At 48.5% G+C, this 67726-nt stretch overlaps 3 protein-coding genes across 6 annotated transcripts in view; 2 read left to right on the top strand and 1 right to left on the bottom strand.

The window, feature by feature from the left end:
* Positions 1 to 4382, bottom strand: part of LOC128399825 (zinc finger protein 316-like) — a 10581-nt gene extending 6199 nt beyond the window's left edge. The window contains exon 1 of the mRNA XM_053361603.1: positions 4055 to 4382. The gene's annotated coding sequence lies outside the window, so the exon portion shown is untranslated. The remainder of the gene's footprint in view (positions 1 to 4054) is intronic.
* A 9217-nt stretch (positions 4383 to 13599) lies between these two features.
* Positions 13600 to 44143, top strand: FBXL19 (F-box and leucine rich repeat protein 19). Of its 4 annotated transcripts, none has more exons than XM_053360844.1 (13): positions 13600 to 15016; positions 15224 to 15274; positions 21680 to 21884; positions 24097 to 24321; positions 24454 to 24540; positions 27686 to 27901; positions 29157 to 29189; positions 29985 to 30125; positions 32909 to 33633; positions 37453 to 37616; positions 40593 to 40754; positions 41475 to 41693; positions 43076 to 44143. In XM_053360844.1, exons 3-13 carry the CDS (start codon positions 21711 to 21713, stop codon positions 43297 to 43299), a joined length of 2370 nt encoding a protein of 789 aa, XP_053216819.1. In that variant the 5' UTR covers positions 13600 to 15016; positions 15224 to 15274; positions 21680 to 21710; the 3' UTR covers positions 43300 to 44143. The 4 variants fall into 4 exon arrangements, with proteins under 4 accessions (XP_053216819.1, XP_053216822.1, XP_053216823.1 ...); XM_053360848.1 differs by having other exon boundaries at positions 13603 to 15016; positions 24178 to 24321; XM_053360847.1 differs by lacking the exon at positions 15224 to 15274.
* Positions 44144 to 53743: 9600 nt separating this feature from the next.
* On the top strand, positions 53744 to 67320 carry ORAI3 (ORAI calcium release-activated calcium modulator 3). Its single transcript, XM_053360737.1, has 2 exons — positions 53744 to 54349; positions 66611 to 67320. The coding sequence occupies exons 1-2, from the start codon at positions 54095 to 54097 to the stop codon at positions 67199 to 67201; spliced, it is 846 nt and encodes a 281-aa protein (XP_053216712.1). The 5' UTR covers positions 53744 to 54094; the 3' UTR covers positions 67202 to 67320.
* Positions 67321 to 67726: the final 406 nt, after the last annotated feature.

The raw sequence follows: 67726 nt of genomic DNA, 5'->3' as shown, positions 1-67726 counted from the left end.
ACAGCAGCAGTGGAAGGTGCCATTAGTGAAAGCACGCCTCATGTTACGAGCAGTTTCCGGTTACGAACGGACCTCCGGAACGGATTAAGTACATAATACGAGGTACCACTGTATATTTTGATATGAAACAGAATGTTACAAAGTACTCATTCCCGGGGAAATCCAGGTTGAAATCTCCACTCGCCCATAAAGCACATTAGGTAACTTTTGGGGCATTCCTCACCCCGCTCTCTCTAACCTACATCACAGGGTTGTTGCAAGGAAAAATGCAGGTCACAAAATGCAGTTCCCCCGCTTGCACCAGGAAGTGGTCGACTTCCGGGTTAGCGCCATCGGCTAATGGCGGATTCCCTCCGAGCTCCGGAGGGAATCGGCTCCGCAGGAGTTGGGTCCTGCCGCGGCGATGACGCGGGGACCCTCAGAAATCACAGGCGGTCAAGCCTGTGAACTTGGTGACTCGGCGGGCACCATTTGTGCCCCCCGACCCGCGAAGGAGCCTTTTTAAAGGCTTCGGAACGGGGGACGGGGTGAGCGGCGCGATGCTGAGAGTCGACTACTTCTCCTGCGGAGTGAAGCCGCATGCCATGGTCGGAGAGCGCTGACTTCTTCTTGTGAACAATTGGACTTTAAAAGCAACAACCCGTGAGTAGTACGGAAATTGGATTTACAAAGAAAAAAATTTTTTTGAATTAGGCACGATCAGGGAAGGCGCAAACAGGAAGTCCGTCTCCCCGTCTTGTAAATAATCTTAAGCAAGGATCAGCTAACTAAGGTCGAGAGAATTTTTTCTTGTTTATTGGATAAAAGACATTAATTTCACGATTTGGCAGTATAAGTAATTTTACTGGAGGATAAGAGCTAATTTTGGGAGCTGAAGTGCCACCCCCCTGGACCCGGGAGTGATCCGCGAGAGAGCCTGTTGAAGAGGTATTGAAGAGTTTGACAGCTGTCAAATTAGCTGTCATAGCTGAAAAAGAGAACTTTGTTTCTGTTGTCTCTGCTGGTTATATTTGTTACAATTTGGTTATAATTTGTTGAAAATAAGGAAGAACTGATACAAACTAACTTGACTTTTGGATTTGAACTGGAAGAAATATTAAGTAACCAAAATCCCTCTAGAGGGGGTTTTGGGACATTACAAGAATGGCTGAAGGAGGGAAAATACAAGCTATATTGGACAGAGTTTTTGTTCTCTTGGGAAAGTTACAAGGCCAAATTGATGTTTTGGCTACAAATGTTGCAACTCTGGACTTAACAGTAAATAAATTCATTGAATTTGATAAGGACTTGACTCAGGAAGTTTATGCAGCTGGACAAGAAGAGAAACTTGAGAACTTTGAGAGTGTGGAGAAAGAGATATATGTTGTTCCTGAGGAAAAGGAAGGAGGAGCTGTAATGCTGCAGGTGACAAAGGAGAGCCAGAGGCCTGACATGATGGCTACAAAGGAAAATAAGAACTTGATGTTGAAAATCTGGTTTGAATTGGAGATTGAAGAATGGAGAGATCTCCTTATGTGGAGATCTGAAGATCCAAGGATTACAAATCTGATTAAGGTGGAAGTTGGAGCTTTGGGGACATTTGGACTTGAAAGGAGTAAGAAACAAGATTCGGGCTCCACTTTTAAGTATGGAGGTCTGGCTGGAAGAAATATGGATCCCATTTGGCTAGAGCTTCTCCGAGATCTGGTGTTTAATATTAAGGACTATCAAAAAAACCGGCAGAGAGGAATTGAGAGAGAATTAAGAGCCTCGGACGTGAGATCTCCAGGCTGATAGTAGATCAAGACTGATGGACATTTGTTGGGGATTGAAACCGTGAAAGGGGGGGGTGGAGTTTGGGGATCCAAAGGGTGCATAATTACAATCTGTTTTTGCTTTTATTTTGTTTTGCTAATTGTATGAAAATTGGGGAAGTCGTGGAAGGGAATTTGGGTCGACTTTAGAAAAAAGTTTTAAGAATGAGAATTGATGTATAAATATTGATGTTTATAAGGTAAAATTGGCTTTTTTAAAATGAACTAAATAGAAAAAGGTTAAAAATTGGGGATAAGAACTTGTTGAACTAACAATTTGAATTGGAATATAAGAAGGGGAGGTGTGGGGAAGTCAGGGAAATATGTTATAGAAAAATAAGGATTGTAAACTTTATGTGTTTTTAACTTTTTTTGTTTTTTTGATTTTTTTAATGTATTAAAGTGGAAAATTTCAATAAATATCTTTTTAAAAAAAAAAGGAAGTGGTCCATTGAATTCATCCCACCATCTCATTCTTGTAGAATCATAGAATTTTAAGAGCTGGAAGAGCCCACAAGGGCCATCTAGCTCAACCCCGTGCAATGCAGGAATCATTTTGCCCAACATGGGGCTCGAACCCACAATTCTGAGATTAAGCTCCTCCCTAACCCCCGCACTCTTTATTCTGCTTTCTCTGAACGGCCAAAAAGAAAAGTTGCACATTCAGAACTGAGGTATACAGATCCAGATTCCTGGTCTATACAACACAAATAATGCTATTTATTAAAAGACAAAGAAAAGGGGGGGGGAGTGAGGGAGTTGCACTGCATGTAGAGATCTCGGGTTCAGTTCTGGGCATCTTCAGCTGGAAAAGAATCACCTAGTACAGGTGTCTTAGGTGGTGATGGGGAAGGCTTCTCTCTGCCTGAAACCCTGGAGTACAACCTCCAATCAGCAGAGACAATAGTTCGCTAGATCAACCAATGGTCTGCCTCGACAGAAGACAGCTCCGAATATTCACATACTTTCTTGCTGCCCGTTGATGCTCAGTGAATCCAACACTTCCCTCCCTCACCCATGTAGTTCAAGATGATAACACATTTTATTAAAAACGTGCATCCAAAATAAAACTTGCAGTCATTTATAACAAGTGTTTCTTCTGAATGACAAGTCCCTGTTTCAATTAAGGGCAAAATCCCCACTGTTCTAAATTGTATGCAAACATGATCCAAATGTAATAAATATGGTATGAAATAGAAATGTTCACTTCATTGAACCATAGAATTGAAGAGTTGGGAGGGACCCTGAGAGTCATCTAGACTAACCCCCCTGCAATGCAGGAATCACTGCGAAAGCATCCGTGACACAAGGATCAAAGACAGAAAAAGCAGAATGGGAAGAGAAAGAGGGGAACTGACAGAAAAGTGGGGAAGGAGAAAGAGAAACAAGATAAGAGGAGATTTGGGATCCAATTCCTGCTTGGCTAGAAAGCTCACTGCGTGGCCTGGGGCCAGCCACAACCTTTCAGCCTAATCTACCTCACAGGGTTGTTGTTTGATTATAATGTGTGTGTGCATGCATGTGCTTGTTCATGCAGGGGAACGGGCTCCTCCTGCCCCCCAGTGCATCTTGAGGGAAAGGCAAGACAAAACTGCAAGGGAACAGTGAAATAACCCCTGTAAGAACAGGGTCTTGGGGCAGGGCTGTGGCTACGGGAAGGGAGGGGAGCCTAGCCAGTTTGGGTTTTTTTGCCGAGGCGGGGGGAAGCCTCCAGAGGAGCACTATCGAGGCTCCCAGGGGTGTGCCAAACTGAGTCTTGCCAAAGAAAGCCTAGTTTGTGTACGTGGAGGGGGGCGCAACCGACGTTTTACCCACCCCAACATCCGCGTGCCAATTTCTTGGAAACATTCGCCATGGATAACTGGCAGAGACTTTCAGAAATCAGGAGGTGGACAGGATTGGGTGAGAATGAAGGGATACCTGGATATATATGGGAAGGCGGTGAGGGGGAACCAGCCAGAGAAGGAGAAGGAGCTCCCTTCCTTCCCCACTGGCACCAACCTCCGATGGCCATTGTCTCCGCGACAGCAGGTTGCGCCAGCCCTGATGCCCCTCTTGGGGACGGTGCGGGGTGGTCGTGCCAGGCTGCGCTCTGCCGGACTACGCGGGCATAAGCGGCTGAGGATCTTCTCCACACCCCTCACCTCCCCCCAAACCCGGGTGGAGTTTATTCCCCAGCCGCCTCTTCCCTCCCGTGGCCAGGATCCTGCTCCTGTCCGCTGGCCACCCGCACCTCTCCGCGCCCAGGGAAGCGCACTCACCCAGCGCGCTCCTCCTCCGGGGCGCACGGCGGGCGCCGATCCCCTGCGCGCTTTCTCCCGGGAGGATGGGGCTGTGCGCTGGGGGGCGGGGAGTGGGAGGGGGCGCGACCTCGGGGGCCCAGCCCCTTTCTCCACCCCCTAAACCGGTGGCCGGAGAAGCGCACAGCCAGGCGCGCGTGTGCGTCGGGGTGCCTGCAGGAAGTTGCCGCCGCCGTGTACCGTCCCTCCAGCTCTCCAGGTTCGCTGCGCTCCCGCTTCTCTCTAGGATGCGGAGGAAATCGCAGCTCGGTGCCTTTAACTCCTCGCGCAGGCGGCTTCCCCGCCCCAAACTCTTCTATCTCTGATGCTGAGCGTTGCGAGTCTTCAGCTTTCTTTCAAAAGTCTCGCATGCACCCTGCCGATTTATTCTTCGTATTAACTTCACTAAGGTTTATTCTTCTCCCTTCTACGATTGGATTGAAGACTTCAATAAACGCGCAACATAGGAACAACGTGCATACAAACGCAGACTTGCCATGGACAGATTCAATGATATGTGGAATCCGTTCTTACAAATAATGTAATATGTTAAGATCTGGTGAAGGACAATAAAAACCTTGCAAAGTAAAAAAAGAAAAATAAGATTTATTCTTCATATTAATGAGCTGTTCGAGAGTGGAACGGCGTGCCCCTGGAGGTTAATAATAATAATAATAATAATAATAATAATAATAATAATAATATTTATACTGTATCCCGCCCATCTGGCTGGGTTTCCCCAGCCACTCTGGATGGCTTACAGCATACAGTATATAAAACATTGTAACATATCCAGCATTTAAAACTTCCTGATACAGGGCTGCCTTCAGATGTCTTCTAAAAGTTACAGTTACAGGTAGGCAGCCGTGTTGGTCTGCCGTAGTCAAAACAAAATTAAATAAATAAAATAAAATTTAAAAATCTGAAGAAGTGTTCATGCACATGAAAGCTCATACCAATAACAAACTTAGCTGGTCTCTAAGGTGCTACTGGAAGGAATTTTTTATTTTGTTTTTCATTTTGTTTCTAAAAGTTATGTACCATAGTTCTTGACATCTGAAGAGAGGGTGTTCCACAGGGAGGGCGCAACTACGAAGAAGGTTGTGGACTCTCCTTCCTGGGCGGTTTTTAAGCAGAGGTTGGATGGCTATCTGTCATGGATGCTTCAGTTGAGATTCCTGCATTGCAGAGGGTTGGACTAGATGACCCTGAGGGTCCCTTCCAACCCTATAATTCTATGATTCTACGATTCTAACATAGCACCACCAGAGTGCTGTGGGGCTTTGTGGGGCAACTAACTGCATTGCAAGCTGAGTTGATGGTACCTCGTTCCCAATGGAAGCATTGGCGTTTAAGTCCTCATTACTAACACGTCCCCTGGATTTTAACTGAAGCTAAGGTTTCTGCATTCGAAGCCCATGGATATAGATATATGGGAGTATGAGCTCCAGCATCGCAATGGTTCTCCAACATCTAAGTCTCATCTTAGAACAGGCAGAGCTGGAGAAATGGACATCACGGCTGATTATTGCAATGCATGCTATGCTGGGCTGCCTTTGAAAGATATTTAGAACTTCAGCTGGTCCAAAATGTTGCAGCTAGGCTGTTGACCAGAGTCAATCAGGGGAAGGACCTAAATCCCTTATTGCAAATGTTCACTGGTTCTAGCTAATTACTAGGCCTAGTTCAAAGCCCTAAATGGCTTGGGATTGGCGTACTTGCAGGAACATCTTCTTCCACGTTATTAAGGACTTCTGGAGACTGTTTCCTTCACATCCCACCAGCATTGAAATTACATTTGTTTGGGATTTGGAAGAGGGCCTTGGTGGCTGCACCTAAGCTGTAGAACTGTCATCCTAAGGGCAGCTGCCTTATCCTTCTTGAACGCTCTTCCATTGCTGCAGGACCACCTTCTTTTCTAAGCAAGTGTCTATCCTGATAATCTGCTTTATTATTATTATTATTATTATTATTATTATTATTATTTTACATTTCTGGACATTTTAGTCTCAGCATATCTACTTTTCTATGCCTTGCATTGAATTTTATTGTTTTCTGGATGGCTGTTTCATACTGTGAGCATTTAAAAGAAACCAACAACAACAACTGAAAGGGATATTGCTAGATATATTATTTAATACATTATTTCGCAACAAGTTTAATGAGAGTGCATGCATGCGCATATAAAGACCTGCTCCTCTACACACTATTTCAAGGGTGAAGAAGGCATCATCGGGCCCAGAGATCCATAGTGTGGCACTTCGGGTTACATATGCTTCAGGTTACATACGCTTCAGGTTACAGACTCCGCTAACCCAGAAATAGTACCTCGGGTTAAGAACTTTGCTTCAGGATGAGAACAGAAATCGTGCTCCGGCGGTGGGGTGGCAGCAGGAGGCCCCATTAGCTAAAGTGGTGCTTCAGGTTAAGAACGGTTTCAGATTAAGAACAGAACTCCAGAACGAATTAAGTACTTAACCCGAGGTACCACTGTACTTTAAATCAAAGGTGGAGAACCTGTATCTCTCTGGATGCCATTGGACTTCAAGTCCCATCAGCCCCTGCTAGCATGACTAGTGGTCTGGGACGATGGGAGTTGTGGTTCAGCAGATTTCCCCAGGAGATCAGCAAAGATAAGCAATGAGACCCATTGTGGTGCAGCGCTTAGGAGGGGTAGTCAGCCTTTTTCAGGAGGGGGCTGGTCCACCATCCCTCAGACCTTGTGGGGGACAGGACTATATTTTGGAGGGGGGGGGGAAGAACGAATTCCTATGCCCCACAAATAACCCTGAGATGCATTTTAAATAAAAGGACACATTCTACTCATGTAAAACATGCTGATTCCTGGCCCCCAGCCCTTAGTTTGCCTACACATGGCTTAGAGTCAGACCAGGACCTGGGTTATTAGTCTTGTTTTTAAGTACATATTTTGTGTTTTTTATCTTCCCCTCCCCTTCCCACAAAAGGTTCCTGCTCCCCACCTCAAATTAGGCTGTTAGGACCACCTTTTTTGTCATAACTCGAATGCAAATTCATATACATATATATATATAGAGAGAGAGAGAGAGAGAGAGAGGTAATTCCAGCATATAGGTTCCCAGGCTCTAGTAGAGAATGGACTCTGCCCCATGAGCTTTCACCAATTTGTGGCTAAATCTGCCAAAACAAAACACACTCAAGCACCTTCTGGCACCTCACTGGCTGATGAGACCTTGGTACACCAACAAAAAAGATATCCTTCAACCCCGAAGTTTTACCACATTTGACCTTGACAGAATCTAAAATGCGCTTTGCTTGATGTCTGCAAAAGCTGTACAGTCTCAGTCCAAAAATGGTCATTTGACTGTTATTGACATGGCGCCCTCACTGTGCTTGGCGCCTTATAGAGTGTGCAAGAGGGCAGGTCTCTGCCCCGAGAGGCTTGCAATTCAGCTTGGGGGCAACGCCAGAGGAAGAGGAGGCAGCAAGAAGAAATGAACAGGCAATGAAGAACAGCAACAGTTGCAAAAATCCATCCCAGCTTAATTTTTTAATAACATTCTGCCTTTGGTCATTTGGCTCAGTGGTGCCACCTGCTGGATATTTACAGCCCCTCCGTGTTTGAGAACAAAGTGGGGATGGTTGAGAGCATGGATATATTGATTGCAAGTTTCACTGGACTTCTATAAAATAAAAAATTATAACAGTCCAGATTTCTTATAAATCTATAAAGTGGCGTATCCCTCCTATCTTTAAACAAACAAACAAAAATGTATAAAGGTAAAACTTTAAATGGATAAGCATTTCTTATAAATGTTTTAAGTTATAACCTTGTTTTTCATCGCCAAATGTTTCTCAGAAATATGTTTCCTCCCCACCTGCTCCCACCACAAGGTTGTTGGAAGTGTGTTGCTGCCTCTCAAGGCCATTTAATAGGAATCCACCAATAGGGGGAAAGGCTGCAAGGATTATTACTGAGCAGTTTAATCTCCCTGCCTCCGCACCCCAGATTTTTTTCCATGGAGATCAGATCAGCAAGGCCTTTCAGCCTCAGGAGAGCTCTGTGAGGAAGGTCAGGCTGAGAGAGAGTGACGAGGCAAAGCTCAGCGCACCAAGGGAGCTGCTGAATGGCCTACTGGTGGTGATTTGAACCCGGGTCCCTCTGGTTTTTAAATTTGATTAATCAACCTAGCCATGGTTGCTATGCACTGCCTCCACAGCTGGAGACAAGGAGGCTTCTGAATACCAGTTCCTGGAAATCCCAGGAGGGAGAAAGCTCCTGTCCAGCTTGAGTCCTGCCTTGTTGGTTTACCACAAGCATCTGGGTGGCCACTGTAGGAACAGGATGGTGAACTAGGTGGCCTGTTGACCTGACCCAGCAGGCTCATCTTATGTCCCTAAATTCTAATGTTCTTTATTTACAGGATTATTACACTGCTAGCATTTTAAAGGTTTCGCCCATCCATTATGATATCCTCATTCAGGTAGGGGCTGCATGAGTACAGAGGGGTATCTGTGTGGGATATTGCCTCTGATCTTATGGCACTTATCCCATACCCTCCAACACTTATCTGATGAAAATAGGGACGTCCTAGCCCATAATAACGATAAAAAGGTAAAGGTACCCCTGCCCATACGGGCCAGTCGTGTCCGACTCTAGGGTTGTGCACCCATCTCACTTAAGAGGCCGGGGGCCAGCGCTGTCCGGAGACACTTCCGGGTCACGTGGCCAGCGTGACGAAGCTGCTCTGGTGAGCCAGCACCAGCGCAGCACACGGAAACGCCGTTTACCTTCCCGCTAGAAAGCGGTACCTATTTATCTACTTGCACTTAGGGGTGCTTTCGAACTGCTAGGTGGGCAGGACCTGGGACCAAAAGACGGGAGCTCACCCCGCCGCAGGGATTCGAACCGCCGACCATGCGATCGGCAAGCCCTAGGCGCTGAGGTTTTACCCACAGCGCCACCTGTGTCCCTTATAATAATAATGATAGTGATAACTTTATTATTATTATTCATATCCCGCCCATCTGACTGGGTTGTCCCAGCCACTCTGGGCAGCTTCCAACTAGTATAAAAAAATAATAATAAAACATTAAACTTTTTTTTAAAAAAACTTCCCTATACAGGGCTGCCTTCAGATGTCTTCTAAATGTTGTATAGTTATCTCCTTGGCTTGGGGGTTACATAACTCCATGGCCCGCGGACAGTCTGGGTATCAGTGTGTTTTTGCATGAGTAGAATGTGTGCTTTTATTTAAAATGCCTCTCTGGGTTATTTGTGGGGCATAGGAATTCGTTCATCCTTCCCCCCAAAAAATATAGTCCGGCCCCCCACAAGGTCTGAGGGACAGTGGACTGAAAAGGTTTGCTGACCCCTGAGTCAACTCCTTACCTCCCAACACTTCCCCAATGAAAATAGGGACGTCCTAAGGTAAAGAGGGACATTCTGGGATCAAATCAGAAACCCGGACAGCTTCTGTAAATCCGGGACTGTCCCTGGAATATAGGGACACTTGTGGTCTGTCATCCCAAGGGCTCTCAGATGGAGAAGGGAGCTCACAAGAAGACTAAGGGCCCTCTGGCATTCTCCATCTGTGGCCTTTTGAGACAGAAAGTCTTGGTAGCAGCAATGATGTTCTAATGAGAGACAGGGGCAAGCCACCATTTAAATTTCCCACAATGCTTCAGACCACTCTGGTACTGGCCCTCGGCGGTCTGGCAGGGTTTCCAAGCGCCCAGCTTATTTAAAAGACTATGCTCACCGGACAAACTGCACATGTAAATCTGTATGGTGAAGAGGGTCAATTAATATGCTTATGTGCCTTACTGAAACCAATAAGGGTATTGCTGTATGTAATGGAACCACTATGGTTGTAACTACAGTCATACCTTGGGTTGAATCCGCTTCAGGTGGAGCGCGTTCGAGTTGCGCGTTACTTCCGGGTTTCACTGCTTGTGCATGCGCAGACGCTCAAAATGATGTCACGCACATGTGCAGAAGTGGCGAAAAGCGATGCGTGTGTGCGCAGACGTGCCGTCGCTAGTTACGTTTGCTTCTGGATGCGAACGGGGCTCCAGAACGGATCCTGTTCGTATCCAGAGGTACCACTGTAATTCCTTATCTCGGTGGGGAGGGGTGTTATGTATTGAAGTTTTCACCCTGGCCACCAGGGGTATTGTGTAAACAGTAGTTTTCACTCAGGTCCACGTCCGTTAATTTAGGCAGGAAAACCCTGGTTGTTGTTGCTACAATGTTGACAGCCGGCTGCCTATAAAAGCAGGCGGGCTGAGCTGTTTGCTGTTCAGTTCAGTTGCAGCTTACTTATAAAGAACTACTTGGAGAAATCTCTGTGTCGTCTGCTATGTCCACCCACAACTTAATAGCTACGTCAGAGACATTGTGGGAAGTCAGCGAGACCAGTCCTCTGGGGATGATCTGAGTTCTCTGGGCAGGCGTCAGCAGTGGGGCCACAGCCTGAGGAACATGGGACCCCAACTCCTGCCAGCCTGGCCAGTGGTCAGGAGGAATGATGAGCACTGTGGTCAAACCTGGAGGACTACAGGTTGCCTAGCCCTCATGGCCGGTAGAAGGAAGATCTTCAGACGCCGCCATTTCAGAAATGGCAGTAAGTCTTTCTGCACACAGCCCCAAATTGCAGAGGACCACAGGAAGCGACCAGACCATGGGTCCATCTTGTTCACTGTTCCCTACACTGACTGGCAGAAGCTCTCTGGGGTGTCAGGCAGAGTTCTCTCCCAGCCCTACCTAGGGATCCCAGGGATTGAACCACGGACTTCAGCTGCTCTACCACAGAATGATGACTCCTCATTCTGACCCAGGGCTTGATGGTCAACTTGGGGCAGGGAGTGGAGTACTGATGACAGTAGCTGAGAAGCAGGGCCTCTCTTGGCGAGCTCTGCTCAGGGTCTCAGCATGGCAGCATGTGGGGCCATCCTTGTCATTTAATGGTATGCGTCACCCGGGAACACTCGACTGTAGTGTGCCGTTCTGTCATTAGTATCTGATACTTCAAAAATCACCGAGAAATGTCAAAATGAGGAGGCTCTCCAAAATTAAGAGGAGGCACCTGCCTACCAAATCATGAATGTGCAAGTGTGGTGGTGAAGATGCAAAGGGGGCATATTTTAATCTCGCTCTCTAGCTGTGGCTTTCAAAAATAAATAAAGGAACATTTTTAGGTCCCTGCCTCGGGTGTTTGTTTGTATTGTTTTAAAAACCCATCTTTAATTCTTTCTTTCTTTCTGCCTGACTCTCTTCTTACATTTTCTTCTCTCCTTTCCTCCAAGATGCGCAAAGCGGAAAACATGGTTAGTTGCTGTTTTCATTGTTTTCAAAGCAATTTTTAGCTGTTTGTATTGCATGTGTGAAAAACGCCTGGAGATTTACGATAAAGCTGGTTCGTCATTAAACACGACAACAATTTTAGCTGTGTTATTCTGACTCCCAACGCTCTGTTTTTAAATGTATTGAGATATTATGGTTGTAATCCGCCTTAGGGGGCCTTGTTCAGGGCAGAAAGGCAGAATAAAAATGTTTTTATAAATCAATACAAATATTGGGCAATACTTCAACTTCCCTACATATAAATATTGTTGCCTGCACCCTTATCTCTGAGCAGTGAGGGACTTCAGGGGTTCCTGCACTTACACAGGGTTTGCTTTCCTTTGAGTGAAGTCCATGGAGACTGTGGTGTCTTTAGGATATATGGTTTTATTTACACATATATACAACCTGAGCAAAGGATGAAAGCGCTCACAGCATTAATACTCAAACAGATCTTGCTTCTCCATTAGGTTTTCATGGAAGCTCCAAAGCCCAACTTTGGGTTCAGCACAGAGCAAGACATGCCCTTGAGTTTCCAGTATCAGCAAAGAAATCTCTCTCGATGGAGAACATCATCTAGCAAGGGGAGGTGGGAACAAGCTCACCTCTTTGTCTCCATGGCAGCCTCTTGGGACATGTAAATGACAGTGCTGTACTTAACTGGACAGCCAAGGCGATTACCTTATCAAAGGAACAGATCTGGCTGCTTTCACCTCATAGATTCTAACTTCACATACACCGGATCAGAGGTTCGGAAGGGACCCAGAGGTATCATGCAGATATCATGCCATATCTAAGAAGCTACACTTTTTGGAGAGATGCTTCTTGCTGTGTGAGATAAATTTATTGAAGGTTCTTTCTCCACTTCACTGATTATCAGTCTCATATGAACTGATCTGAAATTATTCAAGTCCCAAACAGATTAAAATCACTAAATTTGCTTTTGACCTCCCCTATATGTTGGCTTCCTGCTACCAACTAGAATAATTCCATAGTGAGGAAAATCATGTTCTACCTACATTTGAAATTTTAAACCTGAATCACCTTGTGAGTCATATAATATCAATTTTATGTGGCAAGATCAGTGGGCTTAGACAGATTCCATACTTGTCCCACATTCATAACAAATTGCTGATTATAAAGTCTTGTTTTGAGTACTTTGAAACCAAATGTCAAATGTGGTATGGACTGGAGCTTTTATTAAAGTTTCTTTAAATTGCAATATTTATGAATTTGATTCTTTTAACCAGTTAGTTACTTGATTGATATAACTAGCCATACCACTGATATTCTTCCTCTTTTCTTTCATAACTGAACTGCAACAGCTTCTATTTTTGGTCTTTTATTATTCCAAAGAAACGTAAGTGAAATCATGTCATTTCACGATCTGTTGTGCTTGCAGTTCTATAGCTGAAAACTGGAATAAAATATTTACCTTTGGTAACAAGGCCATTTTAATTGCAGGAGTTCTCCCATAAGTTTTCTACATTTGTTTTATTTGTTTATTTCATTTTAAGGAGGGTAAAAAAACAAACCACACATTAATACCCTTGAGAGAAGAGGAACTCTGTACACGCTCAGAGGTAAAGTACTCAAACGGTGGCAATCCTATGCAGACGAAAAAAGTCTGCATTTTGGTTCGCCTTCAAGACCACTAACGTGCAATGTTTGCAAATGGGAATTACTCACTTAATAAAAAGAGAACTCAATTAGCTTTGAGCTACCGGTATATAACACCATCTCCCGCAATTCCATTCGGCAGTATGCCTCTCCCCCCCTCCCCTCCTACTCCGCCATATTAGTTGTAGTCCAGGCATTCTCCTTGAGGACTTAGAGTCAAACGATAAAGGCACCGAGAAATACCCAGACACGGGCCTGGAGGATAGAACTACACTCCCATGATGCCTTTCGCCTCAGCGGCCATCTTAAACGGAGTCCAAACACCTCTCGGAGAATTTGGCTTATACAGGCCTGATCCCATGAGTGAGCAAAACTACCCTTCCCATGAGGCATTGGGGACGAAGTCGCCGCAAGCTGCCATCTTAGCTGTAGTCCAAACACCTCTTAGGGGGCTATAGAGACCATCAGGCCCAAGGCGTCGAGGCGGGAAATAAAACTACAATCCCCACCCGGCATTGCGCGGAGGCATTGGCCGCCATCCCCATTGTAGTCCAAACTTCCCCCAGGTGCCCATAGAGGCGGATGCTTCTGAGGTGGCGGAGAAAACTACTTCTCCCATGAGCTCCCGCGCGGCGAGTGTTCCCTTTTGGCCTTCCCGAGACCGCCATGACGGTTTTGTGTGTGTGTGTGTTATGCGTTGAGTGAGGTGTGTGTATCAGTATGTGTGAGTGAGTGAATGTGAAAGGGAAGGAGGAAGAGGAGAGGATGAGAGAGGCTGGGGGAGGAGGAGGAGGAGGAGGCTCCACCAGCACCGTGGGGCCTAGCTCTGTCCCTTCCGAGGAGCTGTGGGGGCGAGTGAACCCCACTCCCCGACCTGCCCATTTGGAGGGGGGTGGGTGGGTTTAAAGGCCCTCCCTTATGTGGGGGGAGGGACAGCTGGGCAGCGCAGAGCCCCCTTGAGGAAAAGGGTGGGGTGGGGGGACCAGGTTCCCATTCCCCCCTTGGATTGCAGGGCGGGGGGGCTGGCAGTGGGGAGCGCCTAGAGGGCCCCACCCCGTTGCAGGAGCAAGGGTTTTGCAAGGTTAACAACCCCCCACCCTTTCATTGCTTCGGAGGGGGGCAGAAAGCTGAGAGATCGCCAAGGCAGGCACTGGGCCTTTTCCATCTGGGCTCTGTGTGTGAGAGTGAGGCCAGAGCTATGTCCCTGATTTAAAGGGAAAGGCTGATCATCATCATCATAAATATCATTTGGGGACTGTTTTCACCTAGCCCCCACCCCCTTTTGATTCCCCCCTCCCCACTGCTCTCCAAAGTGCATGGAGATGTTGTTGGAGTAACAAGCCAAGGGGCAAGTCCCCCTTCTCCTCCTCCTCCTCCTCTTCTCCCACCTCCAGTAAGCCCAAAGAGTGGGGAGTGGGCTTAGAGAGGGGAGTGGTCTGCCTACATTTGAAAAGGGGAGGGTGGGTGTTCTGGCAACTAAGGAAAATCTCAGTGGTGGGCAGAAGAGGAGGAGGAGTCAGGAGGAAGCAAGGAGGGTTGGAGGGGGGGTTATTGGAGGTTGCACCGCGCATAGGCAATGCCCAAGGCTCCATCCAAAATTAGGGGTGCAGGGGGTCCCTGAGTAGATGTGTGCTACAGCGGGAGCTTTCCTTGTTATTTTTTTAGATGTTCGGGGGAAGGGAAGCCTCCTCACACATCATCCCCTTGTTTTCTCCCAAGGGCAAGGAAGGAAACCGTGGAGGGTAGAATAGGAGAGAGGGGGTGAGAGGACTGGGGGAAACTGCTGCTATGAATCTGTAATCGCCTCTTTGGGGAGATCGACCCGCCCCTCCGACTCTTCTCCACCCCCCTATTTTTGTGGGGGGGACTGAGGGAGAGACGCACGCACACACAAATCCTTCAACAACTGGCTGGATCTCTTCTCTCTCCCCCCCTCCACTGCCCACCATGACAACAAACCCAGCATTAGAATCGCCATCCGCCCCATGGCCACACAGCAGGTGAGTAGCCCATCTCTCCTTCGCTCCCCGCTCCCAAACCCTTCATGGATTTTAAAGGGGGGGCTGCTCCCCATCTCCAGTCTCCTCCCATCCTAAGGCACATTTGGCTGGTGCCTGTCTGTGATATGTGAGTGTTTGTGTAGATATATGTGTGTGTGTGGTGTGTGTAGCGATTGTAAGACGTACAGCATCTTTTCTCTTTCGGAGGCTGCTGATGGATGAGGAAGAATCTTTGGTGCCTGGATGCGCTTCCCAAAGGTAAGTCCCTCCGCCGCCCCCCATCTCTCTTGGCTTTGCGAAAGAATGCTTTTCAAGGAATAGAGACCCTTGTCCCTTTTTTCCAGAAGCCAACACTTTCTCCCTCCCCCCTCCCCATTCAAAATTCATTCGCTCTCCCTCTCCGACCTCCAACGTGATGCTTTTGAGGAGGACCCTCAGTCGCTTTGCAAAATAACCCCTTTCCCCCCAAATTAGCTGTATATGCAGGGCAGGTCGTGTGAACGCACACAGCATGTGAAAACATCACAACAACTCATATGCAGGGAAGGAGGATTGGGGAGGGGGGAGTGCTGTTAAGCTACCAGGCGGGTTGCATGAATGTATCTGTTGGAGATGGGATCTGGAGCTTCTAAGCCTCCCCCTCCCCCGCCCCCCCTCAAATGCAAGGTACACTATTGTGCTTTCCTCAGTTTTCCCATTCCTTTCGGGATCTCCTTTGTTGTTTTTGTTTTCTTGGGCATTCTCCCTCTTTCCCACCCTTACGTGCTGTCACCTTGGGCTGGATTGTTTTGAGTGGGGGCGGGGGGCGTCGGTATTTATTTATTTTTTTGTACCCAAAAGGAAAGCAGGCGTGCGAGCGAGCGGATACTGGGGTGCATCTCTTTTTTTGGCCGGCTTGCTTTTTTTTTAACTGGGAAGAGGGGGTCCTCTCCTGGGTGGGCAGCAGCATCTGACGGGCACCAGGGGGAAGCGGAGGAGAGGAGCGGAGTGGCTCCGGGGCGCGCGCGCGTGTCCTGCGCCTGTGTGTGTGGATGTGTGTGCGCGGGGGCAAGCGTGGAACCAAAGTTTCTCCTCTCCGATTTCCAGGGGAAGGAATTGCCGGCCGTAAAGCGCTCCTGCCTCCCTCTCTCTCTGTGTGTTTCTCATGTTTTAAGCCCTGGGGGAGGGAGGGGAGGGGAAGGGAAGCGGAGGAGAGGAGGGGATGGGCCGTGTCTGCCGATTTCAGGGGGCCCTGGATCCGGGATGGCTCCGCTCTCCCGCCTCGAGGAGCTGCGGGATCCGGAGGGATCTGCCGGAGGAGGCTCGCCCCCGAGAGCTGCCTGGACTTAGAGGCTTTTAAAGGGGCGGCGAGAGCGGAGATGTGTCAAGCAGGTTGCAGATGGCGGAGAGGAGCCGAGGGGAGCCAGCAGCCGGCACCGTGCAGGGCCGGGCTGAGGTGTTCGGGATCCCTTGCCAGGACCGGGCCTGTCAGCTCTGAGGCCATGCTGGGGCGTGATGAGGTATCGCAGCCAAGTTCCCATAGACACCACGGCCCTCTCGACTGCCTGCCTGCCTGCCTCCCACCTGATCCCACATGCGAGGGGGCGGCTGGCGGATGGGCGGCCTTAGGAAGTGGGGGGTGCTGCTTGTGGGATGTGTTTGGTGACCATTTGCCAAGGGGGGCACTGTGATATTGTGTGGAGGGGGGCAGAAGAGCACAGCAAGATCAAGTGTTTTATTCAGGTTCACCGAGGCCTTCTGCCACCTAACCTGTTCCTCCCCTTTTACCAGCTCATCCCTAATAGCACCCCCTGCCCTAATTTACAAAATATCTATCTATCAAAAGATGAAGTGATGGTGTTTAGCAGCAAAGAACATCAAAAGGTTATGGGCATGCCCAGGTCTGTCCCTCCCCCTCCGGTTTGGGGAACTGAAGTGTTCTGCTGTCTATACCGTAAGTTCATTGCAGGCAGAGGCCATTCAGAAAGTGCCACCACTTTCTCTTCTCTAATTCCTCCTTGAATCTTTTGGTTTGATGCTTTAGGTCTTGCTCCCCAACTGGGACAGATCCTCTCCCCAAAATACATGTTAACTCCCCTTGATTGTGTTTGTCCCCTGTTTCCTTTGCTTCTCCCTGCCGTGAGAATTTAGGGCAAAATTGGACGTTACTCGCAAAACAGCACTTGCTCAGAAAACGCCAGTTCTGCTTCTGCTTCCCTTCCCCCTCCTCTGTGTAATGCCTGGAAGAACTTGCCTCTACTCTAACAACTCAGTGGCTCTGTCACATCATTCACTGCCAATGGAGGGATGTGGTGACGTCATGGCGCAAGGGAAGTTCAACTGGACATCATGTAGAAAGAGCAGAGAAGTATATCTGAACCAGCTGTGGTTTTGTGGTTTTTTAAACTTTTCTCAGAGGCTTTGGGATCTAAGTAGTGATGGTGGAGGAGACTATGGGGCCTCTGAGTCTGGTTCTTCAGTTGCAAGCACCTCAGGTCAGGGACCTGCTGTTTTTTTGGTTGCATTACTGTGCCATGTACCTGTTGATGGTGTTATATTAACGATTGTCATCAGCGACAGTTGCTAATGATGCAAATGTAGCCCTTTCCTTTTTGGCTTTCCCTTTCTGCTTCTGATATGAAATCTGTTCTCTGTCCTCCTCCTTTGCCATCTTTCCCCTGTTCCATATCTCCCTGCTTCAAGAAAGGCCCTGTGAAAATGGTTGCTCTTAGATTAAGCATGTAGTTTTATTTCAATGGGACTAATAATGTTTTGGGAAGTGCTACCCCTAGAAAAGCTTTCTACAGCCTTGCCTTCATCTTCTGTTTATTACTGTGCGATTTCTCTCCTTCTCTGTATCCTATCTCCCCCAAAAACTCCACTTCCAGTCCATATTGACAGGAAGCTCCTTGTGCATTACAGTAGTTCTTCCCTTTGTTTTATGAAGGTAGAACTCAAACATCCCATGCCCATACTACTGATAATTGTTGTTTATCATTTTTGTATCAATTCCACATCTGAGCTGCCAGCTTGGCAAGCAGGCCTCCGGACTGAACTGGGAAATTTCTTTTGAGATACCATGTTGGTTCCCAAGAATTTGACTTGTCCCCCCACCCACAATCAGTGACTTGTTGGCGTTTCCTTCTTTTCTCTTTTTTCCTAAACCAGATACTGGCTTCCAGAAGCATGAAATATTTTTCATGCCCTGCCTGCAGTATTTCCTCGTGAAGGTTCACCTTTCAGAATAGCGACATGAAACCTGCAAATGCCTCATTCTAAACCAGAGGTCGGCAACTTGTGGCCTTCCAGATGTTGTTGGATTCCAACATGGCCAATGGCCAGGGATGATGGGAGTTGTAGTCCAGCAGCATCTGGAGGGCCACAGGTCCCCCTTCCTTGTTGTAAACCGCATTAAAGCAGTGCAACCTTTGCAGCCACATGTTAACAAGTAACACAGAGAATCATTCTTTTTCTTTTCTTTTTTTTTAAAGGTGCTGCCCATAGCTAGGGTTCTTCTGCTGTCCTTCTTATTTGCTGATCTCCCTGTCTCTTTAGGAGGGGGAACTCACCTGTTTTCTTTCAGCCCCTTCTATAAAACAGTAGATGGGGGGAGAACCGGCATCCCAGCACCATGGGCACCTGTAATTAAAGCAGCAATAAATTGCAGTGTCTTTTGTGACTTCGCTGTAAGCAGGCAGAAGAGTGAGAGCAGTGAAGTCCATCCCTTGATTTAACCTAAAAGGTCCCCATTGAGCTGCCGCATTATTAGAATCCAGCTTCTTTTTATTCCGCTACAACTTTGTCATTAATACGAGGCTTGTAACGTGCACAAGTTTCTCAGCACTCTTGCATCTTCCTTGTGAGGTGGTTCAGCATTGCTCTTATTTTAGAGAGAGACAGGCCCATGGTTGAGCCGAAGTGATGCGTCAAAGGATATATGATGAATCTCTGACAGAGGTAGGATCTGAGTCCATCTTTCTTGCCATTGCAGTAGCTCGATCAGCAAGGCATATCCTTGGATGCCCCTTACTCCTCTGCTGACAGAATAAACTAAGTAGATTTTATCAGCTGGGGACAACTACATTTTTTCAAGCATTTCAGAAGAGTTACCCTTTTTAAAAAACGCACCCTCCAACCGCTGTAAAAAAATAATTAATTGGGTGCTTTTCCTTCAATAACAAAAAGAAACCCACTGCAAAGGTTCTTAGATTTGTTCTTCTTTATTGGCTGTTGCTGTATAATTGTATCCAGAGCCATGCGTATTCTGTGATTGTATTGGGCATGTGCAAAAGTTGATGTTTAGACAGTGCAGTCAGCATCAGGACCGCGTTTCTAGGTTTGAAAGCTTGCAGCTCAGTGGGGATGAGGGAGCTGTGCTGGATTTTCAGTGATGGGGTGGAGGGGTAGAGAGAGAATCTTAGGGAAATATTTGCTGTCTGTCATGAGCATAAACAGAATAAATAATGTGGAGAGGAGGAAAACTGCTCAACTTTGCATCATTTACTCATGTTGCCATGCACCTCAGTTTTTATTGGGGATGAAAATGGAAGCTTTGGTGCCGAACCTTTTTGTTTTGGAGCACAAATATTCTCAAGGTTGCTTCTTGCAATTTTTGCCCTCCCTGCTTGATATTTTCCCCTCCCAAACATTGTTGTGGGTTTCTGATATTTTGACTCCCAACCCATTTTTGTGTGATAACTGTTACAGGGGAGGGAAGTTTGTTTGCCTTGAGAACTCTCCGGAGGCTGAGGCAAACCAGAAGACTCTCTGTTGGATGGGGACCCCTTTTATCACTTAAATTTACTGCCCATATATCCTGCCTTTCTCCCATGATGGACCTTAAGACAGCTTATAAAAAGGTGTTGCTGCACAGCCTGCTTAGTGTTAGCAAGGTTGCTGCTTCATGTACCTGAAGATCATGTCTTGGAACAAGTAACCCAGGGAAGGAAGGAAATAAATTAGAGCCCTAGCTTTCATTCTGTATTTTTTCATATAGATCAGGGTGCAAACAGACAGAAACAGCAGACCTCATCCCATAGCACCAGCTGCTTTTGAAAGAAAGATAAAGAGGATTCAAAAGTGGCTCCTCTGTGGGATTGGGAGCTTTGTCCAGAAATGCAGGTGTCCCAAAGCCCTTTTAAGCACGTAGAATTAATTGTGTGAGAAGGATCGGGCTTGTTGGCTTTGTTTGTTTTTGGATCCTAGTTGTAGTTTTGCAACTATCAATACTGGGTTTTATTAAGCTTGGTCAGGATGGTAGAAGATGTAAGACTTTTCAAATGCTGGGAAGCAGAGGTTCTAAAATCGTTAATGAGTTTATTTTCTCTTTTTGAAACTTCTGTTTCTAAACTTTGTCGTGTGGTTATATTCAGCAAAGGCTGATTTGCTCTGCATTCTTGGTGGTGCTGATATTGTAATCTCGCTTGGTTCCTTACTCCGCTGTGCAATGTTTCTGAGAGAGCTGTAGGGTGTTGTGTCTGTGTGTATGTGCAGTTTATTCAGCAACAGAACATTTTTTAAAACTTAGTTTTTGTGGCCGTTGGGGCCTGCAGACACATATACCTCCCCCCCCCCTCCAGTAAAGTGGCTTGCTCCTAAGGGGTGTGAAGTGTTCCACCCCTCCCAGTTCTGTTTCGGACAAAATCTAAAGCCATGGCCATATACACAGGCTTCCTGTTTATAACAAGAAGCATGTCAAGAGCTCTCTGTCGCGTGTCCGGAGCATTTCCCTGATCTTGGAGAAGAATGAAAGTCCTGTGTGTGTGTGTGTGTGTGTGTGTGTGTGCGCACACACACGCGCACACACACACACACACACAGAACGATAGCACAGAACAAGCTGCTGTAGGTGAAGTTGAGCAATGCAGTCTGTGGCAAAATGAGAGCTGCAAAATGAGGCTCTTTATTGCTCGCACCAAAGAACCAGGCTTGACTGAAAAGTTCTGCAAGATGTCCGGGTTTGTCGCGTGACCTGTCCTAGCCTAGACGGTGATGGGATGCACTGCTTTGTGGTTCCACCCTCTGTGGGGTGCTAAGGTTCTTCACAGGCTCAGAGTTGTGGGCCCACTGCAGACCCCAAGTTCCCCGAATCTGCCAAACTGCAGGTGCATATTGACGCTGGACCCCTCGTGCCCTTCACCCTTCCCAAAGCTGGGAGGGACACCAAGGCATCCTGATGTAGTGGGTTGCCCCAATTTCACTTTGAATGGGTGCAATATTTCTTGACCTGAACTGTTCATTCCATGATGCCTTGATGATGGGGACGTCTGCTCTCTGCATCTGCCCTGTTGCGCAGGGCTGATCAGCTGTGTCTGCACCCTCCTTTTCATCTGAGCCACATCTTTGCTTGGCCCCTACATGACATCAGATGTAGGGCAGGTGGCCTTGGTGCGTCCATCATGACCTTGCAGGCTGCATTGGAAATCTTGGCAGTCTTAGCCAGGCCTGTGAGCAAAGGGTTTCCACCGCTCCAGTTTCTTCTTCCAGCGTATTGCACGTTTAACAGTTTCCTCCCCTTGACGATTATGCCAGGATCTCGGTTCACTTGTTTTTGTGTTTCAGTTTGCCTCTCTCCTCTTCATCTTGGCGGCTGCCACTTTCCTTGCCCACCTGCCTGCCCGCCTTGGAAAGCGGTGGCGCGCTCATCGCTTGCGCACCTCTCTCTCTCTTTCTCTCCCCTTGCAGCCCAGAGAGTAGCTGAAGCGGGACGTAGCCAATGTCGTCCAGCAAAGGGGCGGGGGCTGGAGCTCGCCGGCGGCGGACGCGGTGCCGGAAGTGCAAAGCTTGCCTGCGGTCGGAGTGTGGGGAGTGCCACTTCTGCAAGGACATGAAGAAGTTTGGGGGGCCAGGGCGCATGAAGCAGTCCTGCCTCCAGCGGCAGTGCACGGCGGTGAGTGGGGAAGTGGGAGGGAGGGTGGTTTGCAGGGTGGGTTTCTGTCCAGGGTTTGGGGCTGCTGGTCCCCCAACTCCACCGTGGCAAATAGAGGGGCAGTTTGGCACAGATTGGTAACGGAGGTGCAAAAAAAACCCCCATTGGTTTCATTAAAGTTTTCACGGAAAAACTAATATGCCCAACGGCAAAGTGGTAAGGCACTGGCTATCCAATAGCGGCATTCAAAGTGTGTGTCACTATTCACTCCAAAATGAACTGGACTGCCATGCCGTATGAGAGTCCAGAGTCACCTCTGTTAACTTATAGGAGAGGACACTAAAGTTCAGTAAAGGTATCTTCTTAGATCAGTGATGGCCACACTTGGCCCTCCCGGTGTTTTTGGGCCTACAACTCCCATCATCCCTAGCTAACAGGACCAGTGGTCAGGGATGATGGGAATTGTAGTCCCAAAACACCTGGAGGGCCAAGTTTGGCCATCACTGCTCTTAGATGATTCCTCAACAACATCTCTTTTGTTGCGTCAATTTCTCTAAAAGAGCCCAAGACCATACCTTTCATCGACAACCATCCAACGTGGAATATGAACTGTGTTTCCAGTTATGTCCATTTTCTAACTTGCCTGCCCATGAAAGAAACATGACAAGTGATTTCTGGGTTAATTGAGATGTGCTGTGATTTTAAATTAGCTAAGAAAATTTGAATGTGATTTTAAATGCGGCATAAGTTTCTGGTCCTTAGGATTGTGAAGGTAAATGCCGCCAAGCCTGCATTGAGGGAGTCTTCATAAACTCTCATGCACTCCTGGTTCTCTCAAGGGTTGAGGCAGGTCATTAAAAATGCCGGCTGCATCTCTTTTCAAAGTCCTCATTCTTGCCGCATGTTCCTGTCTCTTCTGGCTTTGCGTGTGACTCTCAGATATGTCAGGCGTGTAGAAAAAAAGTGTGGGGTACAGTTCTAACCGGGGTTTAATAATTCAGGATGCAGGTGGGAGGCTTGGCATGGAGGAATTCTCCATGTTTACCAATATATCTGCATCTGTGCAAGACCACACTGCTCCCTACATATAGAAAGCTAGTATGTTAGGAAGGGAGACTTGAAAAGTGAAAGTGTCCTGCTTGACATGCTGGCTTAATTACTTTCTACATGCAGGATTTGTTGTATTATTATTATTATTATTATTATTATTATTTCTACATAGGAGGGCTTTCACATATTCAGTTTGCCTCACGTGCTCTCTGATGTGTCAGCGCTGTCCCTCGAGCTATTTTACTGCATGTTGGAACCTGCTGAGCGTTGCATGTAAAACCAGATCACATCATGTGAGCGAGTGAGGAACTTTGCAGAGGAGCTCTCTGCATCTAAACAGCTGCCATGTCAGGCAGAAGAGCTGCAAGCCGGCTTTTGCTTGCAGGGAATATGTTTGTTTGTATATGTGAGCATTCGAAGATGCCTCCCGTCTCCCAGTCCTGGAATTGTGCAGCCCGGGAACTGAGTTTATCGCATGATTTGGGTTTCTTGTTTCGCATGTTTTGGATCTGCTTTCTATAGGCTGCAGGAGACTTGCTTGATTTGAAGCAAAAGTAATCTTTGATCTGTTTAGATGCTGCAAGCCGCAGTTATTCTAGGAGCCTCCCACCCGATCATTTCTCCCCAGTCTCATAGAAGGTCCCATAGCAATTGCTGAATGTTGTTGTTTTCCTGAAATATCTGTAGAGTGGCTTGTCCTGTGTTTCAAAGTCTTAATGCCAGTGATTGCCCCTCTTATGAAAGCTCAGGAACCCAGTGCTCTGTGTATGTGTGGGGGGGGTGTGTTCCTTGTGAAAGAATTACAGAATCATAGAATTGTCGAGTTGGAAGGGACCACGAGGGAGCCTTCGAGGCAAAGCAGGAACCTACCCAACGTGGGGCTTGAATCTGCAACCCTGAGAATAAGAGCCTCATGCTCTACGAACTGAGCTACCCCAGTTCACATAGAACGCGTTTTAACCAATACTTCTGATGCAAAGTTTAGAACCGGGCATTGCATTCAGTGGCGAAAAAATGCAGTGCGTTCCCACGAGCACAATGGATTGGGAAATTGCCAAAGATAGGCTTCTTCAGGCATCTCAGTTAGCTGCATGGGAGAGCCGCTGCACGCATCTAATGTACTGTCGATTCATTGACTTTTCCCGCAGTTCCTCGTTATAACCTGTTTCTGTGGGGTGGGAAGGAGCCTCACATGAGTGAACCCCCATCCCTGCCCCCGACCCTCCACCCCTGCCCCTCACTTCCCACCCCTCTCTCGTTGCAGCCAGTTCTACCTCACACGGCCGTGTGCCTGGTGTGTGGGGAGGCCGGGAAAGAGGACACAGTGGAGGGCGAAGAGGAGAAGTTCAACCTGTCGCTCATGGAGTGCACCATTTGCAACGAGATTGTGCATCCGGGCTGCTTGAAGGTGAGACGGAGTGAGTGAACGAGAAAGAGAGAGAGAGAGAGAGAGAGAGAGAGAAACTGGCTCTTGCAAACGACAACAACAACCCCACTCTTTGGGCCTAACAGATGCTGTCACCCCTTTTCTCTTTTGCAGATGGGGAAAGCCGAAGGGGTCATCAACAACGAGATTCCAAACTGTTGGGAATGCCCCAAGTGCAAGAGAGAAGGCAAATCGATGAAAGTACGTCTGGGTCTGCTTTGCAGTGCGGTGGGGGCGATGGAAGACCTTTGCACGGCCAGCCCAGTGTGGGCTGGGGGCCATCCGTGCCCTGCCAGGCCAGTCTTGCTTTGGGAGGCTGTGTGTATGTGCTGGGGAGGGTGGGCATAATGGAGCCAGGTTTGTGTGTGTATCCTTTCAGTTTGATTTTGCCCTTTGGGCTCCTTGCCCTAATTAGCTGCTTCCACATCCAGGTTAGGCTCCTAGGTTCTGTGCTTTTCCCTCGCCCCCTCCCAACCAGCGCTGGGGGGAGTGATGGATGGTTGTGGGGCCCTGAGCGCAGGGAATACGCGGCCTGAAATTCCGCACACCCGTTCCTCGGCTAATCCACTCCTGCTCAGTATTTCCTGTTGTCATGTGGAAATAAACTCTTCTCGAGGCCTCCTGGCCCACCATCCTCAAAGAGAGTGGAGCTGCTTGTTGCCTTGGTAGAGTCATGCTTCCAGACCTCATGAGGCAAAGGGGGTGCTGAACCACTGGGCCCTCAGATTTCTCCCCAGTGAATCGTCACCCGTATGCAACCGGATCTCTTCTCCCCAACCAGGGTCTTCTGTATCTAGATATGTATTTATAAAATGGCATTCCCCTAAAATGGGGTCCTAACAGCTTGTCTGAAGCTTAAAGTGGAAAGATCCACTCAAATCTCCTGAGGAGGAGGTTACGTACAGCGAAGGCCATGTCCCAGTTCGGAGCAAGTTTTATTTTTTCAGCTTCCAAATTCCAAAAATGAGGGGTGCTAAAAAGTTGCAACATGACTTGGGAATTCAAAAGTTATTCTGGTTTAATTACCGTATTTACTCAAATGTAATGGGTAATTTTTTTGGCCAAATTACGTCCTGAAAATTAGGGTGTGCATTAGATTTGATGGCGCATTTACATTCGCCAGCAAATACTTTTTTGGCTCCAAGGTTTTGATTTTTTTTTTTTTTTAAGTAATGTTTATTAAGGTTTTGGAAGATTACAGAATTGAAAAAAAGAAAAAAGAAGAAATGCAAAAACACAAAAAATTAAAAACAATTAAAAGAAAAAAACAAAAAAAAACAAATCAATCCTTCCATAACTTATCTTTCATTTGCTTGTTTCCTTGACCTCCTCACACCTCCCTTTTTTGTATTCTAATTCAATTTGCTATTTCAGCAAATCCTTTCCCTCTTTGTTTTTATCCTAATAATTTATCTTAATATAATGTAACTCTACATTCTCACCAATTAACAATCTATTTTTTCTTAATCTTTTATAACATTTCTGCTAAAACCACATAACTTCATTCCAACATCCTTCTAACATTCCTTAATTTTACAATGTTTCTGTAAATAAACTTTAAATTTCTTCCAATCTTCTTCCACCGACTCTTCTCCCTGGTCTCGGATTCTGCCAGTCATTTCCGTCAGTTCCATGTAGTCCATCACCCAAGGTTTTGAAAATTGAGGTGCGCATTAGATTCGATGGCACATTAGATTTGCGTAAATATGGTAATATTTATTTTACTTACCAAACAAAACTAAATTGTGTGTAAAAGACATAGAAATCATATACTGTAAATGTATTATATGTTAATGTTTTATATATTAGCATTGTATATCAATACTATTATTATTGTTGTTTATTTTTATTTTTATTTAGCATTAGCTGACATGTTCAGAAGATAAAATTGAAATTATTTGATTCTCGGAAAACAACTTATATGCTTCTTCACCAAACATAGACTCACCAAGCTAAATGTTGTCCAGTCACAAAAATAATAGCAGATTTGAATTCATCACACTCAGAAACGTATTAAGATCCCTCACTGAAGAAATTTTTCAAAAATTAAGTTTTGCCCTCTAAAATTACACTCCCTACATGTCCCAGCCAACTGTGTACCTCCAGGAGGCAAAGTAATGTTGTGGTTGACGTTCTGGTGATGATAAATATAAAAGGGCACATTTCCCATTTTGGAAACTGCCCATGAGGAGCAACATTTTGAAAAGGCTGTCATGCTTTGCAGGGGAGAATCTGTGTGTGACAGTGGTGATGTCTCCCCTGCCTGCCTTCCGCCAGTTCTTTCCTGTGAGTGCCTCAGCACGAAAAGATTACAAGAAATCAGGGTGGATTTGATTTAAATCACGATTTAAATCACTAGTCAGTAAGACTTGATTTAAATCATTTTCTTACAGAAAGACTCATTTTTGCTGGTATAATCTTAATATTTACAACCAGATGAAGGTTTCGTTTTTGGAATAATAAATTTTCAGAGTACTTTTTACAGTTATATCAAAAATTACTGATTTGTTTATATTATTAGAAACACATATACAGATAATTATGAAATTATTGTGAGGTTTAATAAGTTAACTGTTTATATTTGGATAGTGTTTTCTGCTGTACTTTATTGGAAGGAGAAAAATAATCATTTCCTTAATAATAATTTAAACAATTTATTTAACTAAAGCAATAACATAGCATATATATACAAGTTTGTTAACTGATGTGATTAAACAATTAAAAAAAACTTAGAATGAGTTTCAGCACACATGAAAAACTTAAAACAAATGACTATAATGTAATTTAAATAGAAAATTATCTTTAGAAAGATCTTTCATCCAAAAACATTTCATTTTAAAAGTCTGATTTAAATTTTTAAAAATCAGATTTAATTTAAAATAAAAATAAAAAAACCATTGATTTTTTTATCCACCCAGCAAGAAATGCAAGAACCTTGTTCTTTCCACCTTCCTTTTTTTATCTTCCTTTGGAGTCCCTGAGCAAAACCAGTGTTTGGCTCTTTATCTGCCATCTGGAAAACATGTTTACGTTCGTCCACGCTCAAGGACAACTTGCCGTGTTTAAAATAAAACTCCCCACGTGTGTTGAGCCGTCTGCAAGTGGCCGCATCCTGCTGCTGTCGGGTCTGTGCCCAGTGCAGGTGATCTCTGTCCTGCTGCTCTTGAGAGTCCTCTCGCTTTTGCCAAAGCCCATCCCACTGTCCCCCTGTTCTCTTCCGGTAGCAGGAAGCGGCTGGCAGGCTGCTTGCCCTCTTCCTTCCCCTTCCCTTGCTCCATCTTGCATGCAGGTGTATTGTGGCTGCCCGCTAACTGCCCCTGCCCCTCTCCCCTCCTTGCACCCGCAGGACTCGGGCGACGGCACGGGGAAGCGGCGTTCCGACAACGGCGAGGACGGCGTCCGGTGGAAGCTGACGGACGAGCCTGCTCAGAACAAGAAGAAGTTGGCGCCGGCGCCGCCTTTGCCCCCGCCACCCACGGAGGAAAGCCCGGTTCAGGCCGGGGCCCACAAGCGGAAGAAGGAGAAGGAGCTGCCACCCCCAGACACAGGGCCCAAGAAAAAGGTCAGAGGCTGCCGCTCTGCCTGACGGATGTTGCGTGCCTGGCCAGGGACCCAGGGCCCTCCCTGCCTCTCCTGGGGTCTCCAAGGTGGCTCTGGGCACCACAGCACCCCCCTGAGACCCTCCTTCAGTGCCAACCAAGCCCCTCTATCTTCCTGTCCCCTTTTCTTTTTTTACAATACCTTACAGGATCTTTCCTGCCCTTTTGGCGGGGGATGGTTTGATTTCAAATCAAGGTGATTTAAATTGGCAAGGTCTCAAAGGGCGATTTAAATCAGGGAGCCGGTTCCTCAGATTTCCAAATGTGTCTCTGAGCCCACTAAACGTGGAGGGCCCCTGGCCTCGTAGGATCACCCCACTAGAAGACTCCACCTGGATCATACCAATGGTCCATTTTGGCCAAGCATCCCGTTTCCTGGCAGTGGCAGATAGCTGCTTCTGGGAAGCCCGTGAGGAATGTGCAAAGGCAATAGCCCTTTTCCCGTTTTGTCTCAGAGCAGCTGAGATTCTGTGCCATACTGCCTCCGAGCGGGGAGGTTCTTTCTGACACCCCTTCTTTCTTTTGACCCAATGGGGTGGGGGCCAGAGGAGGGACAAACGGCTGTTCCTAGAGATCTGAACTGATGGCTTGCAGAGGCCTTTTGAAATTAGGCCTGAGATTGCATAACGTGAGGTTGAGCTCTGTTATTCCTTCCTACTGAGGGTGAGATCCAGGAGTTCCAGTTCCCTCCTGGCATATTGGAGCAGGAATGGGGCATGTGTTTCAGCTCCAGAGCCAGATCAAGAACTGGCCTGCCCTCAGCACGCTGTTTGGGGCAGGTGTATGGGGCTGCCCACCTATCAGTCACTGGGCATCAGGTGGCAGCTTCTCAGACCCGATGATTGGTGCTGACAGTCAGCCCTGCTTTGTCTATTTGCAAGTGTGGTTTACATTGGACCCTGCAAATGGGAATTTTTACTCCTCCTTCCTGAGTTGTTGATCAAGCTTACGGTTTTGGTCTTCTGCGCTGATGACACTAAGAGGGATGGGCAGAGGGGAGAGCTAGCTTATTCCTCCAGAACATCCCATCGCACCTTTTTTCTTTGTTTCTTTACACCCAGTAACTTGCTGCAGCTCCTTCCCTCTCAGAGATGGGACAGCCTCCCAGCTTGCCCTCATTCCCAAAGGCCTTCCTTTGCCCTCAAAATCCTTATTGGGTCTTCTGAATTAGAGACACTGCAGCCCAGAATTCCAACAGTCTTCTCTTTTCTCTTGCAGTTAAAAGGCACGCGGGAAAAGCATTTGAAGAAGGTGAGTGCTTGTGAGTTTTCTCACCCAGCTTGATTTCATGGAGCAAGGCCAGGATAAGATAACAGGGGGATAGCAGGGGGAACCAGGACACGGAAGCTGTGCGGAGAGAAGTGGAAAGGGAGTGACCTGCTTACCAGCATGTGAGTGCACCTTGTATTTCTCTAGCACATTTGACCAAGACGTGCGCCTGTTCTGTCCACCAGCATAGCTCTTGCACAACATCAGGTCGCAGAACCTCCATTCCATCCTCCTCCAGTCTTAATCTGCACTAACTGGCAGCTTTTTAGGATTCCAGGCAGGGAGTCTCTCCCAGTCTTAATGGGAGAAGTTGGGACTTTCTGCATGCTAAGCAGATGTCTGACTGCTCAGCTTTGGCCTCATCTGCTACCTAGTCTCAAAAACACCCACAGCGAAGAAGAGTCCACCCCCCACCTCCTGGGGCTGTTGTCTTTCTGCTGTCAAACAGCTTGTGCTGTTAAGGAAGTTTCTCCTAACCTTTAGCCACAATCAGCTTCCCTGACATTTCCTTCTCCGTCCTCTAGAGTGGCAGAGGCCGAGCCTGCTGCATTTTCATTGGGCAGAATGCCGAGCCATCTCCCAGGCCCCAATCCCATTCATATAAACCCAGGGGGCTGCTGTTGTCAGATTCCAAACGGAGGTTCACACAATTCAGTGCACGTTTTTCTCAAGTCGCTTGCATGTCCTAAGACGCATCTCTCTTTCTCTAGCTCACTTGAACTTTTGTGTGTGTGTGTCTCTCTCTCTCTCTTCTCTGCCCGCACCTTTCCTTTCCAGGCCACTGAGCAGCAGCCCGATGGGAACAAGTTGCAATCCATGCAGACCTGGAGCCGCATGGGCAGCGGGGACTTTGAGGTGAAGGGCACCATCTCCCACCCCTCCATCCACTTGAATCAGATCACCGCCAGCGACTTAGAGGTGAGAGGTGGGGTTTAGCTGGGGCATCTGTGAGTGGCTGGCAGCCTTCAGGCACGTAGGAAGAGCCTTGCCCAATCAGACGTAGGGGAGGCCTTTTGGGAGGCCCGAAAAACATGGATGTGAAGACAGTGGGTTTCTGCAGTGCCTGGTACCGAGAGAGGCATCCTGCAGAAGCAGAAGCAGTTTCATATGGTGAAAGGAGAAGAACAAGTCCTTGGTTCTGGCTGAGGCAGGAGATAGGAGGTAGCTGGGAAGCAGCAGCCTTCTCCTGTTTCAAGGCTGAATTTTATTTGTTTATTCTATCCCACCTTTTCCCATGGAAACAGACGGCAGCAATACGTGGCTCGTCTCCGTTTTTGATCCCCGCAGCAGCCCTTTGACGTAAATTAGGCTGAGAGACGACACCGCTCCCAAGGTCATCCAGTGAGCTTCAGGGCTGAGCAGAGACCCTTTTCTCTCTTTTTTTCATACAAAATATGTTCTCACTGAGCTACAATCCCACAAAGGTGGGGGGGGGGGGGAACCTGCCTTCAGGAAAAGTGGGCTGGGATTCTCTGCTAAGCACATTCTCAGTTTATTCATTGCCTTCATTGGTCTCTCATCCAGGCACCGGCCAGAGCAGGACATGCTGCGCTTCCCAGGTGCCTTCATACCGTAGTCTGATGCTGTCACTTAAGTGGGCACTCCACCCCCAAAAAAATTCTTGCCGGTCCAGCTGGCTTCCTGGGCGCCCCAAGTGATGCATCCATTTCATGTGCGTCGCCAGCAATCCCACAGACTGCGGCAACGGCTGCCAACTTGGGAGGCTTTAAAAGGGGTTTAGTGGAATGGATGGAGGATAAGGCTCCAGAATTGCAGTATGCCTTTGAATACCAGTCGCTGGGGATCAGGAATGAGAGAGTTGCCCTGCTCATAGAGTCATCTGGTTGGTCAATGTGAGAACAGAACACTGTGGTGTGATTGATCTGGTCCAGAAGGACCGCGCTTGTGTTCCCTTTGGCCACTAGGTGGGGCTGCAATCATATGACAGGGAATATTATCCCACCTGACCATTTGGGGAGGCGGGTATCCTGCAAACGGACAGCTCCCCAGGCTGACCCGGCACCTTCCTAGCGGGATGTCAAATGCACACAAGTGAAGGGCACTGAGATACAGCTGCGAATACAGGCGTTTTCGATTTTCACAAACACGACGTGGTTTCTTGATCCTTTACAACTATTTGATTTATAGCCTGTCCATCTCAAAGCCACAAGGCAGGTAACGTCATATTGAAAACACTAAAATGCTCCTTTAAAAAATTACTGACCCTTAACATCTCTGGCTATTGGTTTTTCTAAACTTGCCCGCTTTGTCCAGAAGGTTCCCCAACTTGGGCTTTGGTGAGTCTCCAGGCAATTTTGTTGATTAAAAAATGTTTCTGTCTTGTCTTCCAACAACAAGGTTCCCCAAAGTGCCCTGCAAGCAACTGTTTGAAACAGTTTTGTTACAGAAACATTCCAAAGCAGGGCACGGCAGAAAAGCAGCATCCAGTCAAAAACTGCTAAATGCTTGGTCAGAGATGCTGCTACGGCAGCAAAGTAGATTCCTTGCCCACCCCCATGGTTAGATTTGTGGAGAAAGTGGTATCAACCTCCTATCTGAAGAGGGGTGCAGCTGGACCTGGAGTTTTCTCTAGAGACCTTAAATAATCACCCACCTTTGTGGGTGCATTCTCCATAATCTAACCTGGACGTTACGAAGGCAGCCGGATCACATAGAGGCCAGACTTAAAGGGCTTGCTCTCTGTTGATCTTGGGAGGTGGTTGGGGGTTGGTGAAATGCTTTATTCAGTCCGCTTGCATCCCGCCTTGTCTTCTGTTGTGGAATTCCAAGCAGACTGTACTTGGGAGCCCTGAGCCCAGGCTGTGTCTCTTGAGCGATGAGAGTTGTATTTCATATATATCTAGGATAGCGGGATGCTGGGATCTTCCCTCCTGGCAAGAATCCATTGTTTTGAAACGAGTATGTCAACCCTACCATTGGTAAGCGCCAGGTCTGGATTGACCATAAAGCAAAATAAGCACATGCTTAAGGTATTAAGGGAAGGGGGGGGGCACCACAGAAATTTTCCATTGCTGGATTTACCATGGATTTACAACTTCACTTTTCAGTTCACAAATTCTGAGACAAAATCTATCTACGTTAATTCAGCTGTAAGATAGTAATTAAATTGTGTGTTTCATGGAATAAAGTGGAAGTGTACAAAAAAAATAGACATTGTCCATCTTACTGTATGTGTTATTTCATTTCAAACAATTTATTATACGGTTTCTACTTTTAATTAGATATATATGGGGGTACCAAAATCCTTTGTAAGTGCTTAGGGCCTCTAAAGGTCTTAATCCGGTCCTGGAAAACACCCTCTGGAAGGGAGATCCTAGAATCGTAGAATTGGAAGGGACCACGAGAGTTATTTAGGCCTAACCCCCTGCAGTGCAGGGATCTTTTGCCCAACGTGGGGCTTGAACCCCTAATCCTGAGATTAAGAGTCTCATACCAGCTGAGCTACCCCAGCTTCTTTTTCAAGACAACATGTGATGAAAAGGTCCAGGCAGGGTGGGATTGTGGTTCCCTCCAGAGAGTGGATTCCCAAGACACATCCACCCCCAGCCAGCATGACCAATGATCAGGGATGATGGGAGTTGTAGTCCTGCAAGCAGGGAGGGCATCCGGATGAAAGCCAAACCGAGCTAGCGACCCAGGGCACAAACTCTCTTGACTACCTTTCTTTCCTTTCTCGCCAGAAGCCGAAGGGTCCTCCGGGCCCCCTAGAGCCCTCCACGCAGTCGGACAAGTCCCACCAGCGGGAAAAGTTGGAGCGCTTCAAGCAGATGTGCCAGATGTTGGAGCGGGTGAAGAACAGCAGCAGCTCGAGCTCCAGTTCAGACTCTGACTCCGACACGGACTCTCGGGGCTCGGACGGCTCCAGCGGGGGGGTGTCGAGCCGAGCCGCCTCCCCAGCCACCCGCTCCCAGCGCCTGGCCGCCCTGGGCTTCAGCGCCAGCGAGGACGACGAGGAAGAGGACGAGGAGGAAGAGGAGGAGGCGGCGGAGGGTGGGCGGCGCAACGGCAGCTCAGAGACGGCGCGCAACGGCAAGCAGCCGAAAGCTCGGGGGAACTCTCAGGAGAAAGAGAACAATCACCGCCCGACCAGCCGGGGCAGCGAGCGGGCCAAGCAGCAGGCGGGCGGGCGCAAGGCGGGCCGGCCCGCCGGGCAGACGGGCCTGCGCATGGTGGCGCGGACTCAGTTCCTCAACTGGCCCCTGGTGCCCTCGCCGCCCAAACCTCTGCTGCAGCTGGAGCGGCACGTGGTGCGTCCGCCGCCCGACAGCCCTGAGCCCGACTCCCTGCCCTTGGACAGCGGATCCGACCATATCATGCAGCGGGACGTTTGGTTGGCCGTCTTCCAATACCTCAGCTATCGGGAGCTGTGCGTCTGCATGAGGGTGTGCCGGACGTGGAGCCGTTGGTGAGTGCCGGGGTGGCTGGGGGCTTGCCCGGAGGAGGAGCACGGGGAGCGCCAGAGAGGTCCCGGGAGCGGGGCGGGGTGGGGGAGCAGGTTTTAGGTCGCGCTCGTACAGCTGCTTCTGCGTTCCCTGAACCGCCTGGAGCCATATTGTTTGGCAGACCCAGGATGGGCCTATTCAGCACTTGCGTAACCTGCGAATGGAGATGACGGGGAGACAGGAGTGTGAATGCCACAAGTGCTGATGGTGACACCGACGATCTCAGGATGGGAAGTAGAGCTGGGCAATAATCTGGTTTTCAACATCGTGCTGTATCACCAGCGAAACGTCACAATATTCTGATATCTCACGATGTCTGAAATAAGGATGTAGAGGTATTGGCTGACTTCACGGTTTTTCCTGCATTGTGATTTTTGCTGGCACCTGCTCTTGTGATTCTTGTGAGTTGAGCCAGCAGAGATAACAGGGGGTGCAGAAATCGAGAGACGCGTTGGCTGGCTTCACGGTTTTCCCCGCATTGTGATTTCTGCATAGCACACGTACACGCATAAGGTGCTCCATGATAGATTGCCAGTTCAAAAGTTATGAAATGGATATCACAATACGAACTTCAAAACCGGTTTTGGACGATGTATCGATATATCGCCCAGCCCTAATGGGGACTGCTGTGTCTGGAGGGAAGACCGGTCTGCGTCAAGGAGCCTTGTCATGTTCTGACGGAGATTTTCTGCCTGAGCTCACGCGTGGGATTTCTCTTGGCGAGAGCTGCCCGTGTCATGAGCGGGGGGCTTATTTCTCCTCGCACTGAGCTGTGCATGGCACGGGAATGAAGGGTGACCACGCACATGGGGTAAAACCAAGGGGGGCTCTCAGGGCCACTATATTGGAGATGTCCCTTTCTTGAAATCCTGGACAGCTGCTGCCAGTCAGTGTTGCCAGCACTGAGCTAGATAAGCGCAGTAGTGCGACTTTATGGCAGGCAGGTTCCCAGGTGCAGAGGCCAGCCTCTTCACACGTGTGCTCCTTGTTTCCTGGGTTACGCTCACTGTTTCTCTTTATTTGCTCAGTATCCTAAGGAGTTCTAATATCCAAGGAGCTCAGGGTGGCTGGTTTCATTTCTCTTCCTCCCTCTACTGTCACCCTCATGAGAGCGACCGGGCCAAGGTCAGTTATGACCCAAGATCTCGCTGGTCTCAAGGAATGCTGGGAAGTCCTCTCCCCCTAGATAGGCCGAGCGTCCTTGCTGGACATGGTGCTTTTGAGCAGTTTCCACCAGCCTGGGCATGCTTTGTAAAAGCAAGCAGCAAAAGATGACCTTGATCTTTGGAAGTTTCAGCTGTGGGAAGGAAGAGGCCAAGGTCAAGGAGACAGAAATCAGAACAAACGCAGTGATACGCACTTGAGGTTTCTCTGTACGTGATAATAAAGGCTTCGGGGGTTTAAGAAATTGCCTTATCCTTCTGCTTTCAAGCCCTATTCATCTTCAAGGCTTCTACGCATATCTATGTCAACCATCTTATTATTATTATCATCCATTTTTGGCAAAGCAAGTAGTAAGAAACAGGAGTCAGTGGTGGGGAAGGCAGAACAGTCTTACACAGGAGAGGTTCAAAACTCAATCGCCAAGTACAGTTGCCACATTCCTCCCTGTGCTTGCCATCTTAGCCTGCTTTGGTGTCATTTGCCAGCAGTGTCTTGCCATGTGGATTGGTGGCAGGGAGGTGTTTTCTTCATGCCATTACAGAAAATTCCCACTGTCTTGCAGGTCGTCCTGCTGTGCGCAGGCAAATGGAGCAGCTCCTTCTACGTGGCAGACCTCTTCTGTCTGAACATGGGGTCTTTAGCTATGTAGCTGTCAGAACCTAAAAGTGGGCTTAAAAAAAACCAAAACACTTCCTTTTTTAAAAAACAACAACTTCCGCCTTGCTAGTTTCACTTTCCGATGGGCAGGAAACAGCTTCCCATGCCCAGCCTATGCGAAACGTATCAGGGCTATGGGAATAGAGGAAAAGGGGTGGGAGCATTCATTTGTATATTCATTGCCTAATGTGATGCTCCATTTTGACTTCTCAAGAGTCATGTTGGCATAACTTAGGGTTGCAGCTTGTCCTTGGCATGCAGAGGGTCCAATGTTGAACTCCCAGCATCTCTAGTTAAAAGGATCTCTAGCAACCAGGTTTGGGAATCACGCCTTTTGGAGACTTTGGGTTTAAGACAGAAAGAAAGAAATATTAGCAAAGATATCCAAAAATTAAACACTGCAGAGGGGAATTTTGTATTGGGGAGGTCCAGCTATCCTTCTGGAAAGCTAGTCTGCCATTTCTGATGGTTTTCATTGAGGCGCTCCATCTCTCTTGGCAACTGCTGGGTCAAACTGCAACCTTTGATCAATTCAGGGTTGATTGATTACAGACCAATACAGACACTTCCATTTAACTGAGCAACACAGAATTTTTAAAAAGTTTTTTCTTAATGCAGTTATAAAAGCGACAAGTGGCAGATGCAATATTCACTCTCACTCTAGGCAGGAGTAGGAAGGCTGTTTTTGCACAGTGTTTGTTGTGAGAGATGTGTTCACCATCAAAGACCAATGGAAGGATGCCTTTCCCCCTCCAGAACTGTTTTCCCCCCTTCTCGTTGTTGCATGCAGATGTAGGCAATTGACTTGATATGATGGGTCATTTAAAAACTCATTGGATTGACTTAAGAATTTTTTTTAATTGTGCGGCTGTCCTGCTTCTGAGACACAGTTTGGAAGCAAATGAATGAAAACTTTAGCTCAGGAATGAAGACCCTGTGACCTTTCACATGTCTTGTGAATGAACCCCACCCCGCGCCCTTAATAGCCTGTAATGGGTTTTTACCAGCCAGCTAAGAGGCTGGTCTCTTGTGTTTCCATGCTGGACGCAGAAGAGGAAAACCCCTTTCTTCACAGCCAATGCACAAAAGCAGGATAGTAGCCTTAAATTACCTCTACCAAACAGGATGGCAGAGCTGAGAGAGAGAGGCTTCTCTTCCTTTGCACAGGACAGAAACCCAAACGTCCTTGGGAAGGAAGGGAAAGATTTGCCTCTCCACCTCCACCAGCCCACTGAATTTTTGGTCGCCTGTGGCTACTAGCCAAGTTAGGATCAGTGTTTGTCTGAATGTCAGTTTGCTGGGAATCCCAATTGGGAAGAGTTGCTGTGGCACTCGGGTCCTGCCTGCCACCTTCCTGGAGGCACCTGCTTGGCCGCTGTGAGAGCAGAGTGCTGGACTTGGGCCTGATGCAGCAGGACTCCTCCTACATTAAGTACAATCCCGGATGCGGGTGGCGCTGTGGTCTAAACCACTAAGCCTCTTGGGCTTGCCGATTGGAAGATCGGCGGTTTAAATCCCTGTGATGGGGTGAGCTCCTGTTGCTCTGTCCCAGCTTCTGGCAACCTAGCATTTCGAAAGCATGCCACTGCAAGTAGATAAATAGGTACCATTGCGGCGGGAAGGTAAGTGGCGTTTCCGTGTGCTCTGGTTTCCGTCATGGTGTTCCATTGTGCCAGAAGCATTTTAGTCATGCTGGCCACAGGACTGGAAAGCTGTCTGCAGACAAGCACTGGCTCTCTCGGCCTGAAAGCGAGATGAGAGCCGCAACCCCATAGTCACCTTTGACTGGTCTTAACAGGCCAGGGGTCCTTTACCTTTTTTATATATACAATCCTGGATCAACCCACCAATTCTAAACCTTTTAGCCCTGCTAATGAACGATTGCACACAGATGTGTTTTTGCACCCCTGCCATCTCCTAGGCTGAGTTCTCCCCTTCTGCCGCTCTTCCCCTCGCCCCAGGTGCTGTGACAAGCGGCTATGGACGCACATTGACCTGAGCCGTCGGAAATCCATCACTCCCTCCATGCTGAGCGGCATCATCCGCCGGCAGCCGGCCAGCCTTGACCTTAGCTGGACCAACATCTCCAAGAAGCAGCTAATGTGGCTTCTCAACAGGTTGCAAGGTATTGTGGGTTTTTTGTGGGGTGTGTGGGGTGTGTGGAGGAGCACTTACACCCCCTTTGCTAATCAAAAGTCTCAAGGTGGCACACAATGATTTGAAGTTAGGCAGTGGTTTCTAGTGAGCGGCAAAAGCGGCTATATGAGCACACAGCCCAGTTGCAATGCTGCTGCTGGATCTCTGGGCCATGGCAGGTCTTGGCAGAAATCACCCCAGCCTGCAAACACCTGGTGTAGCAGGTGGATGTTGTGGCTCCGAGGGAGTGTCTCTTTCAGCTTCTGTTTCCCAGCAGCCAGAGGCTCTGGAAGGAGCAAAAGTGCTTACACACCTACACACCCCGCCCTGGTCTTCAGATATTCCAGTTACTGTTGTTATCTGAATAAGTAGCTCAGTTAGAGCATGGTGCTGATAATGCCAAGGTTGCAGGTTTGATCCCCATAAGGGACAGCTGCATATTCCTGCATCTCAAGGAGTTCATAGAATCATAGAATCAGAATCATAGAGTTGGAAGAGACCACAAGGGCCATCGAGTCCAACCCCCTGCCAAGCAGGAAACACCATCAGAGCACTCCTGACATATGGTTGTCAAGCCTCTGCTTAAAGACCTCCAAAGAAGGAGACTCCATCACACTCCTTGGCAGCAAATTCCACTGTCGAACAGCTCTTACTGTCAGGAAGTTCTTCCTAATGTTTAGGTGGAATCTTCTTTCTTGTAGTTTGGATCCATTGCTCCGTGTCCGCTTCTCTGGAGCAGCAGAAAACAACCTTTCTCCCTCCTCTATGTGACATCCTTTTATATATTTGAACATGGCTATCATATCACCCCTTAACCTCCTCTTCTCCAGGCTAAACATGCCCAGCTCCCTTAGCCGTTCCTCATAAGGCATCATTTCCAGGCTTTTGACCATTTTGGTTGCCCTCCTCTGGACACGTTCCAGTTTGTCAGTGTCCTTCCTGAACTGTGGTGCCCAGAACTGGACACAGTAAAAGTGGACGAGATGATCCTCAGGGTCCCTTCCATCTCTATGATTCCATGATTATTATTTATTAAATAATTGCAGGGAACCAGGCAGAGGGGCTTCTCGGTAGTGGTGCCCGCCCTGTGGAATGCCCTCCCAACAGATGTCAAGGGAAAAAACAACTATCTGACTTTTAGAAGACATCTGAAGGCAGTCCTGTTTAGGGAAGTTTTTAATGTTTGATGTTTTATTGTCTTTTTAATATTCTGTTGGGAGCCACCCCGAGTGGCTGGGGAAACCCAGCCAGATGGGCAGGGTATAACTAACTAACTAACTATCTAAATCCCAGGGCAGTTCACAAAAAAACAAACAAAAAAGCAAAATGAGAACAGGAAATACATAATACAGAAACAAAAACAAACCAATAAAATCCCCCCTCCCACAAATACATTTAAAAGGCCATAGAATGTTTGGTCAGCTAAAGGCCTGATTATAAAGAAAAGATTTTGCCTGGCACCTAAAAGGCAAGGCGAACTTCCCTGGAAAAATCATTCCACAAATGGGGAGCTACCACAGAAAAGGCCCATTCTCGTGTTGGCACCCTCCGGACCTCTCACATAGGGGACACACAAAGAAGTGGCTCCCTGTCACTGGGCCTCAGGAAAGTCATTGAGAAAATAAGCCCAGCCAGAAGTAGACTTGAGTTGTCGGGGTTTGGCATATGACTTTCAGGAGTGAGTAGTAAATAAGTTTTTGGGGCCTTGTTTGTTAGGAGGTGGGAGATAATTGGCTAAAGGGAATGTCTGGTGTCCAGAAGGGGGACTGTGCCTAGGCTGTACCACCTTATTTTACTTCTTTAATGCATTTGCATCCTGTTGTACCGCACAGAGAGGCTTTCAAGGCACCTTACAAAAATTATCACAGTCAAAATGATATCCGTGTTTGTTTATTCGGGATCTGAAATGTCCCCATGGCGACAAGGTTGTCCAGGTGGCATTTCCTGCCTTCGGCCTTGGTTTCCTTGGCGATGTCTTGGGAGGGAGGCCTGATTGATTCAGGGGCAGACACTTCTGATAGAGGCGGGAGCTCACTTTATGGAGTGGTCCCTCCCCATTCAACAGGGGGGGGGGGAAACACCAATCCTTCTGCATGGAAAACCTGTCTGGTCATGAAATTGGGATGAAAAGAAGATAAGAAGCGAGTGGGGATGTTTTGGAGATGATAGATAGATAGATAGATAGTTAGATAGATAGATAGATAGATATGAAAAACGGCATGACCAGGAAAGGGGTTCCCTCTTCATCTTCTCCTTGACACCTTCATGCCCCCCCAAATGTACTTTGTTTTGAGCAAAGGCACCAATTGGATGGGGTGGGGGAGTCCCCACACCCTGGAATGAACCATGGTGTCAAATCCCTGGGTTTTTTTATAATTATTTTTTAAAGAGTAAGTTTCTAGCATTTGAAGAACCTGCGATACAAGACAAAATATTTCCCTGCTTTTTCAAAATGAGAAATGAGCCTGCTTCCTCTTTCAGCATTTTACTTTACAAACAGGCGCCCCAGGAAAAAAATTCTGCTTCTGGAGAGGAGCATTGAATCAGGAGAGCCAACCCTCTCCCCCCACACTCCGAGTCTCACATGGAACAGCCCAGCCACAGGTGTCCCACTTCAGTGAGCCACTCTGCCTTGAAGCAGGAGGTGGTTTGGTTGGGTGGGCAGCAGGTGGAGGAGATGGGGAGCCAGGGTCACGACCCAGGAGCAATTCCATACACAGGGGCAAGTCTCCTACACTCTAGCCTCTGCTCTCTGGGTGCGCAGAAGTCAGTGCCCCCCCCAGTCCTTTGCCCTCCAGGCTTCCTGCCCTCTTGACGGTGGGTGCGAGGGTATATTTTTTTAGTGGGGGGAGACCCTGAGCTGCGAGGCAGCACTCGTCACTTCTCAAAGGAAGTGGGGGCAGGACCAGCTGAAGGTGCAGAGGAGAACCTGAGTGACAAAGTGTCATCTCCTCATCCCCCCCAGGCCTCAAGGAACTCATCCTGACAGGCTGCTCTTGGTGCTCCGTGTCGGCGCTCAGCACAGCCAACTTCCCCTCCCTGCGGCTCCTGGATTTGCGTTGGATCGAGGACGTCAAGGACTCTCACCTCCGCGAACTGCTGTTGCCTGCCCCGGATGCCAAGCCGGGTAAAACGGGGCGTGCAATGGGGTGGGGGTGGAGAGGCCCTTTGGGGAAGGGCCCGCAGCCGACTCTGTTCCTTTCCTTCATCAAACTGCAGGCATAAAATAATGGATTGTGTTCCTTGCTCTCCCTGCAAAATTCTTTCAGGACATTAGACATCATTAACTGTATATTACTGACCTGCAGGTTTCAAACAATTGCTTAAAATTTGCAACCAATCACGTTCCATCCTGATTCGTTTTTTAGGTACCAGGGGATTTTTTGTTTCATGCGGTATAGACAACAGTCCTAGCTAGCTTCCTCTGGTAATACTTGCTAAGAGAAGGGGATTTGTCTGTACTTAAGGTGATCCGTAAAAGTGGGCCCCTTGCTCATCAGCCTGGAATCTTATTTCTTTATTTTTAAAAAATACCACACCGTCCATTGCCTTGTTTCTGGGGTGGGTGCTTCTGTTTCAGGGGCAGCCAAGGCGACGCCCTCTCAAAACTGGACTACAACTCCCATCAACCCTTGCCATTGGCTCAGCCGGCTGGAACCGATGGGAGTTGGAGTGCGGCAGCTTCTGGAGGGCTTCCTCGGATACAAAATCTGCAAATGCCGTTGAAAAAACCTCAAACTGCCACCCTTTAACAGCAGCTTGAGCTGGCCGCCTCCGAAGGGGGTTGCGCCCTCTGGCCCGGCTGCCCCGCCTAACTCGCCTGCTTCCTTCCCCCTGCAACCGCCAGGCCAGACCGACAGTCGGGGTCGGCTCCAGAATGTTTCTGAGCTGCGGCTCTCTGGGCTGGACATCACGGACTCCTCACTGCGCTTGGTGATCCGGCACACGCCCCAGCTTGCCAAACTGGACCTGAGCCACTGCAACCACGTGGGCGACCAGTCTGTTAACCTGCTGACTGCTGCTAACTCCCCACTCCGAGAGACCCTTGCCGAGCTCAACCTCGCCGGTGAGTGTTGGGGATTTCCTTCCTCTCCCCGACTGTCGTTCCTCAGTCTTCTCTCTTACCAATTTTGATTTGTCTCATTTATATTCCACCTTTCCTCCAAAGAGCTCAAGGTGGCAAACGTGGTTCTCCCCCAGCCCATTTTGATCCTCACAACAGCCCTGCAAGGCTGGTTAGGTTTTTGGATTTTGGATTTAATATCCCGCTTTAGACCTGAAGGAGTCTCAAAGCGGCTAACAATGTCCTTTCCCTTCCTCTCCCACAACAAACACTCTGTGAGGTGAGTGAGGCTGAGAAACTTCAGAGAAGTGTGACTGGCCCAAGGTCACCCAGCAGCTGCATGTGGAGGAGTGGGGAATCGAACCCGGTTCACCAGATTACGAGTCCACTGCTCTTAACCACTACACCATACTGGTTGACTGTCATAAGGTCAGCTTTGTTGGCGGGTGGGGATTTGAACCCTGGTCTCTCCCAGGCCATAGTCTCACTACACCATGTTGACTCTCTCCAGGTTGCTCTGGTACCAATCCTTTCCTGCTCTTTAGGCAAGTCTTATCGTAGGTCTCCACCACTGGCCCCTTTTGGGTCTTGTGCTGCCTATGCAAGCCTCAGTCGTCTGCCCCCTTCTTTCCCTAGCCAGATCTGAATGTTGCAGGGAATGGTTGTCCTTAAACAAGAACAACAACAACAACACAGATGTAATTTTTATTGTTACCTCCACCTAGTCCCAAGCACAGCCTCAGAACTTCCAAGTGTGGCTCAGGAAAGAGACAAGAATGACTGCTTCTTGTCAGGAGGCAACGCAAAGAGCAGCTAGACAACTGTCAGGGTGTATCAGCCTTATAAGTGTGTGCTAGTTTTACAAGTTCTTAAACTATCATGGCTCCCAGCCATCCCCCCAAATCCTAGGAATTATAGTATGTTCATTCTATGCTGAGAATCTAATTAGAAAGACCAGTTCCCATAGTTCCCTCAGCCGATGAAATTACTATTAGGCCTGTTAAATATGTAGTGAAGATATGCCTTCCACCCTTAGAATAAGTGAACTTAGATATTTCCTATGTATGCCACCTAAAAAACCCCAAAAAACGTACATGCCACAGGCATGTTTGGTGGGTCGTTGGCTTGAAAAACTCCATCCCCGAGACCTCATTTTTTGCGTCCTCACTTTCAAATTTCCCTGAATTCTTGCAAGCTGCAGATTTAGCCTATAGTTTGCTTTTCCATGCTGAGATAGTAATCTTGCCTTTTTGGAGGGCGGAGGCCTGGTCCCTGTTCCTTTGAGAACGAACCTGCTTTCCCCACACCAGGGGGGATCTGAAGCAAAACCTTTATTCCTGACTTTTGACCTGCCTGTTCTCCCTTTCCCTACCCCTTCTCCGCAGGGTGCAACCGGCTGACGGATCAGTGTCTGCCCCTTTTCCGCCGCTGCCCGCGCCTCTCCCGCATCGACCTGCGCACCTGCCACCACGTCACGCCCGAGGCCTGCGCCCGCTTTGCCGAGGACTCTGTCTCCAACAGCACCTCCGTCCCCCCGGCCCCTGGCTCGGCGCCTCCCGGGCCCCCTTTCCGTTGCCCCGAGGAGAAATTGCTGCTGAAGGACAGCTAATACCCGCCCTGGGGTGGAGGCGCAAGGGAGACTCTGCCTCGCCAGTCGGACAAACCGGACGCGGACTCTGAGAGAACCTTTTTACTTAAAGCCATGCACTGAACCGGAGTGGCGTCTCCACCCCCCTCGACGTGCGCAGCTAAAGAAGAGGGGTGGAGGGTTGTGCTCCCCCCACCCCACCCCACTCCCCACCCCTGCCAGGGTGGGGGTCGGCCGCCTCTTGCTCCACCCCCACCCCTCGTTCCAGGACAGAGCCACGGAGTAAGTGGGGCCTGGGGTAGCCTTGTTGCTTTACAATGCTGGGAAAAGGCGTTTTCCTCCTCCTCCCATCATGCACTGCGTCGTACTCTCCGCCCCCCCCCCAACCCCAACCTGTCTGTGCCGCAGTCGGTACCACGGTCTCTTTCTCTCGGGGTGAGGGGGGTTGACACACAGCCTTGAAATGCTGGCTCAGGAGGAAGGCAGCTTATTTTATGGTGTCAGGTTATTTTTCTCACTCCGGCCCCCTCCCCGATGCATATGTGCACTCCAACCTCCTCCATCCCGCCCCCCACATGCTGCCTTTATGATTTTGAAAGTGTGCGTGCCTGCCTGCCTGTCTTTCCCCCCATCCCTCCCTCCCCAAGCACTCATTTTTTCAGTGCGGTTTTTACAAAGGGTGGGGCGGGGGAGCCAGGCAGCTGATACTTCGATCCCTCCTGCCCCCCCTCACTACACACCCACTGAAATTCCGTCCGCCCCACATCCACTGGGAGGGCACAGGCTGTGGGTCGCCACGCATGCGCGGGGGCTGAATGTGCAGGCGGTCTCCCGCGGCCCAAATCTGGACCCCGTGTTCCTGGCCCTGCAACATCCCCCCCCCATGTGCGCACATGGCAATCCGTACACATGCCGTCTCCGCTGCTGTATTGTTTACACACGCACACACAATCGACATACACGCATGCGCGTGCAAGCTGTATGCGTGGAGAGACTCCCCGAGGAAAGTCTGTCCCACAACACTTGCCTCCCCGTCTTTAGTCCCCAGCCCCTGCCCCCCCCCAAGTTCACTGGTAGACCATGCAGAGACTCAGAAGCTTGGGATATCCTTCCCAGAAACGCTTCAGATCCACCTTGTGTGTCCCTGTGTCCCTGTGCGGAAACGCACGTCAGAAGGCCGCAAGGGAGCACGCAAGGCCAAGTGTGACATGAAACGTCCTGTATCTCTCAGCGCTACCCCTTGCGCATGCAAGGAGCTCGTAAGGAGGGAGCGCCTTGAAAGTGCCACGGCCCTTCACATTTGCGCAGGCAGACACGGCGCCTCTTCTGCCCTCTGTCTGCATAGCACAGCTCCTAAGGCCTCCCCCTCAGGACACCATTCTCTACCGCAAAGGTAATGTTGGAGGAGCCACGTTGATAAATTAACACGAGGAGCATCCTTCCTCCGCCTCCAGTCAGACAACTTTGGGGGTGTCGCTCTCAGGAGAGCATAAAAAGGTGGCCGCTTGCACCAGTACATGTGAACCACGCACCAATTCTCCACCCTCAACCCCCCCAAGCACATATCCAAACAGCCCTGCCTGCTGCCACCCCCCTTGTGTATTCCTCTTCCATCCCATCCTGGCACCTCCGCCTACCATTCCACTCCAGCAGTATTTCCAACTTGGAAGTCATGATCCTTCCTTTCTATCTGCCCCCCCCCCCTCTTGGCCAGTAATGTGTGTCTGTGCCAGCCCCTGGGGGGTTGGGGGCCAAGCAAGATGAACGGCTGTCTTGCTGTGCTTTTTACTTTTGAAAACCCCTCCCGGGAGAGGAGATGCCGCTGTCTGCCCTGACGCCCCCCCTTCTCTGCCAGCCCCTCAAACCCTTGTCCCACCCCACTTTCCTTCTTTGGTCCATAAGCTTTAATAACCACTTTTAAGGGAGGGGGGAGAGCAGAGAGCTGCGTTTTCTTTCCCACAGCACCACACATGTTGGGCTTGGGTAGCCTTGTCTTAATTCTGGTCGCCCTCCTCTCGGCCGCGGAGTTGTCAAACTTGAACACACACATCTCCCACCTCCCCACCTCGCTTGCGTTTTCTTCCCACCCCCGTGCTCGTTCTTTCCCTTTTCTAAAGAGCGTGGTGGCAGGAGGAGGAGCAGTGGGGGAAATACTGTAGAAAAAGGCACGAAAAAGAATGTTCCGGACCGAAGACGTGCCTGTTTGTCGGCCATTTCTTGGCTCCCTTCTGCGGCGGAGGTGGGATTGATGCGGCGAACGGGAGCTCCTCTTCCCTTCCGCCATGCTGGCCCGTCCCGGAAAGGGAGGCTGGTTGCAGCCGTCCAAGGTGCCCAGCTCTGCTCACTGAGCCATTTTTGCTTCTTTAGGTTTCCTCTCAACGGGGATGGGACTTGGCTGGGTTTCGGGAGGGAGAGGCGGTCAGTCGTCAGCGGGGGGCATCATCGCAGGTCACCCGGATTCCCACAGCTGGGGGGGCCCTCCCTGCCGCTCCCGGCCCCCCAACCCAACTTTCTCGTTACAAAGATTTCCCGGAGCCCCTTCTCTTCCTTGGCCCCCTTCCCCTCCACCTCCGCCTGGGTCCTCAGAGGGTGCTGCCATCATATGGGGAGGAAGAGGAGAAATGGCTTGAGGCTGGGTTGGGTGGTGGTTTTTCTTATTTTATTTTATTTTTGGTCAAATCGGTAACCATAACTACTTCTTTTTTTGTTTTTTTTGTTAATATATACTTGAACGTTCATTTATTACTAAAGCATTACTTGAAAAAACACACACGCAGCGATAGGTTGTGGAATCGGAGGCGAGGTTTTCGGTGTCTTTTTGTTTTTTTTAAGGTTCTGTTGGGTGCTTTTATATTGTTTTAAGAAAATCGGTTTTCGTCGTTGCTTTTTTAAAAATTTCATTTGTCCGTGGTGGTTTTTTTGTTTTGTTTTTGTTATTACTAAAATCCTTCCCTCTCACTTGATTAGCCAAAGAGGGCCAAGGTATCTTACTTTCTCCCCTTGCCCTGCTCCCTTCATTTCTGGATTTCCCCTTCCCCATAGAAGAATTCCCTCCTTCCACAGTCGCCTCTTAGAAGCTCCTAAAACAAAAAGAGTATTAAAGATGGTGAGGAGCTGTGGGGAGGGAGGGGGGCTAGGGTACAACGGAGGCAAGTGTGAGGCAAGGAAGGGAGGTCAGTATTGTGCATTTATGGGGGGGAGGGAGAAGATCAAACAGTCCTCTCTCCCCCCCAACATCCTCAAAAAACGCTAACTCCCCTTTGGACACAGCATAAATGCGTACTACTTGATTCCAGAGCTCAGCCTCCTTGGCGCAAATGAGGCCTGCTCTCACCACAGCAGCCTTTGCTCTGTTGCTTGTCTCCTCGATCTCAATTCCTCCTCCGACCAAAGGAGACCCGTACACTAAGAAATGGCAATTTATGGGTCTGGGTTTCACTGTGTGCTTTATGGATTGTGGAGGATGGGGAGAGGCAAAAACACGTAATGTAAAAGGAGTGGGGGGTCACACTCCCCGTGCCATGCGGTGACCCCCACCCCAACCCCTCGGATTCCCTTGTCCAAACGAGGGGGACGGAGGTGCTGTTTTCAGACATATCGTTTAGGGTTTTTTGTTTTTTTGTAAAGAAAATAAAATATTTGTTTTTAATGGATGTTTTAACTAAGAAAAGAAAAATACCTCAGGTTTTAAAAGAAATGGTGAAGAGAGCGAGAGAGAGAGAGAGAAAAGCGAGAATTATCATCTAAGGGTGCGCTACTATGCTACAGACTGCTGCTTTGGGCGGGGGGCTGCGAGGGGTGGGAAGTCAGATGAACCCCAGAGAGGGGCAAAAATGCTCCCTTTGGACAGGGAGGGGGGCTGTAGGTGATAAGCCCACCCTTCCGCTCCCCCTTCCACAACCACCCTTATTTTCTCCCACCCACAATTACTTGAAAGGCAAATGAGCATTAATATACAGTCAGCTGTCTCTCAAGCCTAAACGGTTTGCTCCTGGAATGATAGAAGAATATGGGGGATGCATTTGCTAACCCCCCCCTGCAAAATGAAACAAAAAACCCTTTCCTCCCACCCCACGGATGTAGCCTCCCACAAAATGTTCCAAGGGATTTGCCCCCCAAGAGGTATAATACGGAACGTTTTCCGGTCACTGGCATATTGCATACACAAAACCCCTTCCCCCAGTTTAGCGGACCAAAGCTATATTCCAGCTCCTCCTCGTTTCCTCCCCTCCAAGGCGATTTTCTCCATCTTTGGCTACAACTTTTAAACCGCACACACAGCCACGTTTTTCTCCTCCTCCTCCTCCTCACCTGTATCCACCGAGACAAAGATAAGCCCCAGGGAGGGGAGGTGGAGGGGAGATGGGAGAGAAAGAAAGAAAAAGTGAAAACTTTAAAGAATCCACTTTGGAGCAATGTGTCTTTCGCAATGTTTGACCTGCACATCTCTGTCCCAGACCCTCCACCCTTTGGGAACTGCTCGGATGCCGGGGAGGGGCGGGCGCGAGACCAGGTTCCAATCTGAATTTCAGGGGTTCTATTATTGTACAATAACTGTTTGCTATATAAACGAAAACTAAAAAAAAATCAAAAAAAGGAAGTATGTTTTGGTCTTAAAAAGCCTGTTTTTCATTATTTCCCCCCTCCCCTGGTTTTATTTTCCTTCCGAAAGAAATGTTGCGAATAAAAAAATGTTGGGGTTTTTAATTAATTTTTATTATTATTATTATTATTTTCATTGGGTTCTGTTTTATGGTTTCTGGAAATATTTTTTTATAAACTCTCCTTTTGTTTTTTTTAAAGGTTTTAATTTGTTTTTATTTTGTGTTGGTCCGATAGCCGAGTGTTCTGGTTTTTTTTGGAGGGGTGTGTGTTTGTCAGTGGAGAGAAGGGGATTTGCATTGTACAGTGTCTTAATAGATGGATGCGTATCTGACACCTCGAGATGCCATTTTCCAGGACTGAAACTGGCGGCACCTTTCAGCTTTGAATCAGAAACTATTTCATTTTAGAGTATGTGACTGCGAACTTCGGATGAGCTCACCTGTTGTGTTTCTGTGTGAATCGCTGTTCTGGATGTGCCCCTGCCTGATGGTCAACAGGCCTTTGTCTCTATACCTGCAGCAAAATTAGGTGGTAGAAAGTCTGTACAAGGTGAGACAGGAGTTCGAAGGCAGCAATTCTGAATGCACTCATTTTTTTAAAAAAAGAATTCTCTGCAAGTGGAAAAACTGGCAGGGAAAGGAGCTCCCTTCCTGAGATGCTAGTTCTTTACTTGCAGGGATTGATTTAATGCAAGGAACATTAGAAAAACAGTGGTTCAGTCCATCCGACCACCTCTCTCTTCCTGCATGTGTAGTATGGCACAGAGAGGCTCGAAAAGGCACCCAAGATGCTCCTCATTGTTTCTTTTCCCTTAGTAGATGAATCCTAATTCTGTCTGGTCTCTCCACACTGAGGGTGATTCTGCTCTGGTTTAGTCCCTTGGGATGTTTCAAAGGGGGAGGGTGCACAGTTCGGACTGTGACCTATTGAAAGATGCAATGGGCAGCTTCCGGGGGCGGGAAGTGTACTTTGTGTTCACAGGTAGTTTAAATTTCCCAAGATCACCCACTGATCTTCATGGTTAAGTAGAGATTTGAGCTTGGATCCAGCATTCGAACCCAGTGCTGGCCAGGGCCTTTGGGAATTGCAGGCCAATACATCTGAAGGGCAGCAGGTTGATAAAGGTTGCTGTAGCCGCCAAACCACACCAGTTCTTGTTATTTATGTAATCAATTGATTTATATACCACTTAATGTGAAAACAGGCTTCAACCCGGTATAAAAACCCGCTATAAAAACATAGAAACATCTTTAAAATACACAATAAAGCAATACCATTTGTTTTATTGAAACAGGAGTCTCTGGTCGAGAAATTCCTGTATAAACCTATGGTGCATAGGTATATCAAACCTATAAAACATGTGTTTATTTTGCAGACAGGCTTTATTTTGTCATTGAATCACTCACATACATAAATAAAATATTTAAGCATACGGCCCAAACAGATGATCAGGATCCCAAAAGGAAAATCCTAATGAAATGATTCCTTTTTAATCTTGTAGGCCAGCTAACTTCTTCCACCCACCCCCAAGTCTTATCGCAAATGCTGTGTTTGAAACCCCTCTGTTTCCAAAACAGTTTGTTACACAGTTGAAGGGGGAAGCCACTGGTTATGGTTGAGAACAAGGTTTGAACGTTATGGCTGGCACAAAAGGAGAAGGAACTGCAAACACTCCTGAAGACCCGGTTTCAATCCCCAATACTTTTGATAAATAGGAAGGAGAAAGTAAGTTGTGTGTGAGCCTGACGGGACCAGGGTTTCGCTCCATCTTTCTTGATTATTTTTTAGCCCCCTCAGGTCTCCATAGCTAGGGTTGCCATATTTCAAAAAGTAAAAAACCAGGACATCCTGAAAGTTGTTGGAGGTTGAGGCGGAAATACGGCAGCCCTACCACAGACATAATCCAGGGCACAAGACTAGGTGTGTGAAGATGGTCTGACGGTAACCTCAAGTTTCTTTGTTCTGACCTGGAAGCTTTTAGCCAGGTACCTTCTTCACCTGACCTGCTCTAAGGTTATTGATGAAAAGAGATTCCTTTTCTCCACTGAATTCCCTGCAGTTCCGGCTTTCAACCACTGCTGGGCAGTGGTACACAGGGCCGATTTCCCCACATTCGATTCCCTCCTTCCACTGGTTTGAATCCTCTCGCTGCTCAATATCCCTTCCCTTCAAGGGGTTTTGTCTGTAACGCCCTCGATGGATCTCATTCCGTTCCACATTTCTTCCCCTTTCAGTTTTTTCTCTTTTATTACAGTGGTACCTTGGTTCTCAAACTTAATCCGTTCCAGAAGTCTGTTCCAAAACCAAAGCGTGCTTTCCCATAGAAAGTAATGCAAAATGGATTAATCTGTTCCAGACTAAAAAACAATCCCTAAAACAGTAATTTAACATGAATTTTACTGTCTAACGAGACCATTGATCCATAAAATGAAAGCAATAAACAGTGTACTGCAGTCGCACAATCAATCCATGGGTAGCTGAACTGGGATCCACACAATCACAAATACAAAACAGAAAGAGCCGCAAAAACAAAAACGCAAAATAAATAGCAAAAAGAGATAGACCTCAGCGTAACACTCAAAACAGAAGTGTGGCACTCAAAACGGAACATGTTCAGCTTCCAAAATAAGTTTGCAAATCGGGTTCCAAGTCTTTTGAGTACCAAGGTGTTTGAGAACCAAGGTACCACTGTATTTGTAAAATTAAGTTTTCCTTGGCTGCTTGTAAGGGTGTTGAAAATTATAGCTCCATGAGATGTAAATTACAGTTCCCGTTACTTTAAATGCAATGGCGTGCATGCAGCCTCATGGGTGGAGAAAATATTCTGATGAAGCTGCCGCTGTATGTGGCCAGCTCATCTGGCGGTCCCCAGGAAAAGTCTGGCCAGTGGTTTGGTCTCCATATCTAGTAGAAATAGCACTGCCCAACTTCCCCTTGATGGGATGCAGTCCATTCAATTGTCTCAGGATTTTGCCATCTCCTTCCGCCCCACACCCTCCCTTCGCTGTGGGGCGAAGATGTAGAGCGCGCCTTTGCAGCATCTCCTAACTGACCCCCTTGCCCTTTCCACCTGCTTTGTGCCCCATCTGAAGTGACTGCGCATGAGGGAGTCTTGTGACTGGCCGCAGGTCAGCCTTGCCGGCTTGCAGCAGGCCTGACGCAGCACATCTGTGGTCAGATCTCTCGGTTTTAAGACCAAACAATGCGACTTTAAAGCAAAAGTTGGCAACTCTGATTTTTAATTGGGACAGCAGTGCTGGGAGTGGGGATGGTTGACAAACAGACAGAGAAAATAATAAATTTATCCCAATAGCAATCTCTGTGTGCTTAGGTATAAAAATCAGGGTAATTATTGTTTTTTAAAACCACATGTACAACAAGCGTACAAACATTGACTCAAATGCTAATCTAATCATAGGAAATTATCTGGGTAATGTATAAATATGACATTGTACTGCCATAAAAGTACAATGCTCATAATAAAAAACCAATGGTCTGTCCCTGTGACATTAAAAGCAATAGCTTAACGTTTCGGTGTACCTGTTTCAGAGCAAATATTTTGCTCGGCATTTGGGTGACAAACACAGTGTTTGTAACACAGCCAACGGGCCACCCCAAAATATGGAAAAACGGTTAAGTTTAAGGCTGAACTCCTATACAGTGGTACCTCAGGTTACATACGCTTCAGGTTACAGACTCTGCTAACCCACAAATATCACCTCGGTTTAAGAACTTTGCTTCAGGATGAGAACAGAAATTGTGCTCTGGTGGCGCGGCGGCAGCATGAGGCCCCATTAGTTAAAGTGGTGCTTCAGGTTAAGAACAGTTTCAGGTTAAGTACGGACCTCCGGAACAAATTAAGTACTTAACCTGGGGTACCACTGTATGCCAGTTTTTCCCAGCCTGGTGCCCTCAAATATTTTGACTGGCAGCCATTCCTCAGCAAGTGAGTCAAATCATGAAAAGATTTGGTTCAGTTCCTGTTTAAGGTTCAGCTACAAATGAAGTTCTTCCAGGCCAGTTAATGTTCAGCAACTCCTTCAAGCACACTTGACCATCCAGTTCAGGTCAGGTTCACCTGCTCAAATGTAAATATAAGGCATGTTATTTATAATGATTTTTTTTTTTGGCACAGTGATAAAAACCAAACATGCCCTGTCTTGCTGGTGTGGCACTGCTGTGTCGCCTCACGTATGTGTTGTATGTTGACCAAACCTCTGCCCTAAATGAGAAGCCAGCCTCCTGCTCAAGTCTCTGTTTAATGCTTCCCCTCCCAGAGAACTGGTTTCATCTGACGTGCCTTTTCTGGTGGAGCCAAGGAGAGTCCTCCATAGAATCAGACTTGGATGGGACCCTGAGGATCCACTAATGCAGGCATAAACAAACTCGGCACTCTAGATGTTTTGGGACTACAACTCCCATCATCCCTAGCTAACAGGACCAGTGGTCAGGGATGATGGGAATTGTAGTCCCAAAACATCTGGAGGGCTGAATTTGCCTATGCCTGACCTAATGCAACCCTATGCAGGAATAGGCAGCTGTCCCATCCGGGGATCAAACCTGCAACCTCAGCACTCTAGCCATCTGGGCTATCCAGGCTGCTCATATACATCAGGTGCTTTTATTATTATTTGTTAGATTTATATACTGCCCTTCATTAAAAGATCTCAGGGTGGGTCTGAGTGGTTTTTCTCAGGGTGTGAAGATGAAGAAGCGAAGCTCTTGGCGAGAGTCACTTCTCTGCACGTGGATTGAAAATTAAAATATAATGGAGGTACACAACTTTGTGCTTTATTATATTATCTCTCTTTTTTATTCTCTTTTTTTCTCCTATCTTTTTTTCCTCATTCCCTCATTTATTTTTCTTCTTCTGTATTTTTAATTTTAATCTTATTTAGTTTGGTTTTTATTGTATCGCACGTTGAAAACTCTTAATGAAACTGATTAACAGAAAGATCTCAGGGCAGTTCACGAGATAAAAAAATACAAGATAAAAGCACGAACAGTTAAAACAGAAACAACAAAACAATAACCCACCCAAACACATTTAACATGCTGTAGTAGAATATTAATCGGCCAAAGGTTGTACTCTCATATTCTGAATCAGAAAACTCTTTTCTTTCATTCTTTCCCTGGTTTATTATGTTCATATCGCAACCTTCTTCCCAAAGGGGCCCAAGGTGGCAAACAACAAGTAATAATAGATCTTAAAACGCATTTTTAAGTTCCAATACAGACGCGGCCGATCTCCAAAGACATGTTGAGAAAAAAGGAAGGTTTTTGGGAGCGGATTGTCTGCCTGTGGATCCCGGCTTGAGCAGGTTCCCTGGATCCCTTTTACTCCCCGCCTGCCCCTTCAGAGAAGCGCGTTGCACGAAGCTCCAAGGGGCTTACTTCTGAGTAATCCTGCAAAGGGCCTGCGCCGTGACCATCTCCGCCCCGGACGGTCCCGCTTCCTGCAGACCAGGCTCCGCTTCGCAATACTGAGTCTCACCGCGGTTCTCCTACCTCGCAGGGCTGTTGGGAGGGTAAAATCGAGGCGGCGGCGGCGGCGGCGGGAGCCTCGTTCGCGAAAAGGAAACGGATCTTTGCCGCGTCGCTACTTCCCCTTTAAACGCCGCCCGCGGCCAGAGCAAACTCCTCTGTTTCTCTTTCTGCCTCCCTCCCTCTCTCTCCCCGCCCTCCTTCCCTCCCTCCCGCCCGCCCGCCTTCTCTCGCCCAGCCCCGTCGCCCGAGCGAATCGCAACTTTCTTCGCCCCGGCGCGGCGTCGGATCCCCGCGCTCTCCCGCCAACGCGGCTTCCCCTCCTCTGCTCCCCGACGCCCCTCGACGCCCCTCTTTTCTGCCCTCCTTCCCACCCAGCCTCCTCCTTTTGATCTTGGCGGGTCTCGCCGCGCCCCCACTTTCCGCTGCCCCCTCTCCCCAATTTGAGGAGGGCGCCTCCCCCACAACACTTTCCTCTCCGGGCGCCCCCTCCAACCTATGACCGGCTAAACACCTGGCGGCTACTTTCTCCCCGCTTATCCCATCTCCTCCGGGGGTTTCGCCCCCCCATCCCTATTTGCGCCCCCTCTATTCCCTCCTCGCAGCTCCCGGAGTTTGCCCGCCCCTTCCAGCCCCCCAACTTCTGCCCCCTCGCCCGGCGTTGCTGCTGCTGCCGCTTGTCCCTCCGCGCCGCTCCCGGCCCCGCTGCCCTCCTCCTCCGGGACTGATGAAGGCGGCCGGCGGCTCCGAGGGGGCGGACGGCGACGGGGCGGACGGCGAGCGGGAGCCGTTGAACCCCGAGGCCTCGGAGACTCTGGGCGTCTCGGCCACGTACCGCGAGTTCGTCCGTCGGAGCTACCTGGAGCTCATGAGCGCCAACCAGCACTCGCTGCATGCGCTCAACTGGCGCCGCCTCTACCTCAGCCGGGCCAAGCTCAAGGCGTCCAGCCGCACCTCGGCGCTGCTCTCCGGCTTCGCCATGGTAAGGAGAGACCCCACGGTTTGGGAAGGATGGAGCCCGACCGGGGGGATCCCGCCCAGCCTCCGCCAGGCCCCCCGGGCGACCTCCTCCTACACACACGAGGTTTTGGTCTAGCAGCGCCCGTCCGTCCAGGGCTGGTGGGAGCCGCAGTCCAGAGCGCATGGAGGGCGCCAGGTTAGCTAAGGCTACACTGACATTCCTTGGCGCGGGTTGGACTAGATGACCCTGGGGGTTCCCTTCCAACTCTACACTGATGTGATTCTAACCCCAAACGTGGCTGTTTTTGGACTATGAGTCCCACCACCCCTAGTCAGCAGGACCTATGGTCAGGGATGATGGGAATTGTAGTCCCCCAAACAGCTGGAGACCCAGGTTTGGGAAACTCTGTTGTAACTGTGCTTCCCCACTCCACCCCACTCCAGCCAAGAAATAACCCAGACCTGCTGATCTCCTGGCCATACAATGCTTCCTAACTGGGTGCATCCCTCACATTGCCCAGAGAACATAGAAGCAACAGCTCTTGTTCCAGGGATGTAACCACTAGGCACTGTGCTCACTTTCTAAAGAACTTAGGGCCCTGCTTCCTTTTCACACCCTGCTAAGCCTTTTCACACCCTGCTAAGCCTGTTTACGGTTTTCTCCTCCAAGGAGAACCTGGACATCTCACTGCACTAACCACTGGCCATTGCTTCCCTTGTCCCAGATAATCCTAGTACACTAACTATTGCAGACTTTGATCTCCTGTCTGACTCCCTGGCTTGTGGTTCAAGGAGTGAGTTGCTTCCCAGAGTTATGAAAAGAGCCCAGGAGTTTTGACCAAAATCTACTCTCTTTGTAAAACAGGATCAGGTCTTTCCAGAGCGGTTCCATGCAGGACACTTGAGGACTGGCATAGGAGTTGGAGCAGAGAAGTTAGGTGTGGTCCCCCCATTATGGTAGATTCCTCTTTCTCTCTCTCATCCTCGCTTATCCTTTCCAAAATAGGGTGGACAGCTTGAGGTGGTTTCAGCCTAGTGGCCTTTCTGTGCGGCTGTTGTTCAGCTGCAGTGAGCATGTAGGAACAGGGCCCGATCCTTGCAAGAGAAGACAGATTCCGGAGTGCTGACTTGCCGCTGAGCTAAAAAACTAAGCCACCAGCTGGAGAACGGATGTTGATTTGGAGAAAGACCTCAAATCCCTCCCGCCTCTTCTTCTTCCAAACAGATCTGCAAACAACCCTAAAGAGTCTTGTGGCATTTTGAAGGCCAGAGCTTTTGTTGTGGCACATGTTTCTGTGGACCAGTAGTCCCTCCAAATATTGGCAAAACAAAAAAAAATTTTTCCTTCCAGTAGCACCTTAAAGACCAACTAAGTTAGTTCTTGGTATGAGCTTTTGTGTGCATGCACACTTCTTCAGATACACTTGAAACAGAAGTTGCCAGATCCCTCTATATAGTGAGAAGGTGGGGAGGGGTATTACTCAGAAGGGTGGTGGGAATGGGTGATTGGCAGATAGCTGTGATGAGCCTGTTGACGACTCTTAACGACTGCAATAGGTCTTACAGGAAAAAGCAAGGGGTGAGAAGGTGAAAAATGGCTTTGTCATGTATAATGAGATAAGAATCCAATGTCTTTGTTCAGACCAGGTCTCTCCATGGTTTTAAGTTTGGTAATGAGTTGCAATTCAGCAGCTTCTCTTTCCAGTCTATTTCTGAAATTCCTTTGTAGTAAAACAGCTACTTTGAGATCTTGTATAGAATGTCCTGGGAGATTGAAGTGTTCTCCTACTGGTTTCTCTGTCTTGTGATTCTTGATGTCCGATTTATGTCCGTTTATTCTTTGGCGTAAGGTTTGGCCTATTTGTCCAATATAGAGAGCTGAAGGACACTGTTGGCATTTGATGGCATATACAATGTTAGACGATGAGCAATTAAATAGTCCCGAGATGGTATGTGTGATGTTGTTGGGGCCAGTAATGGTGTTGTCCGGGTGTATGTGGCAGCAAAGTTGGCATCTGGGTTTATTGCAGGCTCTGGTGCCAGTGTCCGTGTTACGTCTGGTTGTAGTATTATTGTGGGTTAGGAGTTGTTTAAGATTGGGTGGCTGTCTGTAGGCAATGAAAGGTCTTCCTCCCAGAGCTTGAGAAAGAGAACTATCATTGTCCAGGAGAGGTTGTAGATCTCTGATGATGCGTTGTAGTGTTTTAACTTGGGAGCTGGCAACTTCTGTTTCAGTGTATCTGAAGAAGTGTGCATGCACACGAAAGCTCATACCAAGAACTAACTTAGTTGGTCTTTAAGGTGCTACTGGAAGGAAATTTTTTTTTTGTTTTGACTATGGCAGACCAACACGGCTACCTATCTGTAACTCCAAATATTGGGTTGGTTTTTTTGGTTTTTTGTTTTGCAAGTGCAAATATGCCATGGATGCAATGATGGCACATTAGTGATGGGTTTAAACTGTAATGCCCACGCTTCTTCCTGCTTCATTATTGCCATCTGGAGGTGCATTCTGATGCTATAGTACAAAAAATCCACCCCAGAACATTTTTAGAATAAAAAAAAAGAAAATACAGGATTCCATCAGGAAGTTGTGGGACATTTACTGACTCGAAGCAGTATGCCCGTCCTGAAATGCACCCTGAATGTTCGAAGGGGCCCTAAGTGTATCTGATTGTGTCCACAAAATCTTATGCCACAATAAGGCAGTCTTTTGATGTGCTTAAGAATTTGGTGTGTGCTGTAATGTGACTGGAATTCAGATCCTGGGTGTCTTGGAAAGGGATCTGTCTTTCCCAAATAGTTTGAAAATACTCTCTGGACTTAGATTTATGTTCCTTGTCATGTGACTTTGCATTTTGGAGCCATCACAAACCTCCCTCTCTCAGTTCTTTTCCACAACTCTCTTTGCTCGTAGGGCTTAACCTCAGAATGCCAGGGATTCTGCCACACATCAGAAGCAGAGAGGGTGTCTGAGCATGCACAGAGAACCCCTCAATCCAAGTTAACCACTAAATTGTGGCTCCCCTGTATTTTATTTGAATGCTTAGAATTGCCACCTTTGACCCTAGCATATTGTGTAAAGTAATTCCCGTTACAGTGGTAGCTCGGTTTTCGAATGTCTCCGTTGACGAACATTTCGGAACTCGAATGGTCTTCTGGAATGGATTATGTTCAAAAACCGAGATACCACTATACTTAAAAAAAAATTTTTTTTTTACACATCCCACATTTTCTTCCAAGAGCCTGGGTTAGGATGCAGGGTTTTCCTTCCCAACCCGTTTTATGTTCACAACAACCCTGTGAGGTGGCTTTGATAGAGTGACTGGCTCAGAGTCACCCTGCAGGACTGAGTGGGGAATTGAACCCTGCTCTCCTAAGAAGAGCCCTGCGGCAGGATCAGGCCAGAGGCCCATCTAAATCCAGCATCCTGTTCACACAGTGGCCAACCAGACATTGCCTGTGTGGAACCCACAAGTAAGAGACATGACTCCAATTCTCAGGCCGGCCCTACGATTAGGCAGAGTAAAGCAGCTGATTTTTGGGTGCTGTGGAAGGTTTCTTGTTACTGTATTTTGCAGCCAAGGAAGAAGGGAACTACTGTGGGCTTTTCTGTCTCCGACGACAAGCCTGACCAGCTGTGTGCCTGAATCTGTGTGTGGGTGCCACCCTACATCAAACTGTCTTGGGCCCATAGCCCGCATGCCAGTCCACATTGCTAGCGCCTCAAAAATTAGATGCAGAGCTGGGTTCAAAACCTGCTCTGCAATTCCTAGTGGTCATTATACAGCCTTTGTTGTTTTTATTATTTATAAGCACCTACAGATTGGCTCCAAATGAGCATACACAGTGAATTCAGTGAATTGGAGAGTGGAGTGCTGTGCATTGCATTTTCTCAAAGCATCCTTCTTTGATTTTTTTTAACCTTGCCCCTGCTCCCCTCCCGCCACCATCAGAATAATATATATATGTTTAACTGAGAACAGGATTGCTTAAAAGCTTCTTAAGAGACACACTGAGTGTGTAACAAATGTCTTGCTAATTCCAGACAGAACTCCCAGATACGAGAAATGCACAACTGGTTGAAGACATCCTGGGGATATTTGCTTACAGGCAAATGAGTGCCTTGGCCAATATTTCAGCCTGTTGATTGCCAAAAGCACCTAGAAAAGAGGCAGGCAAGGTTGGTGGGAGAGGGAAATGGGACAGGAAATTAAAATGAAATTATACCGATGGACAACTATTTGGGGGCGGGGGGACATCTCTAAGGAAGATGCCCATGTACGGTAATATGGCACCTCTGGTTTTAAAATGTGCAAGTTGAGGCTGCTCTTTGCAACCCAAACACTTGCAGACTTTTTTTTTTTTTACTTTCTGGTGACCCAGAACTCTCATTTGCTTCCCCTTTTCTCCCTTTCACATGGATTCTCCTGGAATTAAGCATCTCAAATGCGGTTTAAACTTCCACTTTGGGGTGTTTCGTAAGTGGGGCATACGAAAGGACTCAGCCATGTGGAAAGTGAGCAAAACGGCACCACCATTTGGATAGAGTTTAACTTTCTGGTTTTACCAGAAAGAAGGATGCAAAATTGGACAAAATAGTGTGTGTGTGTGTGTGTGTGTGTGTGTATGTATTTAGTGTTTGTTTGTGTTTAAAAAACAAAAACAGCATGCAGTTTAAAGATCCTCCTTTCATTGATATGCTTCCCTTACGAAAATAATTGTTCCTGGTCAGAAGGGAATTACACTGTGCGTATACTTAGAAGCAATGTGTTTTTAGGTCCCTTAGGGGGAAAAAACGCAACAACAACCTTCTTAAACTCCTTTTCCAAAGGAAAGGCACTCTGCACATGCTCATGGACGTGTTGCCTTGAGGTATTTTGCAGGGTGAGAGAAAGGCATTCTACCTAGGACTGGAAGTGCTTTGCTTAAGATGCCACCATTCTTCAATAGTTGTAAATACAGTCTGTATAGTTGGGGACTCGCAACAAAATGTTGCAGCGTGAAGTGCTTCTGATCCAAAGCCACTTGCACACAGTTAGCATTCTGTATCTGCTTGGCATGGTCAGCCCTCACAGCATTCACCCTCTCAAGGTCCCCACCCCAACTGATTTTCTTAGAAAGCTGCTGATGTCTGGCTCTTGTGGGTGGGTGGAGAAGCAGTGACACACACAGCCTGAACATCAGAAATAGAAGGACTGAAAACAGGATGGTGGTGATATGAGGATGATTACACACACATGCGCTGTATCTGATTGAAGTTTCCGCTCTTAAAACCATGCTGTTGGCATTAGCGGTTCTTGCATGGACCCAGCCTTTAGTTCCGGGCTCCGGACGATTTTCCTCTGCTTTCTTTTCTTCCTGTGATCCCGAGCCGCCCATCCGATCCAGCAGATTCTGGCTTTCTCCCACCTTAGGTAAACTTACTTTCAAGAGCGCCACACCCTATATCCTGTAGGCTCCTGCTTGCAATTCAAAACCCAGCAGCATCTGCAAAAAAAGGGGGGGGCGATGAACTAGTTCCTTTTAAATAAATCATCACTAGAACATCAATGCACAAAATGCTTGCATATATATCTGTGCTTGAGGGTGTGTCTTTATTCATTCCTTGTCCTTCCGTTTTGAACCCGGGGTCCCTGTGTGACCATCAGTCCTTTCAACTATCACCAAATACTTCCTCCCCCAGCAGAGCTCCCTATCTCTTGCCTTTTTCAGTTGTTGTTAATAATAATAATAATAATAATAATAATAATTTATACATACATACATACATACATACATACATACATACATACATACATACCCCACCCATCTGGCTGGGTTTCCCCAGCCACTCTGGGCGGCTTCCAACAAAATATTTAAATACAATAGTCCATCAAACATTAAAAGCTTCCCTAAACAAGGCTGCCTTCAGATGTCTTCTAAAAGTCTGGTAGTAGTTGTTCTCTTTGACATCTGGTGGGAGGGTGTTCCACAGGGTGGGTGCCACTACCGAGAAGACCCTCTGCCTGGTTCCCTGTAACTTGGCTTCTCACAGCAAGGGAACTGCCAGAAGGCCCTCAGCGCTGGACCTCAGTGTCTGGGCAGAACGATGGGGGTGGAGACGCTCCTTCAGGTATAAGGCTATTGCACATACGGAGCACATCGTGTGTACTTTCTCCTTTACAACAACCCTGTGAGGTGGCAGGGCAGCATGATGGTAACTGTGTAAATAACCCCATGAAAGTCTTTTGCTTTGGGGGGGAGAAGCCATGGCTGAGGGGCAGAGCCTCTTCCTCTGCATGCAGAACCTCCAGCATCTCCAGGGAGCTTCCTTATGCCGGCCCATCTGCCTCAGTACTGTCTACACTGACTGGCAGCTTCTCTCCAGGGATTCTGGCTGACGTTTTCCCCAGTCCTGTCTGGAGGAGCCAGGGATCGAACCCAGTGCCTCCTTGCATGCTCTACCACTGAGCTGCAGTCCTACTGCTTCACTATATGGCTGTAATATGACCCCCATATTTCGCCTGAATGAATGGGCATGTCGCACAGATGGCTTGAACTGAGGTAGTTAACAGATGCCCATGGCGAAATTGGCTACATGGATTTTTAACGCAGCCGGATCCTAGGCGTGTCTACTTGGAAATAAAATCCTGAGTCCCATGGGGCTTATTCCCCCATTATCCATTGCAAGCGTAGATGTGAAGGCTGCTCCCATGTCTCCTCCATCTGTTCCTTCCTATTGTGGCTGCCCTGGCTTGTGGTCCTTCGCCCTGGCCCCAAATTGGCCCGTTTTAAAAGGCGCTTTCTCTACCTGCGTTAAGGTGCCGGACTTTATAAACTGCGGAGTTTTGGACTTTTCTAACCCCCACTTAGGCGCAAAGCTGACCTCCAGATGGTCGTTCCAGGCCCAACCCACCTCGCAGGGTTGTCGCAGCAGAAGCGTGGGGCCTGCGTACTCGAGCTGGCCCAGGTTCCCTTGAAAGGAGGGTGGGCTTGAAAGGGAGAATGCGCAGCGCAGGCCTGGCGCATTTAGATTCCCTGCCTCTTTGGCCAGCCAGGTCCCAAGGCAAGACTGCATTCCGCACGGCGTGATCTCATTTGCTTGTAACCAAAGCAACGGGGAGCTTAGTCAGGGAAGGGAGGATCTGAGAAGGGAGACCGGCTGCAAGGCCTATTTCAGGACCAGTTTTTTGGGGTGGGGGAGCTTGTGAAACGCAACTCGAAGAAGGCTCTTCTCTGACAGGAGCGCCATTTGGTTTGGGGGTGGCGGCAGATTGGAAATGGAAGGCTGGTGGCTAAGATGCCTGGGCTTTGAGGTGGAGAAGTCTTGAGTTCGAATCTCGCCTCTGCTTAGGCAAGCTGCCACAGTCCCTCACCACCTGCCCTGTAATATGATTGGCCGGGGGGAGAGCGGGGAAGGTCACCGGCTTAGCTTGCAAGGTGGTTGTAAGGATCCCTGTGAGGCCCTCTGAGTGTACCCAGAGCTGCTTCTGTCACGCTTTGTTTATGAACAGGGACTTTCTCCCATATTGGGCTGAATCGCTAGTTAAAGGTCACCTGGAAATTGTGGGTCACGGCAGAACCCTAGAAAGTCTGTTTTCAAGCCTCGGTCCTGCAGCAGGCGAAATCGTATGGGAGCAGAGTGCCTCTGGGCACATGCAGAGAGGGGTTCTCGTTCAATGGACAAAGCGCAGCCAGTTCCCGCATACTTCCAGGCATGCCTGTGGCCTGCACCTCTCATTTTTCGAAGCAATTTGGGGGGCTTCTAGCCTAGTCTTGCTTGGGAGACGACGTGTGACCCTGGTGAGTGTGCCTTGCACACATAATTTGCCTCAGAGGCACACAAACACTGGGAAGCTACTTTTGGCTTTGGCGTCCCAGGAACGATGGCAAGGCAAATGTGCATTGGGGGCTCTTTGCTTTTTTGCTTCTGAGTTTCCTAGAGCTTGTGAACAGGGCGGCTGCTGGCAGGAGGCCCTCGCTGGGCTGCAGGAGCCAAGAGTTGAACGCTTGGTCAAAATCCCTCAGTGACCCTGTGTGCCTGACTGAGCCGATATTCTGGGTTTCTCGGCCAGTCGCTCTCAAAAGTGACCTCCCAATGAGGCTCAGAGCGGGTGTGGGGGACTCTGGCCATGAGCTTTGTCATTTGGATCACTCTTAAAGCAGGAAATCCTGGGAGCCAAAGGGCAGCAGGAGTGTGGTGTAGTGGTTAGAGCAGGGAGCTCCTTTCCTCCCCTCCAAGCAATGCACAACATTTGCTGCAGATCCAGCCGTAGCTTTCTTCTGGGCCTAGGGCAGGGGTAGCCCATGGAGTTGGACTACAATACCCATCACCCCCCGACTTTGTGCGGATGGGAGTTGGGCGAGGGCCCAATGACATCTGGAGGTTGCCATGTTGGCTATCCCTTAGCCATACCTCTCCTGTCCGTCTTCCTCACTCTGCACGTGGGAGGCACTCTGCATATGCTCAGAGGCACTTGTTAGGGTCCAAGGTTGAGTAGGCTACAGCTGCTGCCACCTAGCCAGCAGTCCTGCCCCCGAAGCTAACAAGCAGCTATCGGGGTTTTCTCAGGTTTGCACAGCTGTTAATATTCAATTATTAAAACATCGTAATGTGTTTCCAGTGGGTGTGGAGAGGCGTTTAGATGAGGCTCCCTTTCCTTAGTCAGTGGTTCTCAAAGGAGAGGGTAGCAAGTGCGGGGGGAAGATTCAAGGACAATCAAAGAAACATTTCAGTGCAGTATAGTATCTATCTATCTATCTATCTATATATATATATATATATATATATATATATATATATATATATATATTGCGGGGGGGGGGATATACAGTCGGATCCCGAACTCCCTGGAACTTGGATGTTTTGGCTCCCAAATGCCGCAAACCGGGAAGTGATTGTTCCAGTTTGTGCATGTTCTTTTGGAAGCTGAACGTCTGACGGGACTTCGATGGCTTCTGATTGGCTGCAGGAGCTTCCTGCAGCTAATCAGAAGCCACGATTTGGTTTTCGAACGTTTTGGAAGTCGAACGGATTTCTGGAATGGATTCCGTTTGACTTCCAAGGTACGACTGTACAACCAGAAACTACCCACGCGCCTCTTCAAGAGCAATTGGCTATTCTTCCACAGTTCTCTGCTGCATATTGCTGTGAACAGGGATTTTCAAGTCTGACAAATATGAAAGATCAGAAAAGAGAAAGGCTTCTTTGTGTTGATGAGGAAACGAGAATGGGAGTCTCATATTAGACCTAATATAAATGAGATTACCTGGCAAAAGCAAGCTCACACCTCTCACTGAGCTTGTATACATACTTAAAGTACCTATGTAAGAGGCTCGTTCATAATTATATTTTGGCAGTGATTCATGTTCTTATGTAGCAGCCTCGTTTTTTACTTTATGATCATATTATAAAGTAGTTGTGTTCTCTGTTGAGTCCAAGCGCTGCTAGGAGTTGCTTCTTTTTGTTTTCCAATGCCTTTCTTATTAATAAAAAAAGCAGGGCAGTGCCAGCCCCTTTTTATTCCGAATGTGGCCCCGAGGGGGGAGGGAATGAGAAGCACCGCCGCAGAAATAAAATTCATGCTCTGCACATGCTCTTGAGTCACTGCAGCTTTTGTGGGGCCAGGATGTTTGAGAAGAAAATAGAGAAATAGAGCCTGGTCATTGGAGGGCCGGGCCTTGCAGTAGCAGACTGCAATGGGGGGGGCGCGTTTGAACCCTGGCTGTGGGTCCTCCATCCCTTCCCCCCTGACTTTCCAATTCCTCCCATTCATTCCCTGTCACCTCCAGCTGAGTCGGTGGCACGTGCTGCCTCGTAGGGCCCTTGCCAGCCAGCTGTCATCACTCGGTTTAATGTGGCCCACTTTCTGAAAATAAGCCCTCGGCTGCCACCGCCTTCAACGTAACTTGACTCAGGGCTTTGAGGTCGGAGGGGGTGACGCAGCAGCCCCTCTTGGGGTTACTTTGGGGAGGTTTTTTAAGGCCACGCTTCAGTTTGTTTGGAGGGGCTCCCCCATATCTGGGGAGGGGGGGCTCCTTAAACCTCTTGCTCCTCCTTTGCTTCCCAGGCTGTGGGAAACTCTCTTGCTGTGGGTTAAATCCTTCCTTCCTCTGCCATTCCCTCCCTCTCTCTTTCCTCTGCCCCCCAAACCAATCCCCATTCTCTGGGGAAACTGCCAAGGCCCTGGGATCCTAGCCAGAGCTGGAACTGTGAACAAATGGGAATATGGGACACTCTCTCCCCCCCTCCGCCATCTCTGCAAAGGGTCCCACTGCCAAGTTGGAGTTTAGCAGGAATGCCGCTTCTAAGGGCAGCTATGATGGGTCTCTGCCTCAGCCGCTGAATTGTGTGTGTGTTGCCGTGGGGAATGGCACCAAAGGCAGATTGTACAGAACCCTCATTTTCCGGTTGTTTTCTGCCTTTCCTCCCAGAAGCTCAAGGCAGTGTAGGTGGCCCTCCTGCAAGCCACTTCTTTGTTTCCTCACAACGCTCCCGTGAGGGAGAGCTGGCAACATGCCTACCCAATGAGCTATGTGGGGATTTGAATTCTGGTCTCCCAGATCCTAGTCCCTAGTTCAGCTGCTACACCACACTGGCTCTCTTTGAAAGCAGCATGAGGGAGCTGCAGAGATATTGGAGGAGCTGCTCCACCCGCTCCCCAGATATCTGTGGGGCAAGCCATATTAGTCCCATATCAAGTCACTGCCCTAAACAGCCACGTTCAGTTAAAAACTAGAGGCACTGATTGTGGGGCCACAACTCCTTGGCCTGTCTTCCCACATTGGGATAATAATGCTGGAATTAGGAGGCTGTGGTTCTGAGAATTACTAAGCTATCTCTTTGGAAGTGCTTTGTACATGCACAGAAACACTACAGCGGCACATATTTTAGCTGTGGTTCTTGCCTCAAGTTGACAAACGACCCTTTATGTCCCTCCCATGACTCTGGCTGTTTCTGGACTGGGCAACCAGTAAGTGTGTGGAAACCGCAGACAGATTGGTAGAAAGCGGAGAGTTTATTTCAGGGGTTAACTGGAAAGCGGGGTGCAGCCTCTGGGTGGGGTGCTTTGCAAATTCCTCTCAGAATGTGACACAGGAGTGGCTGGATTTGCTGCGTGCTTTAGGAGTGCCTGTTCCTCTTCACTCATGCTCTGTTTTATTTTGGTAACTAAAACCCCTGATAGGAAGACGCTCATCCCAAAGAAACTCAGGCTGCCATCCTAAACACAAGACCAAGTCCCTTTGAACTCAGCAGGGCTTAACTTCTGAGCAAACCTGCCGGGTCTTTCTGGGCCTAAGCCAACATGCGGACTGCTGAGCACAGGGGTAGCCAACATGGGGCTCTCTGACTCCCATCAGCCCCAGTTGTGATGACAGCAATGAATTATTATTATTTATTGAATTTATATACCGCCCTATACCTGGAGGTCTCAGTGTGGTTCACAGAAAATATCACAAAATATAAAATCAAAATAACAACAATAACGCACTAACACCCCCCACAAAAGTGCCACATTTTAAAAGGGTATAGGTCAACCAAAGGCCTGGTTAAAAAGGAACGTTTTTGCCTGGTGCCTAAAGGTGTATAATGAAGGTGCTAGGCAAACTCTCCTTGGAAGAGCATTCCACAGACGGGGAGCCACTGCAGAGAAGGCCCGTTCGCGTGTTGCCACCCTCTGGACCTCTCGAGTAGGCAGCACACAAAGGAGGGCCTCAGAAGGTGATCTCAGGGTCTGGTTAGGTTCATATGGAAAGATGCGGTCCTTGAAGTATTGCGGTGCTGAGCCACTTCAGGCATTATAGGTCAAAACCAGCACTTTGAATTGGGCCTGGACACTAATTGGTAGCCAATGCTGCCGGATCAGGATCAGTGTAATATGCTCAAACCATCTTGCTCCAGTGAGCAACCGGGCCACTGAATTCTGCACTAGTTGAGGTTCCCAAACAGTCTTCAGAGGCAGCCCTACGTAAAACCCTGAGGATAACAGAGCATGAAAAATGGTAGTTAGGCTATCCCTGTCCAGATAGGGGCGTAGCTGGGCCACCTGCTAAAGCGGATGGAAGGCACTCTGGGCCACTGAGGCCACCTGAGCCTCGAGTGACTGCAAAGGCTCTAGGATTACCCCCAAGCTGCAAACCTGCTCCTTCAGAGGAAGTGGGTTTTTTTAAGGTGCCATTTGGCAATTAGCTGATATATCTGAGTTTCTAACACCGCTCTGAGTGTGACTGGCATTGGCTCTAGCCTATTTGGTATCGGATCCTAATTCTGCGTGTGCCTGTGTGTCCTTTCTCCCCCCAGGTCGCCATGGTCGAGGTGCAACTGGAGGATTACGACTACCCCCGGGAGCTGCTGGTGGCATTCAGCGCCTGCACGACGGTGCTGGTGGCTGTCCACCTCTTCGCCCTCATGGTCAGCACCTGTATCCTGCCCAACATCGAGGCCGTCAGCAATATCCACAACCTCAACTCGGTCAACGAGTCCCCCCACGAGCGCATGCACCGCTACATCGAGCTGGCCTGGGGCTTCTCCACAGCCCTGGGGATCTTTCTCTTCCTCACCGAGGTGGTGCTGATTTGCTGGGTCAAGTTCCTGCCCGTCGGAAGCGGCGCCTCCGCTCGGAAGTGCTGCGTCCCCGCGCCGGCCCCTTCCGGTGGCAACGCCACCGCCCCGGCCCCGACTTCGGCCTCTCCGGACAACTCTGGGTGGAACGCCGCCATGGCTTCCACCATCATTATGGTCCCGGTGGGCGTGGTCTTCATCATCTTCGCTTTGCATTTCTACCGCTCGCTAGTGGGACACAAAACGGACCGGCACCAGCAGGAGCTGGAGGAACTCAACCAGATCAAGTACCAGCTCGATGGAGAAGCCACGGCGCTGCAGGTGGTGTGAAGCTTCTTGGCCTGGCCCACGGCTCCCGGGACGATTGTTATTTCCAGGAGAGGAGGGACTGCCTTGCAGACGTCCTGATTACCGGCTTGGTTGTGGGGACTGCGAAGTCGCTGGAACTTTATCAAAAGTGGCTGTGACCTCTCCTCTATTTTTATTTTTTTTGCTTTTTCGGAAGGTGTTCGTTCCGCCTGCAACCTTTATAACAAAATTATTTCGTGTCCCCCGGAAAAAATAAAAAGGAACAGGGTATATGAACACAGAAGGATTTCTTGAAATGGAAAAGGAGCCGCAAACTTGAATTCCCTGCCCAAATTCCCGCTGCCCGATGGAGTTTCCGGGATGCACTGAAATGTTTACCGAACATGGCCTTTGAGTAAAGAGACGGCACTTTCCCCCTGGGAGAAGGGTGGCGGCTTTGCTTATTTGGTTGCGGTTTGTTTTCTTGTGGCTTTGTTCCCTCTTGCAGTCCCCCGCAAAACCAGAGAGAGAGAAAGGTGTTACTCAAACAAGCTGGGATTTAAAAAA

The sequence above is a fragment of the Podarcis raffonei genome, chromosome 13, assembly GCF_027172205.1.
Source record: "Podarcis raffonei isolate rPodRaf1 chromosome 13, rPodRaf1.pri, whole genome shotgun sequence".
Classification (NCBI taxonomy): Eukaryota; Metazoa; Chordata; class Lepidosauria; order Squamata; family Lacertidae; genus Podarcis; species Podarcis raffonei.
Note: the sequence above shows the minus strand (reverse complement) of the source record. Positions and strands in the feature narration are given on the sequence as shown.

What these genes read in the sequence shown, in the direction of transcription:
- ORAI3 (XM_053360737.1), top strand. Translation starts at nt 54,095, where the DNA reads ATGAAGGCGGCCGGCGGCTCCGAGGGGGCGGACGGCGACGGGGCGGAC. An exon ending in TGCTCTCCGGCTTCGCCATG is followed by an intron (nt 54,350 to 66,610) that starts GTAAGGAGAGAC and finishes TTCTCCCCCCAG; the next exon opens with GTCGCCATGGTCGAGGTGCA.
- FBXL19 (XM_053360847.1), top strand. Translation starts at nt 21,711, where the DNA reads ATGTCGTCCAGCAAAGGGGCGGGGGCTGGAGCTCGCCGGCGGCGGACG. An exon ending in TGCCGGACGTGGAGCCGTTG is followed by an intron (nt 33,634 to 37,452) that starts GTGAGTGCCGGG and finishes CCCTCGCCCCAG; the next exon opens with GTGCTGTGACAAGCGGCTAT. An exon ending in GCTTCTCAACAGGTTGCAAG is followed by an intron (nt 37,617 to 40,592) that starts GTATTGTGGGTT and finishes CATCCCCCCCAG; the next exon opens with GCCTCAAGGAACTCATCCTG.